Source organism: Dryobates pubescens, chromosome 1 (genome assembly GCF_014839835.1).
Source record: "Dryobates pubescens isolate bDryPub1 chromosome 1, bDryPub1.pri, whole genome shotgun sequence".
NCBI classification, from domain to species: domain Eukaryota; kingdom Metazoa; phylum Chordata; class Aves; order Piciformes; family Picidae; genus Dryobates; species Dryobates pubescens.
The window spans coordinates 36,350,488-36,411,435 of record NC_071612.1 but is presented as its reverse complement, the minus strand read 5'-3'; the positions used below and the strand labels follow the sequence as shown (position 1 = coordinate 36,411,435).

General features: G+C 41.5%; 1 protein-coding gene across 1 annotated transcript; it reads left to right on the top strand.

The window, feature by feature from the left end:
- Positions 1-364: 364 nt before the first annotated feature.
- N4BP2 (NEDD4 binding protein 2) lies at positions 365-35,155 on the top strand. The gene is made up of 18 exons (XM_009896571.2): positions 365-511; positions 815-988; positions 6,239-6,573; positions 9,583-10,816; positions 11,638-11,762; positions 13,588-13,676; positions 15,580-15,656; positions 18,804-18,959; positions 20,133-22,411; positions 24,644-24,729; positions 25,793-25,835; positions 26,956-27,200; positions 28,632-28,750; positions 30,066-30,204; positions 30,309-30,494; positions 31,260-31,428; positions 33,218-33,341; positions 34,054-35,155. The coding sequence occupies exons 3-18, from the start codon at positions 6,357-6,359 to the stop codon at positions 34,097-34,099; spliced, it is 5,334 nt and encodes a 1,777-aa protein (XP_009894873.2). The 5' UTR covers positions 365-511; positions 815-988; positions 6,239-6,356; the 3' UTR covers positions 34,100-35,155.
- Positions 35,156-60,948: the final 25,793 nt, after the last annotated feature.

Genomic DNA, 60,948 nt, shown 5'->3' with positions numbered 1-60,948 from the left:
AGTTTCTCCACCTCTTGTGAAGACTCCGGTGAAATAATTGAGCCATGAGCCTGCCATGTTAGGAGTGTGACAGAATACTTGTTCCAGACTTTTTGCCTCTTAGTTACGGGGGGATTTCTTTGGTTATTTGAGGGATTTCTTTTTGTTTTGTTATTGTTGTTTTTTAGATTGTATTAGTTAGACTGAAAAGACAAGACTGTTGTCAGAAAAGTGAGTTCTAGGCTAATATGTACATTAGAATTAAGTCAGGCTTTGAGTAGACGTAAAATCTTTGGTGTGTACACAGTGGATTAGGAGTTTGCGGCCACTTTGATAAACAGAAGTGCAGTTCTTTAGCATCAGCAGGGCGTTGCAGATCAGTGCTGTAAGTAATGCATTCTGATTTTGATGGACCAGGTTTTCTTTGCCCAGTTCCTCACATGATGAAATGAATCTTCTCTTGACCAGTATGGATACGTAGACCTCTTCAAGATGGTTAAGAGCTACGGTGAAGAACCAAGTGGAATGACATGTGAGGAAACTTATTTTTATTCCTAAATATTTCTACTGCCATTGTGTTATTTCTTCACCTGATTCAAGTCACATTTTTCAGATGAAAAATCAGGAGCTGAAATCAAGTAGGCATTATCCTTGGGCAAACTTAACATATGAGCTCAACTTGGCATGTTGGGTGCTTTGTCAATAAAATGTTAGTTGTGCTAAATCTACTAGAAGTAGTGATGTGTTTTGCTCAGTGTTAGAACTTTGCTTAAAGTTGTGTGATTTGAGAGCAAAATACCAATTCTAATTTGTGTTCTCATCATTCCTTTATCAGGGGGGGAGCATCTGCTACTGCTGACATCTGATTTGTGTGGTTGAAAATATGGTTTCCTGACAGAGGAGTGCATGATATTTTTTAACAGCAGATCTTTATTAAATGTGCCATCAGTGGTGGTTTTGGAAAGATGAGGAGGGACCCTCTGCAGGGCAACTCAGTGAAGCTGAAAATGTAAGTTCTGTGCCATTGATATTTTATTTGAATTACAAATGCAGATATATATATATATTTTGTTGGTCTCCCACTGTGAGTTTTTTAAAAGCTGGAAGATTCCAATGAACATTACATGACGAAATGTAATGAAATGAAAAAGACTGTTTAAAACCACCCAACATGAAAAGCAAGCCAAAATAATAATTACAAAAAAAACCACAAACCAAGTGCTTTTATATATATATATATATATATATATATATGTTTAGTTAATGTCCTTAAACTGATCAGAGCAATTAAGAAATACATACCAATCAGGTAGCTTTGACCATATTAGTTGAATGTTAACTTTTATCAAGGCTGGAGACTTGCTTTGTCCTTAGAACAAGAGAAGTAATACTGATAACTTGTTTGTCATTTGAATTTGATCAAAGTTAAACCAGAAATGTTCTGTGCTGCTGAATGCTTTTAGTAAACTTTGAATAGTGGTTCAATTATTTTTCTAGTCTGTTTGCTTAGAAAACCAGTTACTGTAATGAGATTGAAAAAATGTTGTTTACTGTTGATTCCTGATGCATTATCTCTGATTTAAAGAGCTTTGTGAATAATTTTGGTATCAACTAACTCAGTTAAAGTGGTTTAATGTGTTTCTTCATTTATTCTGTGTGTTCTGTCTTCTCTTGAATATTACTGTTTCCTTCCAGTACTTGAAGGGAGCTAGTAAGAAGGCTGGAGAGGGACTGTTTATGAAGGCCTGCAGTGATAGGATGAGGAGCAATGATTTGAATTTAGAGAAGAGTAGATTGAGTTTGGCTGTTAGGAACAAGTTATTTACAATGAGGACTTTTGAGCACTGGAACAGGTTGCCCAGAGGTGGTTGAGGCCCCATTCCTGGAGATATTCAAGGTGAGGCTTGGCAAGGCTCTGGGAGACCTGATCTAGTTGAGGATGTCCCTGCTCACTGCAGAGGGGTTGGACTAGATGACCTTGAGAGGTCCCTTCCAACCCAGGTGATTCTATGATTCTCTTCTTATAGTTGAGACTGTATCTGTGATAGGACTCAAAGTCAGTCCACTCCACTTAAGAATTTTGACACATCTTGAAAATTCAAGCTACCATGTGTGGTTTCTAAGGAGATACCCCAGTGTAAAAGACATATGAGTTGTGTCAGAGCTTTATTCATCACATCTTTGTTCAGCAAATGCATATCTATGTTCATTTTATACTGAAAATGAAACCATAATGCCTGTCTGAAGCTTGAAGCTTGTGTTTTCCTAGTAATTTTAGAATAGCCAGATGGTACCTAATACTGTTTTATAGCTGCTTTTGTAAAAATATAGTCCTTCAATTTACATTGTTGAGTACTGTTGAATATTGTTGAATTGTTCTTAGGAAGCAGGGGGGCATTTCTGGCTTTTGCTATGGGAGACAAAAGATGTTTGGATGGACAAGTTTAATGTAGCCTCAGTGTAAACATGGCTTGTTCCTTTTAGCTTGGCATTGGAAAATGTATTTATGGCTTCAGTTTTTTGGGTTTTTTTTGCTTTAATTTCTTCAAAGTACTAGGATAATTCTTCACAGCAAGTTTGCTGATAGCAGTAGTAGTTAGCAATGTGATGGCTTGTTCAAGAAAAGTCTGTATTACCAATTATTTCCTAAAAAAATGATAGAATAGTCTGGTTTGGAAGGGACTTCCAAAGGTCATCTAGTCCAATCCCATCTGCAGTCAGCAGGGATATCTTCCACTAGATCAGGTTGTCCAGAGCTCTGTTGAGCCTCACCTTGAATATCTCCAGGAATGAGGCCCCAGCCATGTCCCTGGGCAATCTGTTCCAGTGTTCCACCACCCTCATGGTGCAGAACTTGCTCCTTTGTACAACTTAGTTTAAGTCTGTTGTCTTTCCAATGGGATTGTTTAGAACTAGCATTATTTTCCTTTTTACACCCAGTGGTGATTTATTTACATTTTACTACTTTCTGCTCAAGATCTGTGAAAAATTTTTAAAGGCATAGCCTAAAACTAGCACATGTGTATTTCTGAAGAGCTGAGTGAGGAGGTGCTTGTGGATTTTGTTTTGCTTTGTTTTTAAAGGTGAAGTTGAGACTGCCACAGGAGTATTGTTTCTGATCAGTGCTGAAATGAAACAGCTGTTTGCTCTAATTGGATGTGTGTTGAACAGCAGTACCCAGAACTGGAGAGCACACCTCTGAGCATATCACAGCCTCTGGCTAATTGTTCAGAATTTCCTTTCAGCACAGCCCTGCTCTTCTAAATCATTATGTTATTACAACTCCATTTTCATCTTGGGTAGGGGGAAAAAAGCCCTCATCCACATCAGTCTACAGACTGATTCATATCACCTTATCCAGAACCAATGACTCTAAGTGACCTGCAAGTCTGGCTGTTGGGTTATGAAAAATTATTTCCTCTTTCATAGTAAAGTAATTTTCGAAAAGAGTAATTGACTGGTTGAAAAGACAGGTCCCTAGAAAAAAAATCCTCTGTAAAGTTCAGGGCATGCTCTTAAAAGTAAGTGAAAATGATTCCTTTCAGTTGGTTGTCTTAGTGTTCTCTTATGTCCTACAGAGCCATATGCTTTGTGTGCAGGCATATGTTTTTATATACTTTCATTGTGCTTAGTACTAGCAACAGAATATACTGCCCAGGAGTATGTCCAGGAATGCAACAGTGTGTTCTTGCAGCCTGGAAGGCAAATTGCATCCTGGGCTGCATCAAAAGAAGCATGGCCAGCTGGTTGAGAGAGGTGATTCTGCCCCTCTGCTCTGGTTGAGACCTCACCTGGAATACTAAGTCCGGCTCTTGCTCCCCCAACACAGGAGATGTGGACATGCTTGAGCGGGTCAAAAGGATGGGCATTAAGATGATTAGAGGGCTGGAGCACCTCTCCAATAAAAACAGGCTGAAAGAATTGTGGCTGTTCAGCCTGGAGAAGACAAGGCCCTTAGAGCTATATTTCAGTATCTGAAGGGGGACCTACAGGAAGGTTGGAGGAGGACTGTTTAGAAGGGCTTGTAGTGATAGGACAAGGAGCAATGGTTTGAAACTAGGGCAGGGGAGATTTAGGTTGTACTTAAGGAGGAAGTTTACAAGGAGAGTGGTAAAATACTGGAACAGGTTGCCCAGGGATGTGTTTGCGGCCCTGCCACTGGATGGGGATTGGTCTCTTGTTCCTAGTAACAAGTGAACAAGAGGAAATGGCCTCAAGTTGTGCCAGGGAGGTTTAGGTTGGATATTAGAAGAAATGTCTTGACTGAAAAGGTTCTCAAAACACTGGAATAGGCTCCCCAGGGAGGTGTTTGAATCCCCAGACCTGGAGGTGTTTAAAAGATGCCTAGATAGAAAAGAATAGAATAGAATTAATCAGGTTGGAAAAGACCTTTGAGATCACCAAGTCCAACTTATCACCCAACAGTATCTAATCAACTAAACCATGGCACCAAACAACCCATCCAGTCTCTTCCTAAACACTTCCAGTGATGGTGACTCTACCACCTCCCTGGGCAGCCCATTCCAATGGCCAATCATTCTTTCTATGAAGAACTTCTTCCTAACATCCAGCCTAAATCTCTCCTGGCACAGCTTGAGACCTCTTGTTCTGGTGCTGGTTGCCTGGCAGAAGAGACCAACCCCCACCTGGCTACAACCTCCCTTCAGGTAGTTTTAGATGCGGTGCTGAGGGACATGGTTTAGCACCAACCTTGGTAGAGTTGGATCATGGCTGGACTCAATGATCTTAAAGGTCTTTTCCAACCAAAACAATTTTATTCCAAGTCATTCATCACTGGCAAAATAATCTTTGTATAGACACAAGTATTTTATGGCCTACTTAGTAACTGATAGCACTAAATAGTGACTCATTGCTGCAATTAACTTCAGATTCTGAGGATTACCAAGGTTTGCTTGTCTTCTGAATAATTATTTGTAAAAGCTATGAATTAGTTTATTATGAGCATCACTTGAGCAAAACAGAACCTTGATGTTCTTTGAAAGGAATTAAAAGAGACCACACCATACTCTGTGCTTCCACTTCAATTAGCAACCACTTTCTACTTAAGATGAATGCAGGGATTAGCATCTATTGCAGATGCCACCAAGTACAAAGGCTTTGTGGCAGAAATGGGGGAGTGAACAAAAGTATCTTCTTGCTTTGTGGCTTATAAAGCTGTAAAATATTTTTGAGAATTAAAAAAGCTCACATGGACTTCTGGTTGTTGTCTGGTTCAGCCCACCTCCTCCTCAAGTAGGATTACTTGAAGCGGTTTGCTCAGGGCTGGTTTCAGTCAGGTTTTGAGAACTTGTGTTGTTTGAGATTCTGCAGCCTCTGTGGGTGACCTGTGCCACTGCTTGAGCCTTGAAGAACCTCGGCTGCTTACTTTTGAAAGAGAGGGGGAAAATAATGAAGGACTTTGGGACGATTTGAAGATGTCTGTTTTCCAGTGCTTTCAAAAGAGGAGCAATGCTTCTGAATACAAGCATTCCATGGTGTTAACTGGTCATCACTAGCTGTTACCAGAGGAATATTGGGTAAATAATGCAGGATATGGGTAAAAAATTGCTGGGATGGCCAGGCCTGAAGAGTGGTGATGAACAGAGTTAAATCCAGTTGGCAGCTGGTCACTACTGGTGTTCACACGAGCTCAGTGTTGGGGCCAATTGTCTTCTCACTCTCTGCAACTCCCTGAAAGGAGGTTGGAGTCAGGTGGGTGTTGGTCTTTTCTCTCTAGTACCAAGTGATAGGACAAGAGGAAACGGCCTCAAGCTGGGTCAGGGGAGGCTTAGATAGGAGACAGAAGACACCTCTTGACTGAGAGAGTTCTAAAACACTGGAATAGGCTTCTCAAAGAGGTGTTTAAAAGATGCAGAGATGTGCTGAAGGACATGGTTTAGCGTCAGTCTTGGTAGAGTTAGGTAATGGTTGGAGTCATTCATCTTAAAAGTCTTTCAAGGCAAAGTGATTCTATGATTCTATGATCTGTGGACTGTCTTCATTGCTTCGCTTCCTTGTCTGGATTTTTCTTTTGAACACCATTTTATTTCTTCTATCAGATGCAGATTCAGTGTCTAGTTAGCTGGAAGACAAGGCTGCTATTTATCTTTCAGCCATTTGAAGTGAAGAAAGGCAGCCTTCTAGAAAAGTCTTTCCTGGATGCTTATGTGGTTTTTTGATCTTTCCAGCTATCCAGAGAAGAGACAAGAAAATGTGACTGTGTATTTTATTAAAATGTCTCTGTTCTGTTTTTGTCCAGGTCTGCAATTTGTGTTTTGTGTATCCCATTTCCGAGAGGGCTTTTGTGACTCCTGAGCTTGGTGCTGTCAGCCTCATGGTAACAAACTAAAACAAAAAGCTGATTTTTAGGAAACAAAATGCCACGAAAAAGGAAAACTGGTGGGAGTCCTTCTCGGAGGAATGACAATCCTGATGGAACTGCTGTTGCTGCATCCCAAGGGGACCCACACCACTCAGTGTTACAAGCAGCCTACAGTGTCAATAAGGAGGAGCTCTTCAACAGCATGTCAGAGATGTTTTCTGACCTAGATCCCAGTGTGGTGTACATGGTTCTGTCTGAATGTGATTTTAAAGGTAAATAATGCAGGGTTGACCTTACAGTTTTTTCCACACTCAGTTGTTAACTAGGGCCACTCCAGAAAAGTTGGTGTGGGTGTTGCAAGCATATTTGTGAGTTTGGCTTTTAATGAGTAGGTGAGTCATAATATTTTGAAATTTTGTAGCTCTTTCCATGCAACATTCTCCAAGTTTGACAGAGTTCTCTGAGGCTGGTAATTCGCAGTAGCAGTGTGCTCCATAAATGCAGGTGCAGCTTGAGTGGCTTGTTCTGTGATGCAGAGCAGGTGGTGGTAGAGTTGTGAGGAGAGTCAGAATCTGGTTTTCCCAATTGCTTTCTGTGCTCTATCTGCTATATATATCAACTCTTTTTGCAGGTGAGGAATTTTGTGTTCTAGATCATACTTTTTTAAGACAGTGGTGCACTGCGTGTGGTCCTGCCAGTGTTTGCTTTGCCTTTAATACTTGAATTGAGCTTCTCTTTTACTTTCTGTTTTGCACTGTCTTGTCATCTCCACTGAGAATTACTTTATGAGGGATAAATTCCGTTTGTCATGTTGAATTCTCCAAAGCCTCACTTGGACTGGGTTTCTTCCCCTGTATTCTACCAAGCTACATACACACCTTCTCCTGGCAGATTGTTTCCATGTTTGTGCCCAGTCCTTAGCACGTCTTTGACATGCTATATACAAATTCATTTGCTTATAATAGAAGTAATGAATCAGGTGCCGGATAGCAACATCTGAGGAGTTATTTGGCAGGGGAGTAAGTCATACACAAAGTATTTTAATTAATGCAATCAGATGTGATTAGTGGAGATTTTTCTAAGAATATTTGCCAAGAAGGCAGAATTTGGCACTATTTTATATGTATGGAAGCTAGGTAGCCATTAAAAGGACTGCTTTTATTGCCATTTTTACCTTACTTAAATTATATAGAGTTCATAAATTAATCTCTCACACTTGCTGTTATGATTGCTGTTCTTTTTAAAATAGAAATGGATGGAATTAGTGATTCATGCTTTGAACACTTAAAAAGATTTAACTTTATCCAAATGACAGTGATCAAGAAGCTCATTGGTGAGTTCAGTAAACAGGCCAAGTTCATGGTTGTGTTTTACTGTCAGCAGTAGTTTAAAAGTTTAAAGATTGGTATCTTTTCATATGAGTAGTCCTAAGTTGCTCTACAAGAGCAGAGAAGATAGAAGGGCAAGGAAGATTTTATTTAGTGTGTGCAGATTTAGGCTTTTGTTACACTGTCTTTCAGGAAAACAGAAGCTTAGCTTTAAGGTCAGATGACAACTTGTGCCAGGTTTTCATTTTGCTCATGTTGATCACAGGCAGCCTATACTCTATTTAGTAGCTTTACAAAGAGTTAGAGCAGATACTGGATTTTTCAGGTGGCATTAGATATAACATTTCAATCAGGCATAGCCATAATGAATGTATTTTACTTACTTATCTCTTTAGTGCCCAGTAGCGCTTTTCAGTGCTTTTGCTGTGGATGTAGTCTACCTGGACTTAGCAAGGCCTTTGATGCCATCTTCCACAGCAAACTCCTGGCCAAGCTGTCAGCTCATGGCTTGGCCAACAGCACTCTGTGCTGGGTTAGGAACTGGCTGGAGGGCTGAGCCCAGAGAGAGGTGGTGAATGGTGCCACATCCAGCTGGCGGCCAGTCACTAGTGGTGTCCCCCAGGGATCAGCTCTGGGGCCTATGCTCTTTAATATCTTTATTGATGATCTGCATGAGGGTATTGAGTCCATCATCACTAAATTTGCAGATGACACCAAACTGGGGACAGGTGTTGATCTGTTAGAGGGTAGGAGGGCTCTGCAGAGGGACCTTGAAGGGCTGGACAGATGGGCAGAGTCCAGCGGCATGAGATTTAACACATCTAAGTGCCAGGTTCTACACATTAGCCACAACAACCCCATGCAGTGCTACAGGCTGGGGTCAGAGTGGCTGGAGAGCAGCCAGGCAGAGAGAGACCTGGGGGTACTGGTTGATAATAAGCTGAACATGAGCCAGCAGTGTGCCCAGGTGGCCAAGAAGGTCAATAGCATCCTGGCCTGTATCAGGAACAGTGTGGCCAGCAGGAGCAGGGAGGTCATTGTGCCCCTGTACTCAGCACTGGTTAGGCCACACCTTGAGTCCTGTGTCCAGTTCTGGGCCCCTCAGTTTAGGAAAGATGTTGAGTTGCTGGAACGTGTCCAGAGAAGGGCAACAAAGCTGGGGAGGAGTTTGGAGCACAGGCCCAATGATGAGAGGCTGAAGGAGCTGGGGTTGCTTAGCCTGGAGAAGAGGAGGCTCAGGGGAGACCTTATTACTGTCTACAGCTACCTGAAGGGAAATTGTAGTCAGGTGGGGGTTGGTCTCTTCTCCCAGGCAACCAGCACCAGAACAAGAGGACATAGTCTCAAGCTGCACCAGGGGAGGTTTAGGCTGGGTGTTAGGAAGAAATTCTTCACAGAAAGAGAGATTGGCCATTGGAATGTGCTGCCCAGGGAGGTGGTGGACTCGCCATCACTGGAGGTATTTAGGAAGAGACTGGATGGGGTGCTTGGTGCCATGGTTTAGTTGACCAGATAGCGTTGGATGATAGGTTAGACTTAATGATCTTGAAGGTCTTTTCCCACCTGGTCTATTCTATTCTATTCATTTTACACAATTTTGCCTTTCTGACATAAGGTCGCATTGTGTGTATCAATACGAGATGTAAGTTAGAAATAAATATCCATTTAGAAATAAATACCTATTTAAACACTCAATTCTTACATTTTTCCAGTTAAACTTTATAATTTTTAGGCATTTTGCCATGTGTCTGAGTTCTGCCCCTACCTGTAATAAGGATAAACAGATCAAGGGAGTTGCAGTAGAAGTGTTAAAAGGTGAACTGGTGAACTGTCTTTTGGTTGATTCTTTAGTTTTGATAAATACTCCTTCAAGTTAAGAAAAACAACAGGCATTCACATCAGCTTCTGTTCATTCAGCTGACCATGCTTTGCTCTCTTTATCTTACTCAACAGTAGAAAATTCTATGGATTATCTGCTAGAGTTGTCCACCCATGCCAAAGGAGCTGCGTCTTCCAAAACCTTGAGTTTGGATTCAGTAGTGCCATCGATAGCTTTTGTTAATCATCAAAGATCTGTTGCAAATGAAAGAATGGGGGAAAGTGCTGCAAAACAAAGTAATTCTGACGAAGGAAGAGAAGAAGTCCTGTCACCTGATGAGCAGCTGACTGAGGAGCTGGATTCCTTAATAGAAAATGCCTTTCAGAGATGCAGCTTGAGTGATGAATTGCTTAATTCTGGAAATGACCAAATAGTACATGAGCACTCTGTGGAATACCATGGCTTTAATGAATTTCCTGAGTGGGAAAAAGGTGATTCAGGTTGCAGTGTCCTATGTTTCCCTCAGCAAACACAGACAAATAATGAGGTTTTGGAAAACAACTGTTCTCAACTGCCATTGAATCAGCTGAGCATCCAGAAAAGCTCACTATCTGCATCAGGTTCCTCTGCACAGGTACTGGAAGATACTGATGTCTCAGAAACACATGGTCAGCATGATGTAGCTTCAGAAGTCTATGAACAACAATTGAATGGAGAAATAGCATGTGGAAATTGTGATCAGACACAAGATACTGTTTTGGATCAAAAAAATGTGATTGCTGTTCCTGGTGATTCCTCCCAAAGACCTCTGGAACATGGAGTAGCTGTCACTGGAAATCCTAATTCAAGGTGCCTGCAACAGCATCAAGAAGTAGTCACTGACTTTAACAGCCACCAGAGCACTTCTCTTCCAGAGGCATGTGTCTCTCTTGAAACATCCAGTTTCATAACACCAAAACCTGCAGACTTTCAACAAACTCCACAGAGTTATAACTTAAATATTTCCATGCCATCGTGTCAACCTCAACAACACTGGAATCTCATGGCTCCCGTGTTTTATCCTTCTAGTGAAAGTCCCACCTTTGTAACCCCTGTGGCTTTTGGTCCAGGGCAGTGGAGGAGACCCGTTTCAGGCTGTAGGACTTTGGAAAAAGGACTTTATTTTTCCTCTCCAGTGGTTTCAAATGCCTGGGATAGCAATCCTTCTCAGAAGGTATGGGGAAATCAAGATAGAAACTCAAAATTGAACCTCTCGCAAGCACAGCAGCCACCTGTTTGTCACATGACGAGAAAAAAGATGCACCTTATAGGTCAAGTACTTGTTCTTCTCAGAGGTGTTCCAGGATCAGGAAAATCATATTTGGCAAGGTAGAACATCTATATTGTGAGCTTCTGAAAGAAATTGCTTAATTGTGGACAGGATTTACTGCAGGCACAGGCAATGTTCTGACATTTGTAAATAGTTATGCTTATACCCTAATGAACAGCTAGATGATACATGCAGCATGATGAGTAATAATTGCACAGAGCTGAGCTGCTTATAGCTCTGTGACCTCTTGTGGAAATTGAAATAGGAGGAGTTAGCTTTAACTTCTGTTGCTGGCCCAAGGAGTTTGTATCATCACAAGATCACTGCAGTGGTACTAGCTCTGCTGTGTTCTTCCAGTCCCTGTTCAATTCATGTGTTTCCTTCCAATAACATGGAAGGCAAAAATTCCCTTCCACGTTTGAATTCTGCTGTGTTAAGTAGCACACATGGAACTTGTAGGATTGAATTCTTAGTTTCTTTTCGAACTCTCCAAAATCATAGATTAAGTTTAGATTCCTGGCAGCTGAAATATTTGATGCAGTTAAAGACTGTATGTGTATTTATCAAAGTATCCCACTAGATGTAGATGGAAAAATGCCTCCCTTGTGACTTTGAAATGAAACTTGTAGGGAGCCTCTGTCAGCTCTTTTCCCTAGATAACCTCAGCTTTTGGAAAAGGAGGGAAATTACTGTAGGTCATCTTTGCCTGGAGGCTGATTTTTTTATTTGTATTTTTTCCTAATCCTTACCTAAATTTGCTGCTTCCGTTCCATATAATCTTGGCTTTGTGCAAGAGACAGAATACTTGTATGTATGATAGCAGATACCGGGACTGGGCAGGAGAAGGGGGAAAAGCTACTTACTTCTTGATCTTTCACAGGACTTTGCTTGAGGATAACCCAGATGGAATCATCCTGAGTACTGATGATTATTTTTGTAAAAATGGGCAATACCATTACGATCCAGATTGCTTAGGAGAAGCGCATGACTGGAACAGGAAACGAGGTGAGACATAAAGAAGGGATTAGGTTGCATGTTTACAGGTCAAGGCTTGGGTGGTGCTTAAAAAGCTGCCTGTCTTGTAATGCTGGTGTCAGAGGGCAAACATGTATCCCATAAGAGAAGCATTTTTCAGTCTCGATGTGGAAAAATAATATGAGCACGACCTTAGAAGTCCATCGTGTGCTGTGCAATTAAAAATGACAGTGTCATTGTTAAAAGGTTGTTTTATCCGCAGCACTCACTGTGGTGTGTATTTTGGGTTGTGTCCCATTTCTGGAGTGGTGATCTCTACCATCTCCCAGAAATATTTACTCTGAGATGAGCCTTTCAGTATTCATTACTTACATATGTAAGTAATGAGGATGTTGATACAATTAATGCACAGGTATTTTCCTCCTCTTGATTACTTTTTTCTCTTGAGCACGAAGTTGGCAAACGTAAACAAAATTCTAAGAGCAAGCCAGAATAAATTATTTTTTTTTTCCTTTCCATAATCACTATTTTTTGATGGTGTCTTTCACTGAACTCACCATAAAACAATTCTTTTTAAGCTTTTATTTCACAGAATTGCAGAATGTTAGGGGTTGGAAGAGGCCTTGAAAGATCATCCAGTCCAATCCCCCTGCTGGATCAGGGTCACCTAGAGTAGGTCACACAGGAACATGTCCAGGCAGGTTTTGAATGTCTCCGGAGAAGGAGACTCCACTTCCTCTTTGGGCAGCCTGTTCCAGTGTTTTGTCACCCTCACAACAAAAAAGTTTTTCCTTATGTTCACACGGAACATGCAATGTTCCAGCTTGCACCCATTACCCCTTGTCCTATCACTGGACATCACTGAGCAAAGCCTGGCTCTGTCTCCTGACACTCACCTTTCACATACTTATAAACATAAATGAGGTCACCTCTCAGTCTCCTTTTCTAAGCTAAAGAGACCCAGCTCCCTCAGCCTTTTCTCATAAGGGTGATGTTTCACTCCATCATCTGCACTGGACTCTTTCAAGCCATTCCCTGAGGCCCTTCTTGAACTGAGGGGCCCAGAACCAGACATACTCTTAGAGATGTGGCCTCACCAGGGCAGAGTAGAGGGGAAGGAGAACCTCTCTCACCACTCCCCTTCTAATGCACCCAAGAATGCCACTAGCCTTCTTGGCCACAAGGGCACATTGCTGGCTCATGGTCATTTGCTAAGTTTGAACCATGATCGCTTTTCTACTGTCAGATTTCTAACCAGCGGAGAAATGAGTTAATAAGAAATGTGTGGTTCAGCAATAACTTTTGATTATTCAGACAGGTTGTAACATAGCTAAGGAAATGTGATGCTGTATCTCAAAGGTAGTGACTCTAAACATTCCATTACTGTGTATTGAAATTACAATAATTCTTTTGATTTTTCATATTTTATGCAGTTCACAGAGTGGACTAATCTTAAGACTGTTATAAAGGCAAGAATTTTGTATGCAACAAAGAAGTCCACTTTAAGGTGATCATGTAGGTTTTCTTTTAGTTTAATTTACTGATTGGTTAGTCATCTTGGTGCATTTTCCATCTGCATTTTCATTTCTTGATTACCATACATATGTTAATTCAGAAGAATAACAGTATCTCAGTAGCTTTACATGTAAGGGGAGGGGGGGGTAGATTTCTAAAATAGAAGAGAGCCTTGAAACAGATCAAGCTGTGGCAAGGGTTCTTTGCACCGTGGTTAATCATTAAGGATTATCTACTTTCAACAAAAGTATTACCAATTTAGAGAATCGGAATAAATTTTGTCTGCCCACCTCAATGAAATTAACTCCATCACATTCTTTTGTACGTGTGTTTCTTTCAGCCAAAGAAGCGTTTGAAATGAGAATCTCTCCTATAATAATAGACAACACAAACATACAAGCATGGGAGATGAAGCCTTATGTTACTTTGGTCAGTATTACATTGTGATCAATGTGAAAAGGGATTATTGACCAGCATGGCAACAACAGATGTTTTAAAAGGAGATTGTCTTTCTCAAGCTAGTTGTTATTGCACAAGAAAGTCTGGAGTCAGGAAAAAATTGTGACGTGGAATCATATTACTCAGTGTCATCTCTGTGTGCATCTGACTATTGACCTGGCCTGGCTTCTGAGTGACAAAGCCATGTGCTTTGCACTAGAGAGCAAAAATAAACATTATTGAGGAAACAAAGGTGTCACCAAGGTCAGAAAGGATTACCCTCTATTTCACTACCATCTTCACAAGGAAGAAAAGAAGGGTTATAGCTGTAGGTGCCTCTCTTCTAAGGGGAACAGAGGCTTCCTCCTCTCAGAAAAGTCTGCTGCCTTTCTGGGGCTTGGGTTAAGGACATGACCAGGAAACTTCTTAGCTTGCTATGCCCCTTAAACTATTATCTGTTAGTGCTCTTCTATGTGGGTGGAGATGAAACCACAACTTTTAGTTCAAGAGCAATCAAAAGACTTCAGAGCCATGGGATGGTTGGTGAGGGAGACAAGAGCACAGGTTATTTTTTCCTCTACCAGTAGCAGACAGTGACATTGGAAGAAACAGATAGAGTTGGTCTATTGATACATAGCTCTGTCTGGTGTCACCATCACAGTTTGGGGTTTTTCAACAATGGGATGGTCTACACAGCAGTGGGCTTGCTGGCAGTGCTCAGTAACAGAGCTTTAAACTAGCCTTGAAGATGAGAGGCCATGGTTAGAGGGACAGGGTGCTAGTGTTAGAGCAATCAAGCTGTTTGAGGTGTGCTGGGGACAAGTCTTGAGGACAGGATCCATGGGCTCCTGAGGTAATAGCCAACAGGGAAAGAATGAAATACCTCAGAGGAGTTAAGGGTATTCCTTTTAAGAAGGAGACATGGGCAGCAACCCAGGTGATTCTGGTTAACAGAAATATATTGGAAGAAATATTCAAGAAGTGGATCTGGGATTTCTCCTAACATGGTATAGAAACACACTGAGAGTGTAGTGTGTAGAAATGATAGCTTTTGAGCAGATACTCCACATATGATATGTGTAGTAATGGCTTAGTCAACAGTGGGACTTAGCACAGATTATTTTTGTTCATGTTTTTAAAATGGTTATTATCCTTGCATTTAATAATAATTGTCAGCTTAAGGGTTCTTTCATAAATGTAGTTCTTGATTTTGCTGTGTGCTCAAACATACAACACAAATTCTTCCAGGAAGTACAGGGTTTGGCAAAGTGCTAAGAAGTTGTTCTGCAAACAAGGAGAGGGAGAAACGGCATAGTACTCACAATGTTTATTCTGGTTAGATTTTGGGCTCCTTTTCTGCCATGATGAAACTTGACCATATAAGGACCATTTACTTGCAGCCCACTCAAGTTTCTGCATGGCAGAAGGCTGTCCACAGTAGCTGCAGTACTGGAACTAGTTACTGCCTCACATCTGGTCATCTCTGAATGTAAGCAGTGAGCTTTTCTCTGTCTTGGAGAGGCTGTGTAGACATGTGCATGCTTTACCTGGAAGGAAGTGATGTTCTGTAGTCTTGATTCAGAGATAAAACATTTAAAGGCATGATATAAAAGTGAATTTATTTAATTTTGTTTTTTTCTGTGACCATGGCACACATTTGATTTTGCAGCAAGAGATATGTCTGTGTGTGTGTGTGCGTGTGTATATATATATATACACACACATATGTCTTTAAACATCATAATTTATGTGAAGTGGATCACTGAACAAAAGTATGTTATTCCAAATGTGTAACTGATTTTGAAAAGTACAAAACCCAGCTTTAAAGCAGCTACTTGCGTGCTGCTTCACAGAAATAAGTGATGTGGGTTTTTTCCCATCTTCTTTTATTCAGGCTCAGCAGTTCAAATACAAAGTCATGTTCCGAGAACCAGACACTTGGTGGAAGTTTAAACCAAAAGAACTTGAAAGGTAAGAATGTAAAAGGAAATTTCATCTTACAGTGCAGCTTTTTAACAGTCTATAAACTATGATTCTTAAAAAGGTGGTGCTTAATAAAGTGCCTGGTAAAGTGGCAAGATAACAGTAAAGATTTTTGCAATAAGTAGCCTTTCCATATTTTTTTCTACAGTATTAACTTTTGGGTGACTTTATACGTATTGTGAGGGTTTTTTCTGTCATTTTAATTAGATACAAACTATATTATTAGTGATAGTTACTGTCTTATGTTTTTATGATTGTAATTCTTTTGCATTTGAGGTACAGCAACACCGCCCCTTTGGTTTTGCAACCCTTTGGGTTGCAAAAAGGATGTCAGGTTGTGATTGGTTTTACATCCAGCAGCTCTGTTGCCTTACTTGAAAAATTTTCTGCTGTTGCTGTGTAAGGTGATCAGCATCTTGTGGCCTGAGAGGGATTAGCCAATGTGCATCATCATTGTTGTTTACTTTAGAATCAGAGTCACAGAATGTTAGGGCTTGGAAGGGACTTCAGAGATCAGTTGAGTCCAACCCCTGCTTCCAGAGCAGGATCACCTAAAGTAGATCACACAGGAACACATGAAGGTGGGTTTTGAAAGTCTCCAGAGAAGGGGACTCCCCAGCTTCTCTGGACAGCCTGTTCCAGTACTCTGTCACCATAAAGAAGTGTCTCCTTGTGTTGAGGTGGACCCTCCTGTGTTCTAGCTTGTACCTGTTGTTCCTTGTCCTATCACTGGGCACCACTGAGAAGAGACTGGCACCTTCATCTAATTTATTAGATCATCTCAGATATTTATAGGTGTTTATAAGATTCCCTCTCATCCTTCTCTTCTCCAGAATATGCAGCCCCAGGTCTCTCAGCCTTTCTTCATAGGAGAAATGTTCAAGTCTCCCAGTCATCTTCATAGCTCTCTCTTGGACTGTCTCCAGCAGGTCCCTCTCTCTTTTGAACTGGGGAGCCCAAAACTGGAGATAGTATTCCAGGTGTGGTCTCACCAGAGGAGAGTAGAGGGGGAGGAGAACCTCCCTAGACCTGCTGGACACAATTTTCTTAATGCACCACAGGATACTCATTGGCCCTCTTGCCAACAAGGGCACACTGCTGTCCCATGGATAACTTGCTGTCCTTCTGGAGAGTCATAAAACCATTACTCACAGCCAAAATAGGCAAGATGTAAGCAGGGCATAAGTGAGCAGGTGGTAGACGAAAAGCTGGACATGGGCCAGCAATGTGCACTTGCAGACCAGAAGGCCAACTGAATCCTGGGCTACATCAAAAGCAGTGTGGCCAGCAGGTCAAGGGAGGGGATTCTACCCCTCTGTTTTAGTGAGACCCCACCTGGAGTCGCATGTCCAGCTCTGCGGTCCTCAAATAATAAAGATGTGAACCTGTTGGAGTGTGTCCAGAAGGTGGCCACAAAAATGATTCCTTCCAACCCAAAGCATTCTGATTCTATGAATAATAAGGTAGGTAGAAAATCATCTTGATGCCAGGTTCCAAGACTAAGATAAGTGGTTCAAAGTTCATGAGTAGCCTGATGCCCCTCCAAGTTGAATATGAGGGCCACTACTATTTAATGTCCCTTTTATGACTTACATGTCAAGACAGAGTGCACTCTCAGCAGATTTACAGATAATACTGTACTGAGCAAGAGTTGTTTGTTCATCCTTAAGCAGAGAATGTGTATGAAGGATCATACTGTCTTCAGCTAGCTTTTGAGAGGTTACAGAGAAGGTTAAAAAGATCTCTTCTGAGAGCTGTGCCAGGGAGAGGACAAAGCAAACAAAAACAAGTTGGAACTTGGGAAATTTTGATTACATAAAAGAAAAAACCCCAAAACTTACTTTGAGGGTGCTGAGGTGCTCAAGAAGTGTGCCCAAATAATTTGTAGGCTTTCAAAATTTGGCAAGACAAATCTCTGGGCAACTTGATCTAGCTCTACGTCTTCTCAGTAGGAGGTTGGACTTTGTGACCTGTTTCAACATAAGTTATTTCGTGATGCTGTAATACATGTTGTCATCTCAATTTGCATGCTTAGCTTAAGATTGGCCACTTTTCAAGTGAGGTAAAGAAGGTTATTTTTTTTTCCTAAAGCAGAACTTAAAACATTTTCTTCTCCACCTTCAATTTCCCTTTTGCAATGCCTGACAGAATTAATTTGTTCTAGTAACTGCTTCTGAGCACATTCCTTGGTGGTGTTTAATGGAGTCAGTGAGAATTCCTAGCCAAATGTTGTCCAAGATAGTGGAGTTCTTAGAAGAAAGACTGATTTCAGAAATCTTTGATACCTAGTTTGATATCCTGCATCGCTGCCAGGATCTAATGTGGTGCATTTCTGATACTTACCTGAAGAAGATGCTTTATCAGTCCCTGGAGTACTGCATCCAGTTCTGGAGCCCCTATTACAAGAAGGATCTGGACATGCTGGAACATGTCCAGAGAAGTGCCATGAGGATGATCAAAAGGCTGGAGCTCCTCTCCTATGAGGACAGACTGAGAGAGTTGGGGCTATTCAGTCTGAAGAAGAGAAGGCTTCAAGGAGACCTAATTGTGGCCTTCCAGTATCTGAAGGGGGCTACCAGAAAGCTGGGGAAGGATGTTTTAGGGTAGCGATAGGCCTAGGGGGAATGGAGCAATGAAGTATTGGAGTAATGGGTAGATTCTTCACCATCAGGCTGCAAGACACTGGAACAGGTTGCCCAGGGAAGTGGTAGAAGCCTCATCCCTGGAGGTTTTTTAAGGCCGGGCTGGATGTGGCTGTGAGCAACCTGATGTAGTGTGAGGTGTCCCTGCCCATGGCAGGGGGGTTGGAACTAGATGATCCCTGAGGTCCCTTCCAACCCTAACAATTCTATGATTCTAAAATGCCCAATTGCAGAACAGGGCCACCAGGTGGGGTGGAGAAGTCAAGTAGAGCAGTGATTTGTCTGAAATACACCCTGTTTGGAGTGCCTTAGTGCACTTACACAGAAAGAATTGCTGCTTCATAGCTTTCACACTACCACTCTGAACTCGATTAGTTTCGCTGTGAACATTTTAAATTATTAAGTTACTCTCTTGTTGTGATGCACAAATCTGAAATGTTTCTTTTTCAGTGGTTTTTTTGGTTTGTTTCCTTTTTTTTTTTGTATTTCCTAGGCGAAACATTCATGGTGTATCTAAAGAAAAGATCAAACGAATGTTAGAGCGGTACGAACGCTGCCTTTCTGTCAGCTCAATATTGAATTCTACAGTTCCAGACAAATCAGAAGCTGCTGGGTGCAGCGAAGATCCTGGTCAGGAGGAAAGCCATAGGTTAGATTTTTCTTTTTTTTTTTAACTTGCTTTGTAGTCTTAAATAAAAACGTCTGAAAATCCAAATTTCATAGTGACAGAACCTGGATAATGCTGCTGAACAGTGAATGCCTTAAAAAAATAGTTAAATACTGAAAAGAAATACATCTTACAGGTTTCTTAATTTTGAAGAATTTCAGGACTTGTAGAAATGAGCAATCAAGGGACCTGGTCAAACCTTTTTGATGCTTTTTGGAGCTTCCCAGTATTGCTGTGTTTTCAATAAACCAATCTTGATTTGCTTTCTCTTACCTTAGAAATGTGCTGTTGGATGTATGTTGTAGGTACAAAACAGTCTATTAAATGCTTTTTGGAAGACTAATGTTCAAAATACAAGGAATTTACTATTTCTGAGTTAATGTGTTTGGGTTAGATGATGATGTCTTTGTAGGAGAAGATTAATTCTTTGTGCAGTTGCAATGAGTTATCTGCTTGCTTTTGAGTGTATTTAATTTAGGCTTGTCTATGTTGGCTGTATACATGACTGTTTTGTAATGCCTCATTTGAACAATGCTCTATGTGCATTATTATAATACATAGGAAATAATTTTATGGTAGTTCTTACTCATTAATTTGTAGGTTTTTCGTGCTTGATATATTTGAAATGAAGTGAGCACTGATAATTAATGAGTATGGTTGATTGTGAGCAATGGAATGACAAGGCAGGGCACATCCTCTCCTAGTTAACCTCTGAACTTTCTTTAGCACTGAGCCATCAGGAGAGAGCAACAGTCAATAAATAAAAGCACATTTACCAGCTTTACTGAGCTGAAGAAGGAAATGTCTGACAGCAAAGTGCTTCAGTACATAACTAAATGCTGGGAATGAGGGAAAATAAACCCCTGAGGAAGTATTCTTAGCCCCATGCTGAAGTAAAAAAGTGATCCTTACAAAGGAAAGTTCTTCTTTGCTTAGCTCCTTTCTTTAAAAGCAATGTTGAGGTTAGGGCTAAGTTATCTTAAATTTGCTTTCCTTTCACTGGAGTACTTCCAGATGGATGATTAGTATCCTAAAAGGTGGTTTCTGGTCTGTAATTTGAAAATATTAAATAGCCAAGCCAAAACTGAAAATGTGTACAAGTACTTAAAGAAAGTTTGAAATAGGTTTTATCTTTCATTCCAATTTGTGTTCCAGAAAGAGAGAGACGCATTCTGATGTAAAAGAAGAAAATCCTTCTGCTTCTGATGTGGAGCCTCTTGAATTAGCTGGTGATCAAACTTCTCCCAGTACTTCTCCAACATTAAAAAGCAACTGTGATCCTGAACGTTTTCAGAAAGAGGAAAAAGAACTGGAAAATAACTCTATGGAACACCGTTCTGAGAACAGCACTGCTCAAGATGGCTTGGATGCTTACAGCGTAGAAAAAGAGCTGCCTTTGGAGGAGAAAGAAGAAAGGGGAGAAAACCCAGAAAAAAATACTGAAAAAAAAATGGATGAGGCTGATGGGACTACTACTGAAGAGGCTGTGTCTGTGCATACAGGAGGGATTGAGGAACACAGTGATAGCAACATTCTCAATGCTCAAACCGAAATTGAATTGTCTGGTGAACTATGTATGGAGCCAAGCAGTTCAGCTTCAGGCACACCAGGAAAACCAGAACTACTGAACTTCCTGGGTGATTGGCCTGTAGAGCAAACAATGGGACAGAGAGTCAAAAGAGCTAGAAGGATAGAAAAATCTCTGAACAGTGATAAAGAAGGTAAAACTCCCACTCAGCAGCATCTTGAGTTAGGTGAAGAGCAAGTAGGCCTGACTGAGACCTGTATTGTTGGAAAAGGACATGAGGAAGAAAATCTACCCTCTAGCTGTTCCTCTGCAAATTCAAATAAAGCTGTATCAGAACTGCAAATGATAGAACATTGGCCTGTGTCAGGATCATTAGAACAGAGACAGCAAAGGTCAAGGAGGATAAGAAAGACAAGTGCAAGTCAGTCTGATGAAGGTAAAAATGCTGAAGGTGACACTGATAGAAATACTCTTGAGACTGTAGATGTGCTTCATGGGACACCTGAGATCACTGCAGAGCCAGCAAATACAGAAGGTTTGCATATCATAACACATATGCACCAACCTGAAACAGTAGCCAGTGAAACAGTAGGAGAGAAGAAACCCCAGCAAAATAAGAGAATGAGGAAGCATCACAAGTTAGCCCTCACTTTTGCAAACAATTTGCCCCATCCCAAAGAAGGGGAACACTTGTCTGTGCTTAACTCAGCAGAAGAGAAACAGGAGGTGAGTTCAGGTAGACAAAAAAGTAGCTACTCACAGACTGAATCACAGGACTTTGCTCTCCTGTGGAGACTGGAAAAGAAAATGCTTTTTCCTGAGACTACCAAAGTATTGCATGGCAGACTAGATGGCTTCAAACCCAAAGACGTAGATAGTGCCTCAGATTCTCAAGAAAAAATACCCTATCGAGTTACATATGATAAAAGCACATTTGTGGAAGAAAATGAGCTTATCAATATTGATGAGTCTGAAAAGCTCAGTATGCTCTGTAAGCTCTTCGAGTCTGTTTCATTTGAAGCACTGAAAGATCTGTATGAAAGATGTAACAAAGACATAGACTGGGCCACAGGTCTGCTGTTAGACTCTGATGAGAAGTTATGCAAAGATGTTGATACTGAATGCTTTCAAGTAAGAGAATCTGAGCCAGTTGGTGCAAACCTTGATTTCAAGACAAGTACAAACTATGGTGAGAATCTCAAAGACCATGAGCAAGCACTGCAAGTAATTGGGGCTGGTGATGTCTCTGAGCCTTCAGAAGACAAGGACTCATCAATCAGCCTTGCAGAAAGTAGGGCTACCAAGGCAACTGTGATGGATCCTAATTTGTCTGAATTGTTGGCTGCTGCCTCCTTGAATGAATCGGCAGAACTGCTGACTTCTGGAGATACAGGTCCTAGAGCTGATGCAGCTGGTATCACTGAGCCATCTGTTCCAGGGAACCAAAGGACAGAGCCTGAGAGCCCTGTTGAAGAAGCTGTAAGTCAGCCATCAGTCTCAGAACTTGATGCTGGTTTCTGTATACCCAGGACTGTCCCTCATGGTCCTAACAGGACTTCTGCTGATTTGAAATATGAATTAAATAATGAAAGTGATCATAACCCTCCAGAAAGCAATGCAGGACATCCCACGGTGACTGCTTCCTTGCTAGGAATGGATCATACATCTTTGGTTGGTCCTGGGAGTGATAAAGAACTGGAAATGCCTAAAGACACACAGGGGAATTCTGGGGAGATGTGTGGTAAAGAAGTTGGAGCTCAAAGCTGGGATGAAGCTAAAGCCAAAATACAAACCCCTAAACGAGCATCACATGCAGCCTTCAGTATAGATTGCCTTGAATTAACTTTGCCTCCTGAACTGGCACTGCAGCTGAAAGAAATATTTGGGCCTGTTGGCATTGATGCAGGTATGGGCATAATTATCTCCGCATTTTTATCAAACACCTCAGTTTGGGAAAGAAAACCTTTCTTACTTTGCCTGTGCTTTTTTCCCTTCATGCTTGACTTTTAGGGATCAGATTCACACAGTTCCTCATGATGCTTTTGTTTCCTTCTGCCTTTGTCTTTTTATACATGCACATACATTAAAATCATAAGAAAATGTATTGGCTTATTTGCATTTTGAGCAACAGGCCTTTGAGCCTATATTCAGACTCTGAAGGGATATTGAAATGATGAGGAAGATGCAAATTATGACTGGTTAGGAAGAAAGAATGCTTTAGGCATTAGTTAAATTGGGGAAGGAAGAGATGAATGGTTTAGGGAGATGATAAAGTGCAGCTATACTTAAAAGACCGAAACAGACTAGTTTGCTGAGAGACCGATAAAGGCAGCTTTTAGCATCTTGAATGTGCATCATGAAAGTTAAAGACTGGTAGAAAAAAGAGGAAAAGTACAAGGAATATACAGCTTGCTTGGGTTCTCTGTTTTTCTTTCTTTTTCCCCTCCTTTTTTTCCTTTTTTCTCCTTTCTCCTACAAATCACAGAATTGTCATGGTTGGAAGGGACCCCAAGGATTGTCTAGTTCAAATCCCCCTGCCCTGGGCAGGGGCACCCTCCACTAGATCAGATTGCCCAGTGCCACATCTAGCCTGACCTTAAAATCATCCAGGAATGAGGCTTCCACCACCTCCCTGGGCAATCTGTTCAGTGTCTCACCACCCCATGGGGAACAACTTCTTCCTGATGTCTAATCTAACTCTCCCCTCTTCTATCTTGGATCCATTCCCCCTAGTCCTATCATTACCTGACACCCTAGGAAGACCCTCACCAGCTTTCTTGTAGGCCTCTTCTGATACTGGAAGGCCACAGTAAGGTCTCCTTCTCTTCTCAAAGTTGAAAAATCCCAACTGCCTTAGTCTGTCCTCATAGGAGAAGCACTCCAGCCCTCTGATCATCCTCACAGCCCTTCTCTGGACACATTCCAGCACCTCCAGATCCTTCCTGTAATAGGGGCTCCAGAACTGGATGCAGAATTCCAGGTGGAGTCTCACCAGAGTGGAGTAGAGGGAGAGAATTACCTCCCTTGACCTGCTGGCTATGCTTCTCTTGATGCAGCCCAGGGTGCAGTTGGCTTTCTTGGCTGCAAGTGCTCACTGCTGGCTCCTGTTGAGCTTCTCATCCACCAGCACCCCCAAGTCCTTTTCAGGGCTGCTCTCAAGCCAGTCACTACCCAGCCTATATCGCTGCCTGGGATTGCTCTGAGCCGGATGCAGGACCTTGTTTTGAAGCTTAGGACATCTGATTTTTTGATGGGTTTGATCTCTTTGCTTTCCATGCCTACCTCTTCCAAAACACAATTTAAAAAAGTTTATTTTTAACAGAAAAAAAAAAAAAAAAAGGTTTTGTTGTGTCTGCAATATGCCCTGCCTTTTTATTTAGGATATATGTACTTGCCTTTTTGGTTGTGAAAGAGTGAGAACCAGTATCAGAAAGCTCTTTTGGGGAAAAGATGTTGTTATGATTCCAAGATACTTCCTGGTATTTCCATTAGAGTTAGAGGGGATACTTGGGATTTGCTTGTCTGAGTTTGTGTGTTTGAAAAGAGGGACGTGACTGCTGTTGGGCAGTGATATGTTGTGTTACATAAAAGCAGTTGCACATAGGTATAAAATGGGGGAAATCACAGTTTCTTGGATGAGACTGTGGCTGTAAAATTAGTGGCTTTGTAAAAGGAGGTTCTGCAAGAAAATGGTAAAAAGGAGGGAAAATGAAGTTGTTCAGGTAGTCATATTTCAACAGAATTCACATAATGTTAACTTTGGGGTTTTTTCTACCATTTCCAGGGTTTTGAACATGAGATAATGAATTCTGTGTGGAATGCTTTTTTTATTTTTATTTTTTCCTTCCTTTTTCCTTTTATAAATGTTTGAGGTTTTTTTTAAATATGATTTTTTCCCCTTTTTTCCTTTCTTCTCCTCTCCCTCTTCTCCTTCTCCTCCTCTCCTTTTTTTTTTTTTCAAAACAACCAACCAACCAACTTGTCAGTTGCAGAAATTTTTTCAGGCCTGACAGTTTGTGCAGAATCTCCGAAATTCAAATCACAAAGTCTAGACTGCTGTACTTTAGTTGTTTAGGTAAGTTTTTATGCAGTGGTTTAACAAATCTCTTTCTTTTTCTTTCTTTCTTTCTTCCCTAAGGATCACTAACTATTGAGGATTGTGTGGTTCACATTGATCTGAATTTGGCAAAAATGATTCATGAAAAATGGAAGGAATCCATTCTGGTTAGTAGATTTCTTGCTTATGATATGGCATGGCTTGCTTGTGCTTCAAGAGACCCTTTTGCCTCGTGTCGGTGTAAGATAGTGTAGCGTAACCCAGTACAGATAGTATTATCTTTGTGAGAACATTGGTAACATACAGTGGCTTGTAAAATGTCAGAATTACCAGAGCTGTTGGAAGGTGGTTTGAAGGATGAAGACATAGAATGATAGAATGGTCCAGGACTGAAGGGACCTCCAAACGTCATCTTGTTCAACCTCCCCACAGTCAGCATGCACATCCTCAGCTAGAGCAGACTGCCCAGGGTCTCATCGAGTCTTACCTTGAATATCTCCAAGGAAGGGGCCTCAACCAGCTTATAAGACCAAGGTCCCTAAAAAAGGAGCACCATAATGCACAGTTTTACTATGAGATTAATAAAATATTTCAGATGCTTTTTGGCATTTAAGAAGAGTTATTTTATGAATATTAATTGAAAGGAGTTCTCCAACCTCCATTCCTTCATAGCCTTATGAAACTTGGAATACTACTTTGGCAAAATTTTTGTTTGGTTCATTTAATTAGGGTTCTGAAATCTTAGCAGTGGGACATGTTGCTCTAGCTTGTGTTTTTGGAGAGAGTGAGAGCTCTGTCTTTTAAATGACTTAATAGTTTTTCTAAAATATCATAGAATCAATAAGGTTTGAAAAGACCTCAAAGGTCATCAAGTCCAACCTGTCACCCAAGACCTCATGACTACTAAACCATGGCACCAAGTGCCACATCCAATCCCCTCTTGAACACCTCCAGAGACGGTGACTCCACCACCTCCCTGGGCAGCTCATTCCAATGGCCAACAACTCTCTCTGTGAAGAGCTTTCTCCTTACCTCAAGCCTAAACCTCCCCTGGCGCAGTTTGAGACTGTGTCCTCTTGTTCTAGTGCTGGTTGCCTGGGAGAAGAGAGCAACCCTCTCCTGGCTACAACCAGGAGGAAGCTGATTTACTTAGAAGCTAAGAATTGCAAAGTTTCACTGCAAAATTTATAGCTTGCTTCTAACACTCATGGGTTTACTGTTTTTATTTAGAAACGCCGGAGGAGAGATGAGTCGTGTAAGTCGTCTGCAGAAGGTGTGTTAAGTATTTCTCTTAAATGCAAAAACATTTAATTATCATTATAAAAATATATTTAACTATTTCAAACTTCAAGAAGGTTGCAAATACTCTGTCTGCTGAAAGGTGATGGATTCAGTTATTAAGCTAAACCTTTATTTTTCCTTTTGTTCTTCGTTCCATTTACTGTTCTTTTATGGTGGTGTGTGAGGGGAGAAGTAGTTAAATATAAGGAATCACTGTTCCCAGGTAGATGCAAGCAAAGAGCCTATCATTCTGTGTGCTTCAGAGAACTTCAAGAGAAGCTCTAGCTAGATCAGAGAGTTGTTTGGTAGGGTTTCTGTAGTCCCTTTGGCAAGAAAAAGTGTGGCCAGAGAATTACTAGCAGAGGAAGATTTCTGCAAGTGAGGGAAGAAGGTCAGGAATACAGCTTTCACGCATTTTTGTCCTAGTCAGATGAATTGATTGTGTCAGGAAGATGTATGTTCTTGTTCAGAAAATGTTAAAATCTCTGGCAATCCAGTTATCATTCAGTTCCAAGAATAAATGTCCCTGTAGAGCAGAAACCACGCTAGTCTTGCATGGGAATAGAATGGAATAGAATGGAACAGAATAGAATTAACCAGGTTGGAAAAGACCTTCGAGATCATCAAGTCCAACCCATCACTCAACACCATCTAATCAACATGGGTTTAAACTCTCCATGCAAATGACCAAACAGTGCTATTAGCATTAACTTGTAGGAGTGAATAACAAGATTGTTAAGCATCTGCCCTTAAGTTGTAGAGGAAAGGTAAATAAACAGGTAAACAAAGTCAGTAATTCTCTTTAAAAAGCAAAGAAAGATCCCCACTGAAAGCATTTGCAAGGTAGCTTACAGCTGTAAGGTAAGTCTTGACACTTCAAAATTTGGTGAGGGAGTCTAATGATTTTGCTTTTGTTTTATAAATTAGATAAATATAATCAGCCTTTGGAAAACAGAAAGTAGGAGGGTGAAAACAATGTGTTGGGCTCTGTTTTAGAGTTGTTAATATTGTAACCAAATGCAAACCATCTAGGTTGAAAAAAAATATTTTGGCTTTGCTTGTGTAAATAAGCTAATAATTGTTTTGTCACCTTATTTTTATTACTTTTGAAGGTCCTACTGTGATTCAGCAAATAGATACAGATGACTCAGAAATGCTGTTATCTCAGAATGCAGACAGTAAGATACAGAAGCAAAAAGTGAGCTGGGTTGCAGGCTCATCTAATGACATGCAGACTGAAAAACCAGCAACATCACATGTTTTTCCTTTTATGGATCACTGGAATGCTCAGATTCAGAAAGTTTCTCTCAGACAAATAATTTCTGAAGAAATAGCTATGCAGGAGAAACAGGACCTGGTATGGAAAGCACCATTTTTTAAATGCAGTTTGAATTTGTTACTATTCATGAAACAGAATTTCTTACCTGGTGACTCATCTTTGTGCTGCTGATTACAGCCTGAATTTGTGAGACAAATGCATGCCAATTAGTGCTGTTGATTACTGTCATCTGGGAGTTTGCTTGTGGTAGATGTTTCTGATTTCTAAACCATAAATCTCATGTTAAAATGTCACATTTTGATTGTTTCACAAACAGATGATGGTGCGTTTCGCTATACAGGTTAGCATTTTGTGTTTGGTTGATTTGGCTTTTGATTGCTCACTTAACCAAAGGTTGATGTGAATACCCACACTTTTTACTGTGAAAACAATATCAAAATAATGATTAATTAGCTCCATGCCTCCTTTTGTCTCAAAGTGTATGAATTGACTTTATTTTCTGTAAGCAGAACCCCCAACATTCCTACCAGATAAGACATTAGAAGGAGTACTTGAGGTTAATCTCAAACAGGTTTCTGTACCCACTTGTCAGCAAACAGTTGTTTTCCAAAAGACTTCTATCAATTTTGTGTCTTCCACACAGTGCCCATACCCTGTCTGCTTGGCATCTGCATCACGCTGCCCTCTACTGCCCAGCACTCGTTCAGAATAGGAATTTTTCTTTCTAATTGTCTCTAATAAGTAGCTGTCCTAAAAAAGAGGAGCTTTGCTTCTACTGGCAAGGAAGAATTGGCTGGGTTAGCCTGTACTTTGAAAGAATGGCTTGTGAATTCTTTCTCTGAACTGCATGCATGTGGCTGACTGATAATAGCAACTGTGATGTCCACAGCTTTATTTTCAGTTTGAATTCATGGAGCTTGGCTTTGTTTTGACCACTTCTTGGTTTTTAAAAGTTGAGTATTAGAAAGATCAAACCGATTAATTCTGGGCTATAATTATGTTCCTTCTCAGCATGACTTCACAAAGATGAATATTTATTACAGTGCAGCTTCAGATACAACAAAACAAAATTTCTTATGCTGTTCAGTAATAAAATGTTTCAACCCCAGGCCCTCAATATAGAGAAGAGAGGTGGACTTTGCACAAGCTTAGCGTTGGGATAGATATAGACTAGCAGGAAACACATTCAAAAACTTAACTTCCTCCTTAAAAAATGCTCTTTTTTTTAATCCAAGTTGAGTGAGCTCCAGCTGAGTTACTTCAACTGACTGCAGAGTGCTGCAGTGATGTATAATACAAGTCACCTGTCCCTGCTGCGTTCTCATCAAACCAGTGTGGCAGGCTGATACTGGCATGTTGTCATGGCTGTGGGTGCTCACCTATTAAGCAGATTTTTTTCTTCTCTTTCAAATCTTAACAAGTAACAGTAAAGTTGAATTTGCTCCACTGTTGCTGTATTTTGTCCTAATGGAGAACTTGCAATATTTTTTTCCTTTGTCTTCTGTGTAGAATCGTGTGCCTTCTCTGGCTAGGAAAGACTGTGCTGCTAAACTAAAGGAGAAGCAGCTTTTTGAGATGTTTCCAACTATTAATCACAGTTTCTTAATGGATATCTTCAAGGACAACAAGTAAGAAATGTTATAAGTTCTTTGTAGAAATGGTGATGCTCTGCATGTGAACTGTTTTTATCATAAATTCTCAGCGTTAAGATGCTGCTTTTTCCAACGCAGTGCACCTATTGTAGATCTAAGTAAAGGCAAAACTAGCTGGTCTTAAAAGCCAAAATATCACAAAAATCTGTGTGTCGATTTGATTCTTGGGGTTTTTGTGAGTAGACAGTTTTCACTACGAGAAGAATGTCTCTGGCTATTGACCTCTGACTGACTGTCAGTCAGTGGAACTATGAATTTGCTCTAGAGCCAAGGTTTAAATCAAGTGAAGGATTTGGTGGGGGTGGTAATAGTGGTGTCACAGAAAATGGCATCTGTCCAAGAGGACAACTGCCATCACCTAATGTTAGCTGTGAGTACTTTCCTGGTTACTACATCAGCTCCGAAGGAATGAGCCATCTCTTCATCTCTTCCTGCTGATACTCTGTTTTCTGCTTCATGTTTCTGGGGTATGTGGCTACGTTTGTAAGTCCAAGTTCCTAAGAATGGAACCCTTTTAAAAGAAAAGCTTTTTTTTTTCATCCTTGAAGAGCTGAGTGTGTCTCTACCTATGGGTTTGTATACCTCCTTGTCAGCCTTTCTGCTAGTCCAGGTTGTTATCAAAACTTTTCCTTGTGGGATGTTTAAAATACATCCTTTGTCCATCTCTGTAGCTCAGACATTTCACCATCTTTGTTTTTCACCTTCTAAACTGTCTTCATAGAGTTGCTTTTCTCAAATTCTATCTTTACTTTTGATCAGTCTTCCTCTTGTCTGCTTACTGAACAGCAAAAAGAAGAGAGTTTCATAGAAATATGATGGCATCTGATGTCCTATTTTTATTTCATTAAATAACAAAGCTTGACTGGAAATACAAGGATTTTCCTGCATAATGTTTTCAGAAAACTGAGCTGGTATTAAACTAGTTTGTACTGTCTAACCCTGACCAGAGAAGATAAAAGATGAAGTAACTTATCCAGCCCCCAAAGCAGTATTTACTTCTAAACTAATGCCTGTGATTAAGGTAGGATGCAGTTTACTTAAGTATTTTGTTGTCCTTTTAATACTGAAGTGCCCCTCAGTTGTGTTTTAGTCAACCAAGACTGCATTTGTGTTGATGCAGTACAGTGAGTGTGCAAGGCTTGTTGTAATAAGGTGGAAAATACCATTCCAGGACTTTATTGCCATTGTCATCCACTTCTGTACCAATATCAAGGTGTGTAATACACATTTTAATAACTGGAGCAACTGTTAGTGTATTTGTCAAGTAACAGATTATACTTATCCTTTACAGCTATTCCTTAGAACAAACTGAACAATTTCTGAACTGTGTTCTGGAGGCAGATCCTGTAAAAACAGTTATCGCTCAAGAAAGTGTTCAGCAAAATGAAATTGGTTCTGCTTACAGCGCTGCAAGGAACCGGGAGAAGAAGGTATTTTTATTTTTTTCCAGTAGTAGTTACAGACATATCCAAAGCTATGTTAATGGAAGCAACCTACAGTGCATACTTAGCTTCAATGCTGCAAATTCTTACAGGCAAAAAAAAGTAAGGAAGAGGATGATCCTTTGAGTGAAGTATTCCAAGATTTTGAGCATCCACAGTATGAAGATTTAAGAGCAGAAGCTTTTTGTCACCAGCGAAAGAGACAGGAATGTTTGAAAAAGGCTGGGGAAGCCTATCGCATGGGTATGAAGCCTGTGGCAGCATTTTATGCACATCAGGTAAATGTAAATGTTGTGCTTTTGGCCTGAATTAAGAATGGAGCTTAAATACTGAATCAAAGTGATCAGAGAAAAATGTTGCCCCTACTGGAGTTGGTACATTTGCTCAATTGCCCGTCTCTGTGTGAGTGTATGGTGAGAATCACCTTACAAGTAAAATCCCTTTCACCAGTCATAAAAGTGTCAAAAATATTAGGATAATAAGCAACCGTTAAAAAATAATTAATAAAATTAAAATTATAATAAAAAAGAAGTAGTAGTGTTTGCTCTTGCCTTGTCTGGTTTCTAGGGTATGCATTCAGAAGAATTAACCTCAGCTATAGTACTCAGAAGGTTTTTCCCAGGCTTTGGTCCAGTTTCTTTGACACAGTTTCATTAAATTTCTAGCAAAATACTTGCAGAAAGTAAAATTGTCTTGTTAGGAGAATAAATCTGAAAATCAGCTGTAACTGTTTAGCTTATGTAAAGACCTCGTGGTTTTGTGCCTTTTCTGCCTTCCCCCCCCCCCCCTTTCTCTTAAGGCTTTTGTTATAATTTCTTCTTTGTGCCAGCTTGGAGTAGTTTCTTAAGAACAGATTTCATGAAATGCTCTTGTGAGGAGGTCTCACTGAGCTGCTTCCACAAGTTCTGTTGTGATTGTAAATTTTACTGCATCAAGCTGTGAGCTAAAAGCCCCCTGACAGTGCTGTCATTTTGAACCCAAGGAGCACTGTGGAGCTTAGATCCTGTCTCAGTGTGTAACAGTTGCTGTGCTTATGAATAAAGGGTCGCCTTCACGAGCAGAAGATGAAAGAAGCCAACCATGCTGCTGCTGTGCAAATCTTTGAGAAAGTAAATACTGCCTTGCTGCCTATGAATGTGTTGGATCTGCATGGTCTCCATGTGGATGAAGCTGTGAATCAGTTGTCCAGAGTGCTGCAGGAAAAAACTGAAGGTAGGAAGGAATAAGCTAATCATTCCTGGCCCCTAAAAGTTATTCCCCTCATTTTCTCCTAAGGAATCATCATATATGGCAGTATCAGAGGGAACAAAGGGTGTTTAGTAACACTTGAAAACAACTGCCTTGTGTGTTGCTTTATTTTCAGAGTTCTTTTTGCTCTCAGTCTTGCATTCCTGCTCTGTGCTTCTTTTTAAATCATCTGTTTCCTTCTGTTTTATCCTCTACTTTTTTTGTTTGTTTGTTGAAGACCTGATCTGTCCTTCCTGGCATATTTAACAAAGGTAGTAATGCAGATATTTCACTTTTGCATTGCTTAGTCAGAACTGTGTTGCTTTTTTAGTCTGTAAAGAAAAATCATGTTGGAATTCTAACCACAGTGATGATACTGTCTTCAATTTTTTAAATGAGAGATCTATGATGTGAGGTATCTTCCAGTATCTTCCATATCGATTTGTCAGCAGGATCTCTTGAGATCAAAACAGTGCTACTTCCATAAATGTCATTTTGTGTAGTTTTGCTTGAGGGCTTGTTTTTTTAATCCCAGTGGAGTGTTCAAGTTCTTCATGAGTGTTCTGCTGAAAAAGATAGATTTTCTGCAATACTAGTTTACCTTATAAATTTAAGCACACTGGGATTGCTCTTAGGAGATATTTCTTATTCCTAGAAGATATTTCTCACACAGTTTGCATAAACCTAATTTTTGAAACACCTGCATATTAGAAATGAAAGTGTTCATTGGGGCCTTAGATAATTTTTTTCTTTCAATATACATCAGAGGTAATTAAATTACATTATCTTGTGCTGTTCCTAAAATGACATTTGTGTACTTTAAGCTGTAACCTAATGCTGTTTAGAGCTAAATTTCCTGAGCTGCCCTTAAATGAGGAATCCTGTAATGATGATTGGAGGTCTCTGTTCAGTTCATTCACCTAAATGTAGAGAAACAAAAGAAGTTTATTTCAGTGTGCATACATGAGAAAAGGATCAATACCAGGCACTTAGTGCTGGCAGAATTTACAGTAAACTAATTTAAAACCCAAATAAAGTTAAGCAAGAGGGAGAGAGAGAGAAATGTCAACTGATAACCTTGAACTGGCAAATCTTGGATTACCAGATTCCAGTTGAATTTTCTCTTTTTTTTTTTCTTTTTTTTTTAAACTCTTCATCAGTTTAAGTTGTGGTAATCTCTGGGAGAATAATTCCTGTTGTCAGGGCTAGATGCCCTAGTAAAGCTCATGTGATATGACCTCTTGATTCAACATAGCAGAAGTTTGCCCAAATAAATGTGACTTAAATGTCAAAAAGCTGTGTGGACTTACACTTTCCTCCTCCTTTCTTTTATCCAATAAGATATTATTTCTTGATTCACATTGAGATAAAACATGAAACAGTAATGAGAAGCATCAATTAAAAATCAACTAAATTACACCCCCATCTTTTAATTTTGCAACATTCATTTACATCACAGGATATAAATTCCAGGTGAAGATTAGATGGTGGAGACAGTGAAACTGCTGTGAAATGAGGAGGATTTTTGTGTTGATCACAACAAGCATATTTCAAGCAATCTAGATTCAAAAAGCCTGACTCTCTTTTTTCTGGCTGCCTTTCTCAGATTGAGGGGCAAAACAGTTCTGTTTCTGTAAAAGATGCAGAGCCAGCTTAGGAAAGCAAAGTTCTAAGTCACTAGTGAGAGTTCTCAGGAGAATGGGTGGCAAAGTTACACTGCATGCCAGGTCTCTGCTGGGGGCCATGTTAACCGTTGCAATCCCTGCGCTTACAGAGTACCAGCAGGCTGGCGGTAAACCATATCTCTGTGTCATCACGGGAAGAGGAAGCCATAGTCAGGGAGGAGTTGCTCGCATCAGACCAGCAGCTATCAGATACCTCACAAGCCACAACTTCAGGTGAGTTTAGATTTTTGTTACTGATACTTTTTTTTTTCTTCCCCTTAACCCACATTTAACTGAAGTTAGTTGTAGAATACTGTTGAACTGCTAAACAGACAAAGGCAGGTCTGCTGTTTCACAGCACAAAGCGTCCTTTACTCGGAGATGGATGAGAGCACTATGAGTTAAACTTACCTATCAGTTTAATTAAGTATTTCTATCCAGGGTGGCTAAATTTGCTGTAAAAAGTTGGTAATCCTGCTTTTCCTTCCTCTCAGCTGCTTAGGTGGGACAGCAATTTAGCAAGTCTGGGCTGGCATCAGTGTGTTTGCTGCTTTTTCTTTACAGGAGTGTGTGAAGGTGAGATTCAGAAATAGCAAAGACCTTTCTGTCCCATTTCCTTCTTACTTTCAACAGAATAAAGGGAGAAAATCTATTTTGAAAGAAGAGGGAATGAAAAGGGAGCATGAAGAGAGGAGCAAAATGAATTAGAACCAAGAATGTTGGCCAGCTTTTTAAAATCTTCCTCTTAGTTCCTGCTGTTTCCAGCTCTCCGGACCCAGTGAAATCTTTTTTCACTGTCCCATCCTGAGGACATGATGCTGGTTTCCTTACTCTCACATGCACACATACTTGACTGAGAACTTTTATCACTTCCCATATGAGGGCTGAAGGAGATGGCATTGCACATGGCCTTCATGTTGAAGCTTCATCTATTCTTACTTCACAGGTTCACAGAAATAAAGCCAGGCTGCCTGAAAGTCATGTTGAATTGAAGGTTGTGGAGAAGAGAGGAGGAATATGGAAACTGATGTGTTGGATTACAGCTAAAAGCTTTCTGAACAACTGCAATAGTATTTTGTAATCTGCTTTAAAGGACAGTCTTTTATTAGAAGTGGTCTCAATTTAGAGCAAGTGGTTTTGTCAGTATATTTCCAAGAAATTTTTTATGTGAAGTGGATCTTTTTTTGAGCCTGCTAAAAGACAACACTGACAGGATTTCAAGCCTCAGAAATGCAGATGAAGAATTCTGCTGGGCAGTGTGTGATGTTCTAAAGGGAAGTTAAGGTACAATGTTAAAAACCAACTGTCTGCTCAGTGCACCAAGTCAGTCTTTTGACCCTCACACATTCTGATTGCTGTGGTTTCTGTGCTTTTGAAAGATAGTACCATGTGAGAGGTTATTTTGTGATTCAGAACTCTCTGCTAAACCCTTCAGAAGAGCATAGAAGAGGTGAGAACTCGGCAACTATTGGTATTTCAAATACATTTACAGCTGAGTGCTAAATATTTCAAGGTTTCTTCAAAATTTGATGTAGCCTTTTTAGGGCTTAGTTCGTGATGGGTTGACCAGTTCTGATGTCCTTACTCCATGCTAAACTTCCCCTGATACTGATGGAAGTTGCATGTAGAGGACTCTGCATTAAGACCAGCTATGGTTTTGGTAATTCTGCAGACTCACTATGATCTCTTAAAGGGAAAAATACAATGCTATAGTTCAATCTATACTTACACATAGATACTACTGTAATTTTTGCAGGAAATGCCTTTATTTTTTCAACATCTACTGTGTTAAAAGTATTTCTTCTTTTATGGCTTTTTAAATGGAACAAATTGAGCAGTGTTTCACTTTACAGGTGTCTAATAGTGATGTGTCTTCATTCTGTGTGCATTAGATTTGGTGATTTCCTTATAGAAAATACAATTGTGAGACATTTTAAATACATTTTTAACATCACAGTGAATGTTAATACTACAGCAGTAACTGTCTAACTGGAAAATCTGGAATACAAAAGTGGTGTTGCATCAGCATGTAAAAATGCCTGTGTGGAAAAAAACCAACAATAACAAAACAATCAAATAACCAAAACACAAACAAACAACATACAAGCTGAAAAAAACCAACCAAACAACAAACCACCAAAGTGAAAATAAAAACAAAGTCTCAATGAGATCCCCCCAATTAAATACAAACATTTTTACTTTGGCAAGTGTTTCCAGCAAGCAACCAGAACACGTTTTTAATGGGAATATCTTCTAGAATGCATTACTGCTTTTAATGACACCTTTGTCTCTTCTTAGGCATACGAATTTTTGTACTAGAAACCATTTAACTTCTGTAAGTTGTTTTGTTTTCCTCAGAACAGGTGTAAGCTGTGCATTACAAATAATAGGTTAAGGATTAATGGGAAGGTTTTTCATTTTAAACAATTTTTTTTTCCAGTAAATTTTATCCAGGAACTCCAGGGACATAGAATTTGTGTACAGATCCATATGTGGGCACAAGTTTTTTCCATTTATGTGCATGGGTTATTAATATGCAAGGGAACTTCTGTGAGAAAAGCTGGGCACAGAAATAGGTTTGCACTTGAAAATGTGTATGTTGAAGTTGCTGACAAACTGAAAGACATGATAGCTCCTGAATACCCAGATTTACTGTAATATATGCAGCAAATATATACACAGTGGATGCAGCATGTGGTAGACTGCAAAATGAGTTTGCCATGCTTCAATGGATACAATAATCTTTTCATAGGGATTTGAAGAGGAAGAATGGCTTGACTAATAGTAAACCAAAGGGACTCTTTACTGGATTAATAGACTGTCATAGTAAGTTTTGTATTTTTTTGTGGGTACCTAGTTCATCTGAATTGTGTCTCTTACAGTTTTATTTCTCTTTGGTCTGCTCTGGTAGCCAGCAGAGAATATAAGTAAGGTCTGTGCTCCCCAGTACCAGACCAGTTTCTGCCACCACATGATGTCCTGTGTGGTGAAGCCCATGCTCCATCCTCTGTGACAGTGCCTAAGATGTGACTTAGGCACTGGGACTCAAGACAGCAGTTCAGACTATCAGTTGTCCAGGGTTGCAGGTGCTAGGATTGCCTCATTAGAACCAGGCTCTTTCTTTCGGACTAAAGAATTTCCTGCTGCTCCTGATCAGGTTTTCCTTAGTGCTACTGTTTATAATGAATGGAGGTGCAGCTCTTTAGGGCAACTTCTTGAAGTGTAGTCCCTGTTGGTTGGCCTGGGTGACTGAGTTGCCCAGCAAAGGTCTCGGTGGATGCTCAGAAGTGCTGCTGTTGAGCTGCTGAGTGCCCAAGCCCTACAGTGATGTGCTTGTAAACAGGATAGTGTCAACACTTCAGGTTGTTTTGGAAGGGGGCCTGATTCACTCAGCATATTCATTCCATTCCCGACATGGACAAAGACAGCTTAGATTTCAGTTCAGAAGACAAGCAGGAAAAGTTGTTGTCTTGCCCATCTGTTCGTCATAATCTAGTTGTTGACAGGTTTACCCTGGAGATGGGAAACACAGCTCTTTAACGTCTTCTGGCCTACCAAGGGGACAGCAATTGTGCTTGAGTCCCCCAGAAAATGCTGTAACTGGGGTGCTGAGGAGTGTTCTTGAAGTCACAGCTTCCTGAGCCTCTTTCAGAATCACCCGGGCAAGGTAAAATGCAAGATCAAGGGGGATAAAACAGATTAAAGAACAAAAAGTACATAGCCAGTCTTGGCAGAAGGCTAGGACTCTCCAGAAAAGAAGCTGTTCCCACTGAAGTTCAGTGCCCCTCATTATTTTTTGTCTCAGTCCTATTTAGATGAATAGAAAACATTCAGGGCAAAAGCTCAGTTCCACTCCCTACTGGGAGTTTGTTTTCTGCAGTCTGTCAGTCAGCAGTACATGTCTTAAGAGCAGTCTGGAGTTCTTCTTTCTTTGCCTCTCTCTGTTGCTCCTCTGGCTGCAGTCTGAGGCTCATTAAGGTACTCAGGTACCCTGTCTGGTTATCTGCTGATCACTTGCCTAGTATAAATTGTTTGATTAGAACCTGAACTTTGAGAGATGATTTCAAATCATAACAGGCAGAACCAGTCTGACCTTTACTGAAGTTAGTATTTCCAGCAGCTTCATCAGCTTGAGGTGAGGCATTGTGGTTCCACCTTTGAGGAACTATGATGATCTCAGCTGCCTTCTTCTATAAGGGCATAAGCATGTGCTTAGGAGCTGTGCTGAGATGGATACAAAATGGAGCAGAAGATTAATGCACTGAGACAAATACTTTTATTAGTAAGGGTCTCCATGTCTTCAGCTTCTTGCCAAACTGTCCAGAAAAAAAAGACCAAACCTGGACTTCTTAGATTTCTTTGACTGTTTTTATAATACATAATGGAATTAATTACATCAAATATAATTGTTTCAAAATGGTAATCCAGAGTAGGTTGCATTTTAGAACTTCCAGATTTTCTGGTGTTTTTTGCAGTTACATCAGTGAGGATTCTAAGTGTAAACTCTGTACAATCTTTTAATTCAAATGTTACTTAACCAGCATTGCCACCAGCACTCTGAAATAATGTGTGACTTAAGATACCTATTTTGTGTACCACTTTTTATTCTATTCTATTCTATTCTTCAACAGCATGTGGTTGTGATGCCTGGTAGCCTTTACTATGTGACTTTGGATTTCTTTCTAACAAAACATTTTTAACATTTATCCTGATTTTTCATTTAGGAAGCATAACCTTCTTTTGAAATACAAATGATCTTGCCAGCGTCGATGAGTTACTTGACAGTAAAGCAAAAATAAGGAGGCCCAGAGATGCACTGAAGTTCTTCTCCTAAGTAATGTGTTTCAGAAACATATTTCAGTCGATTGTGAAAGTAGTAGGGCAAAAGTGATGTAAAAAAAAACCAAACTTCTTTGAGATACCTTGATAATACTCTAATGACTTTGACTTTTGCTTTTAATAGTACCTGGTACAATTTTGTTTAAACTTCAGGGTTTTATAGGCCTACGGAGGGACACCTTAGGCAAAGTTCAACTGGCATTTTTTTGGTGGCTTAGAAACCATTGTGACTTGGGAATTTTGGGAATTCCCATTTAAGCAGTGTCCAGATGCCCTAGTCGTAACCTAGAAAGAACATTTGGAACATCACTGTTATGAGTATGTGCAATGTCAGGGAAGAGATTTACCTGCTTAGAAGAACATATATTCTAGCAGGTTTTCCCTGAGAAGGTGAAATATAACTGCTTTGCTATTCAATCTTGCCACAAGATAAGGTATACAGACTAGAGGATAATTTCAGTGTTGATAATAGCAAGGAAGAATTGTCATAAAGATTATATGAGAAATTGTACATCGACTTTGCTACTGACAAGTCTGCAAATGCAGTTCACATCTCCAGAATAGTGTTGCCCTCTGCAGAGCTGAGGAGATGCTAGAGCATGAGCAGTGTAAGAAAGGAGAGTCCTTTGGCTTACCACAATTCCCAGGTCTCACAGCATGGCAGCCCCACCCAAAGCCCAGCTGTTGATGCTGTGCCAGCTGCATGAACTCTGCAGAGGATTAAACAACTTCTATGTGAATATGCATGTGAAAAGACCTAGTACTGCAGCTACCAGTTGTAAAAGATGTTTTGGACCAGTACTTTGGAAGATGTCAATGTCTATTTTTAAACTAAAATTAAAAAAAAAAAAAAAAAAAAAGTTACCTTTTTAATTTGTATAAAGTTGTAATTTTGCTGCTAACTATAACTTTCATTTTTTACTGAAATAGAGTTTTTATAATTTGCATTTAGACTTTCTAATGTGAAAAGGAATTTACAAAATCTAGTTTAATAAAGGATTTTTTTTGCCACAAGTGTAGCCTCCTGTCTTTCCTTGAAAGACTTCATTTCAGCTCCTATCAAATTTAGGTAAGTTGTAGTCTTGGAATTCTGCAGGAAGGCCACTTGCCTTGACTGCAGGATGCCATCTGCAAGAAGATGAAGCAACCATCTGCAGGTATATAAAGGAACAGATTTGTGGCCTGATTGCAAGTGGTGCGAGCGGGAGGCTGAATGCTCACATTACTGAAAATGAGGGTCAGGGCTGAGGTAGGTGAAGAGAAGCTGCTGAGTCCTAACTTATTTTGTGGGAGAATAAGGGCGGTGGTGGATGTCAAGGGAAGGGGCAGCTATGACTGCTGTAAAGATGAGAGTTTGGGGGAGGGAAGTGTTCTGGGTAGACCTCATTCAGCAAGACCCCTTCAGGCAGGGGCAGCAACTGGTGGGATCCTGAGGAGGCACAGTCATTGTGGATTCACAACTAGGAAGCTTGGCTTTTCCCAAGCTTGTCTATGCAGATCAAGTGCAGATACTTGTGTCTCTTATTCCCAGAATTGTGACAACACACCTGAGAGCAGAGTGCTGGCTAGAGTGCAGCCTACTTTATTACCATAGCTTGAAGACAACTGGCTTCAACTCAAGTTAAGTCCTGCAGTCATCCCTGTAACTTCCATGGTTGGACTCAATGATCTCAGATCTTTTCCAACTAAAACAGTGCTGTGATTTGTGATTCTATGACTTACAGCTTGCCTTATAGCTTGGATAGACTGCAGAAACAAACCACTTTTGTGTACTGGCACAGCAAAGCCCTAGCTGATAAGCTGTTAAAGAGAGCAGGGAAAACAGGTTTGGGGAACACACGAGAGCTTGGCAGATGCTGGCGTAGATCTGACATGACTGATTCTGTACCACAGCTACCAGACCACAGACTCGGTGCCTAACAGCTGGTTGGTTGCACGCTCCTTACAGGACTCCCTGTTCTGGCAGCGTGGATCAGGTACCAGTTGGGGGATTAGTTTCTCAGAGTGGTGTGTTTTAAAGTGGCAATACTGCTACTGGAGTTGCCTTCTCCCTGGAAGCCGGACAGCATTCAATGTGGAGATGCAGCTTGACTCCCACCCTTGCTCAAGCAGTCCATCCTTATTCACCAGCTGCTGTTTCAGTCCATCTCCTTATTTCCTGTGTACTGGGCTAGCTCTGAGCTCCTCCTCTCTGCCTGCAAAGGGGAATTTTCTCCTTGACACCACTCTGAGAGCATCTGGGAGTCCTTCTCTTGTTTAAATATGCGAAGCAGAATTTTTCTAGTCTGCCCTTTCTTATGGAAATGATTTGAACCTTAAGACTGAAAATTGAAGTGTGGTGAAGGAAAACAATACTGCTTGAGGCAAACAGAACTTTTTGAGCCCAGATCATTAAAGTATAATTAATTGCTGTGTCTGCTGGTGGAATGCATCAGGGAGCTTGACAATAGGTGGTGCCCTTGCCAATGGCATAGAGTGATGGTGGCAGAAGCTTTGCCTGTACCCTTAGCAGAGCTGTTTGTGCTCTGCATGACTCACACTAAAGGATGTTCTTACACATCACGTGCTCTTCCTTTCTTCCTCAGGTGGAGAATGCTGTATTCAGAGTATTGTTTTGGTGCCTTTTCTTCTTTACAGATGGGTGGGGTAGAGTTTGTTTTCAGAATATTCTTGCTGCTCTGTGTAGAGATGGGCAAGATGTTCATTTTGCACTCAGATCTTATCATAACATGGGGGTTCCTCTTTTAGCTCCCCTGTGTTGGTTTTTCTAGGTTAGCTGTCTGGGTGCTTGGACAAATCAGTCAGTTCAGAGACTGACACAAAAGACAGTGTGCTTTTTGCTGAAGTCCTGTGCCACTGAGGGTGTGCTGGTTGCAGTCCCTTGAAAACCTTTGTGGGGAAAGTGTGTCTTGATGTTGCTTGACTTTCTGCATCATGGGGCCTGGCTGGGCTGATGATGGCATCTATTAGTTGTCATCTCATCATTAATTGTGTGGGATGAGTCAGGAGATAAAGGTTTCCTCCTACATGGTATGGAGCTGGGTGGTGCTGTCTTTTGTAGATGAGCTCAGAGAGCCTTTCCCAAAACCAAGGATTGTGTTCCCTCTGCTTGAATGTCTTCCTGTGTAATCTGGTGATCCTGCTCTGGCAGGAGGGTTGGACTAGATGATCTTTTGAAATCCTTTCCAGCCCCTAACATTCTGTGCTTCTGTGAATTAGGAGCTTTGCTTTTCCAGGACTGTGGCATTTAGCAACTGTCTCTTGGTAAGGCAGAGCCTTTCTCCCCAAACTTACGGTGTTCCTTTTTCCTCTCCACCCTTTTTCCAGGTTCAGGAGTCTTTACCACCCCCCAGGCCAGTGTCCCTGAGTGCTGGAGAACCTTTGGGACACTGAGTCAGGTCTGCAGCCTTTCTATCCTACACCTCAGTGGAAAATACATCAGGGAGCACAAGATAAAAGCCCCCATCTTGCTTTCCTCTTTGCTGTCCTAAGCTGTTTTTTGTCCTCTCTCTTGGCATTGGGTCTAAAACTAGAATTATATGGACTCCTTGTGAGTAGGGAATATTTTTTCATATTTCTCAGGGCTTGAATTGGGAAGTGCTAAAATAATATTAAAAATATGAAATGGTGATGCATTTCCTCAGTGTGACCAAGATGTGCTGTCAGTGACTTTGGGCATTCAGGTACGGTGGTGCTGCTATCTTTCTACAAGCGTGGTAAGCAGCTGTATGGGGCATTATTTTTTTTGTGTTAAATCCTAAGAAACAGGACCCTCCTCTGTGGCTGGTCATGCACACTGAACAGGAAAGCAAGCAATGGAAATTCTCTGCCTGAGCCACAAAGTTAATCAGATTGGTCTGTAGATAGAGGAGTGGTAGTCTTGTAACATTGAGTTCTTGGAGCTTTGCACAGAGGTGTTTGCTCTGTCAGCTAAGTCAGAAAGCGTTGGTTCAGGGTCCCACCAGTCAGGGTTAAAGTGGTCTTCCTCACCTATGTGTCCTTCTTGCCTTTCAGGATTATATCCTTTTACTGTCTGTGCAGTGCCATATAGAGTCACAGAATTGTTTCAGTTGGAAAAGACCTTTAAGGTCATCAAGTCCAACCATTCTCTAACTCTACCAAGTCCGGTGCTAAACCATGCGCCTCAGCACCACATCTCTGCAGCTTTGAAACACTTCCAGGGATGGGGTTTCAACCACCCCCCTGGGGAGTCTGTTTCAGTCTTTGAGAACCCTTCCAGTCAAGAAGTTTCTTCTAATATCCAACCTAAATCTGCATGGTGTAACTTGAGTCCATTTCACCTGTATAAGCAAGCCATGGGTGACTGAGAGCTTCAGCTTTTCAGCATTTATCAAGATATCAATGTCATGTGGCTACATGGATATACTGCAGAGAGAACAGAACGTCCCCAGAGGGATGATGCACCCTGGCTAGTAAGGGGTCTTCCCCCAGGGAGGGTTTTGGGAGCTCCTGGTTTGAGCCTTCCTCTGGGGAAACACCTCCAGGTTCATGATTAGAAAGGAGAAACTGGCTGGTGAAGCAGGGAGCCTGAGGCTGCACGGTGTCATTCTTCAAAACAGGAGAAAGTAGGAAAAGCAGAATAAAACCAGCTGCTACCTTCATCTTGCTGATTTTCCCAAGGGAAACTTCAATGTCTTCTGACACTGCTGGGACAAGAGGTCTGGTGTGTGGTGGCATTTCTTTTCCTGACAAGAATAATGTACAGACTGAAGAGGTAATGAAGTGGGGCAGTGCCGTGGGGAGGGAGAGTGCACAAGTGGGCAGGAGCAGCTTCTGGGAAGAAGAGAGAAGGAAGCACCTGGTCCTGCTCACCATAGGCAGGTGCCCAGGGGAGCTTTGTGGCCACTGCTGGTGATTCCCCCAGGCACAACAGCCGAGCTGCTGGGGAGGCAGGGAAGGGGAGACCCAGGCGGGCAGGTGGTGGGGCCTGGCCTGGGGCCGACTGGCAGCAGGGCTGGTGAGAAAAGCTGCTTCCTCTGGCATTTCCCTGCTGTGACAGAGCTCAGCAGAAGGAAAGGAGGAACCAGAGTTTCCTTGGAGCTTCTGGTCTCTGTCAGTGTTTTCTCACTTCAGCTGCTCTGACCCTTGGGCAAGGTCAGCTGGTGAGCGTGAGAACCTGAGCTGGCCATGAAGCTGTGGAGTAGCTCTGGGTTGGGTGCAGTCTCACAGTGAAATCCACTGGAGCCTCCTCTGCAGGTTCAGCAAAGCCACTGGGATTAAATCCAGTGGGGGTCAGAAGTGCGAACGTCCCTGGGGAGACAGGAAAGGGGAAAAGTCAGACAGTTTTACAGTAACTGATGTGGCCTTGCATGCTCTGTGTGTGTGAAAGTGCCGGCAGGAGAGGGCTGTCCCTCAGAACCCAGGGCTGCTGAGTGGGACCCATCTCTCCTGCCAGCCCCTGCCTGGGCACTCATCTGTCTGCCCTGCAGGCAACCTGTTTGACTAGCCACTCTTGCCCTCACCCTTTCAGCTCTGGGGACTGCATGGCTACTCTGTTCTCCTTGGCACTGCATCTGTCTCCCACCAAAAACAAAACAAAAACCAATAGTGGGCAAGTGCAGAAGAAATCTTGTTCCCTCAACAGGGCAAATGGGTGTTTTGGGAATTACTACCTGATTTGGGGGAAGATGACTGAATTTGTCCTCAGTAGTGTGACTGCTTTCATGCTAGACTGTCCCAGAATGTGAGACAGGGAAATTAAGTAACCCTCAGCACAGTTCCTAGGCATGCTTCCCTTTTGAGAAAGGGGAAGTGGTTTTACATATTGCCCTGGAGGAAAGCACTTCCCATACATTGTCCTGAGCACTAATTCTGTGCTGGCGTCATGGAAAGAATTTTGCTAATAAGTTAGCACACCAATTTCTGCTTATCAAACACCAAGAAAAAAACAAATGTGTAAACATTGGTTTTATCACACAGCAGATGTTGCTGACAGCCCAGTCTCAAGAGGAATATGCCAAAGAAGTAGCTAATCAGTAACTTGTGTGCAGCAGGAAAACGTATAAAAGTAGTAAGGAGTAGTTGTGTAGTTAAGATTGCAGAAGGCTGCAGTCTCTGAGGTGAGGATATCTCTGCCTGCTTTGTCTGCTCAAGTGCATGTGTTTAATGTATGGAACAGAGCTATACTAGTCTTCAAAAGAGGCTGGATAAACATCCAAATATTAGTGCCAAAGCCAAGTTTGATCGTCATTTGCACAACTTGAGGTTCTGTGTTTTGTGCCCAAGAGCTCTGTGCTGCTCAGGTGTGCCCAGGTCTGAGTCACTCAGTGCCTTGTACCCATCTCAGCACTGTTTGAACCCAGAAACTACGTTCCCCAGAGCAGAGGTAGCTGGAGGACTCTCTGCGGCCACCTGAAGCATAAAACCAGCCTGCCACTGAAGGCAGCTTCATTTCCATGTTACAGCAGAGAACAGATTTGCTTTTTCAGGGCAGATGGAGCTGCTCCTTGCTCAACTTTACCTGCTAGGTATGCTGTTGGAGGCCAGGCTGTGTGTGGCTGTCCTGTGCTGCCCCTCTGTCCCCCATATGTCCCTGCCAGGTGAACCTGTGGAGCCCATGCCCTCAACAGTGGACATCTGCAGCTGTGGCCTCTGTGCCAGAGCTGTGTCAGAGTAATGCTGCAGAAGTTGCTGTGTCCAGTCTATTTCAGAGACTTTAGTAATGCCCTCCAACATGCTGCGAGGAAGCTTCTCTTTCTCTGAGGTATCTGTTCCTGGGTTGGGAATGCTTTCATCCCCATGGGTCTGGGCAACCTGCCTGATTTCTCCCGTACTGCCCAGGAACCTGAGAGAAAGCAAATAGCCACAGCCCAGTTTTCCCAGCACACAACTGGCATCTTGACCACATACATAAACAGAAAGGAGGCTGTAGCAAGGTGGGAGTTGGTCTCTTCTCCTTAGTAAACAAGTGATAGAATGAGAGGAAATGGCCTCAAGTATAAACTGAAAGGAGGTTGTAACAAGGTGGTTGATGGTCTCTTCTCCCTAGTAACAAGTGATAGAATGAGAGGAAACAGCGTCAAGTTGCACCAGGGCAAGTTTACACCGGGTATTAGAAGACAGTTCTTGTCAAATACTGGAATCGGCTCCCCAGGGAGGTGTTTGAGTCCCCATCCCTGGAAGTGTTTAAAAAATGCAGAGGTGTGGTGCTGAGAGCCATAGTTTAGTACCAGACTTGGTGGAGTTAGGTCATGGTTGGACTTGATTACCCTAAAAGTATTTTCCAACCAAAATGATTCTATGGTTCTATGATTTTTCCTGCCTCCTTTTGAAAATGTTTACAACACAATATAGGCTTTCAAAAACCAAATAAGCACACTTCTTATGTGCTGTTTGCAATGCCTAGACATAAGCAACAATTAGCTTTATTTTGTGTAAAGTAATGATCATCTGGATAGAAGTAAAGTTTGTAAGGCTAAATACAGTGAGTATCAAGAGTGTCATGGTTTACTTTCTGAGCATTATACATTCTATACAATTTGAGGCAGACCAAAGTCATCACTGAATGAATCTGAGAACACAAAAGAAGTTAAGCAGAGAGCACAGGAATAACCTACTTCCTTAATCATAAACCCGTTCCTAACATCATCACCCTGCTGGTTTCTCCAAGGGAAACAGAAATCAGTGGACTGAGAGTCAAATGTGACCTTTCACTGTGAACTGGCCCAACATCTTCACATGACAAAACCCTAGATAATATTAGTTTACATAATTGATCATAACCCCTTAAATACCTGAGGTTTAAGTCTTTATTTTTTTGCTGCTGGATTACTTTTCCAAAAAATGAAGTAGAACCCTCCACTCCACCCCCATAAATATTTTCCACAATAAAGTGTTTGCATCTGAAAGCTCCAGATAGTGACTCATGCTGAGTTTAAAGAAAAGGAGAAGCAACATATTTTTTAATGCACTAATGATATTCTCTCACAGCCAGATGTTCCCCTTCACTGCACAGCATGAAGAGGTGAAAAGGAGCAGAAAAGCTGCAGTGAGAAAAACAAGAGAAACAGCAAACAACAAAAGGCAAAGATCAAGAGAGATGTGTCAGGCTGCAACGTTACGCCTAACTCTGCAGTTGTTGTACAGAGCGTGCAGCTGAGGGTCTCTTCATGGAGTCAGTAGGAAGTGAAGTCATGGAGCAAGTGCATGAACCATGTGCATCCCTAAGAAAGATCTCACTTTGTTGTTTTAAAAAAACACCAAGGAATGGAAGAAGCAAAAAATAAATCTGGCATTCAACTGTTTTTGGAAGTTACTGGGTCAAGATGCTGCAGGAAGCACAGTGGAGGGAAATGGGTGGAAATCAAGACAGGTTAGAGCATGTTCCTTATCCTGCAATCTTGATTTTTTTGCTGAGCTTTCTCGATTCAAAAGTTGTTTGTGAAGTATTTTACAGATGGATGCCCTCTGTTTCCAAAATGCAAACTGCTTAGCCAGATGGCCTCACATCTGGATCATCTACAGTACAAACCAGAAAAGAATAGTTGCATTTTCTAAGCAGCTGCTACCTGTGGCAGAGCTAAAACAGGGGATAATCACCAGAGCCAATTGTAGCAATGTAATTTGCAAATGGTATTTATTTCTTTACTTCTGACAATCCCCAGTGTTCTGGTGGAAACAATTCAGAATGTTGTGGTGTCTGATTATCACCACTGCAATGGAAACTTCTTGCCTGATTGCATGCATTGGTACTGGGAAGCCCAAACCCAGTCAGTACCAGTAGAGTAGATGCTTCATGTGTAAAGTAAGTTATGCAACTTTTCACCTAAACGGATGATGCCTCTTATCCTGAGTCTTGTCTCAAACTGAAAGGAAGATTGAAGCATTTAAGAAGACAGTATTCAAAAATGCCTTCTGTGAGCCACCCTCCCTTACCTTCCCCTAATAGCAGCCTTCCAGTGCCTCAAGGGGGCCTAACAGGAAGGATGGAGAGAGACTGTTTACAAAGGTCTACAGTGACAGGACAAGGGACAATGGCTTCAAACTAGAGAAGGGCAGATTTAGATTGGATATCAGGAAGTGGTTCTTTACTGTGAGGGTGGTGGAACACTGGAACAGGTTGCCCAGGGTTGTGATTGAGGCCCCTTCCATGGAGATACTCAAGGTAAGACTCAACGAGGCCCTGGGCAGCCTGATCTAGTTGGGGATGACCCTGCTGACTGCAGGGAGGTTGGACTGGATGACCTTTGGAGGTCCCTTCCAGTCATTCTAGGATTCATCCCTCTTGGTAATTAATTTAATTAATTTCATTTTAGAGGGAAAAGAAACAAACTGATTCCCCAGCCTAACTGTGCAGCCTAACTTCTGCAAGCTTTGTATCAGCAGGTCTACACAAGTTATAGCCTTTCAGAAGCTATCTGTATTTTTGGCACAAATTGCATTCCATCTACACATAAATTATCTTTTTGTTTCCTTTTTGCCTTATTTTGTGATTTATTCTGTTGTTTTTTCATCCTTCTTGGAAGCAGTATGGCTTTGTCTTGGAATGTTTTGTTCTGTCATAATGCTAATGTCGACAAATTCATTGGCTGCCTTCAGAGAGCTCCCATCCTGCCAGGAATGCAAAATGTATGGCTTTAGATCTGGATTGGGTAGCCTGATCTAACTGCTCCATGGATGGAAATGATCTGAAATGGCTTCACTGAGCCCAAAATATTTTCTGAAAGGGAGTTGGGTTTCATTTCTCTGCCTCTGGGGCCAGTGTTGAAGCTGCTAGGGAGCTCATGCCTCTGACTGAGGAGCAGGCAGCCCCCTGCACTGGTACTGAGGTCCCTCACGTTCAGCTCTGGGGCAGCTCTCCAGCTGTGCCAGGGTTTTTGGGCTGCTTTAGGAGTATGGAACAGGAATGCCCTCCCTGCAGTCTCATTGCCTGGTCACCCAGCACCTCTTGTCCTCACAGCTCCTGAAGTATTAGGCCATAAGTGTGGCACTTGAAATCCTGAAAATATCATCAGAGCTGGTAGAAAAGCTGAAAGTGAGAGTCTGGCCAGCTCAAGTTGTCTGTGCTGGGAAAGGTGGGACTCTCCATACATGTGGTCTCTCCTCCTACTCAGCCTCAGAAGAGAGGACATGTATGCCAGTAATATGATACTGGTCTACTCTAACCAAAGATACTGGGGAATCCTCACTGAAATACAAAAAATCCCTGCAAAAAAACCCAAACCAACCCAAAACATGGAATCACCCCAAAATTGTCTGCCTTGGGTTTAGCACAAGGTTGACTAAATATGTATAGTCTCATTTGTTTTGAAGGGAAGGTTTAGATTGGTTATTAGGAAAAATTTCTTCATGAAAAGAGTGGTCAGGCATTGGAACAGGCTGCCCAGGAAGGTGGTGGAGTCACTGTCCCTGGAGGTGCTCAAGAAACATGTGGATGTGGCACTTAGGGATGTGGTTTAATAGCCATGGTGATGTTAAGTTGATGGTTGGACTTGATGATCTTAGAAGTCTTTTCCAGCCAAAACAATTCTATGATTCTATATTCCAGCTTGCACAAAAGTATCCCAAATCATGGAGTGTAATCAGAGGTAGCATTGCTGGGCAGTGGATGATCTACTCCTTTTCTCCTAGCATGTGTGGGGTCTGCTGGGCTTTTCTATGCCACCGCAGCAAAGAGGAAGCAGCTGTAGGAGCAGCAGAGCACAAAGAGGGAGCTTTTTTCAGCCTGGTGGCCTTGCTCCCCTTCCCCCATCTTCAAAGTTTTCACATCTACTCACCGAAGAGAGTAAGACACACACACACTCATATGCCAACCCACTGCAAAACCCACACAGGCAGAGCTGAGGAGCTCTCACCAGGAAGCTGACTTACCCTAAACCACTCCGATGCTTCTCGTCACACTACCTCTTGGGCTGCTGTCACTGCTGCCTCCAGCTGAGCTAAACCCGGCTGCCAGGACTAATTTGGCCTGTATGCTAAGTGATCTCTGGCAACTTCTTGAGGTTCTGGATTGGTTTTGTTTTCTTTTTTTTCCCTCTCAATGATATAACTGCTCTAATCTGCTGAAAAGGAAGTCCGTCTGAAACATCCAAGAGCGGGGTACGCTACTCTTCTTCTTCCCCCCCTTCCCCTATCTCATCTAGAACAGTTGACTTCCGTAACATTTATTTCCAGCAGCCACTTTCAGCTTCCTGTGTCTGGTGAGTTCTTTGCATTTTATTATTTTAATTCCACCCCCACCCCCCCCCCCCCCCCAAAAGTCTTAATGAAAATTTATATTCTGATTCAAATCCATCATCTTTGGGTTTACTTTTATTAATAAGCTTGTGAAAATGCTTTGTACTGTCGATTTTATGTTTAGTAACATCTGGTAGATACTCAGCATGGTGATATCCTCTTAAACAGTCATCTAATCCTGCCTCAGGTTGTGTAGCTTCTGGATTTCCCTTTGTTCCAGAGTTTGTTTCCATTCCAGCATAAAAGAGCCTTGGATAGAAATAGGAGTGTGATGGGCTGTGCCATGCCAGTATTCCCCACATTAACTGATGTAAGGAAAAAAAAAGGCAAACAGGAAATACTCTAAGAGGGTGGGTCTGATTCTGATCTCCTCTGCTGTTGTATGAAGTATGAACCCAGGAGAGATGTTGTATGAAGTATGAGCCTGGGGCATGTGTAAGCCTGCAGCACCTCAAAGGATGGCTTTCTTCCCTGTTTGTGAAGCACATCATGGCTATGAAAACGTTCCCAAGCAAACTGAAGCATGAGAATCTGAGAAATTCAGGTTCTTAGGACTGAAATGAGGTTCATAGTATTTTTAATTTGCCAGCATGTCATTCACTGAGTCTAGTGAGTGCCTCTGCCACCTTCTAAGATGGAAAGGCTTTGTTTGCCTTCTAAATGGCTGCAGTGGTAACTCTTTGCTTTCATCTCACCCCCATGGCTTCTTCTCTTCCGCTTTCTGAGCTGACCATGGCATGCTCATGGTGTGGGATTCCCTTAGAGAGTAGTGTGTGTGTGTTTGTGCACAAGAAAGCTGGTGAGGGACTTTTTAGGGTGTCAGGTAATGACAGGACTAGGGGGAATGGAACAAAAATAGAAATTAGTAGATTCAGATTGGATGTTAGGAAGAAGTTCTTCACCATGAGGGTGGTGAGACACTGGAACAGGTTGCCCAGGGAGGTGGTGGAAGCCTCATCCCTGGAGGTTTTTCAGGTCAGGCTGGATGTGGCTCTGAGCAACCTGATGTAGTGTGAGGTGTCCCTGCCCATGGTAGGGGGGATTGGAACTGGATGATCCTTGAGATCCCTTCCAACCTTAATGATTCTGTGATTCTATGATCTGTTCACTCCCATTTCTAGATTCTGCTTTCAAAACCTACACCTCATGATGCTCATATGGTGGTAGGATGGTCTTGTCACATTGCCAGTGAGAGGTAGTTAGTCTAAAAGGTGAATGAGGAGGGAGTACACTGGGGGTTACAGAGGCAGGAAGCATCTCTCTGACACTGATCCCCACAAAAAATCTGAATGTGGCTTTAAGATTTTCTGACTTCTTCTTTCAGCTGTGTTTCCACCTGTGGATGGAGAGGGAGTGGAGCTGTGGTGTCTGGAGGAGACTGGCTTTAAAACAGGATTTATCCTGAAGAAAATACTTGCAAAGGAAAAAAGGTAGGAGAAATGAGACTAGTTAGCTGTTAGCAAGCCCATCTCAGCATTTCTTTTTTTGTATCCGAACATGCCTCTCTGCTGCTGCTGTCAGAGTAAGGTGGGATTATGCTCTGCTTTGTGCTGCTTTGTATTTCACATTTCCAGAATCCACCATTTAGACCAGTGGGTGTTTAGGGAATGTTCCAGTAAAGGAACATTTACTTATCCTCTGCTCACTTGTGCCCTGTGACAGGACAAGGGGCAGTGGATGTAAACTACAGCACAGGAAGTTCCACCTAAACATGAGGAAGAGCTTCTTGACTGCAAGGCTCACGGAGCACTGGAACAGGTTCCCCAGAGAGGTTGTGGAGTCTCCTTTCCTGGAGACTTTCAAGACCCATCTGGATGCATTCCTGTGCAACTTCTGCTATATTCTATGGTCCTGCTCTGTCAGTGGGGGTTGGACTTGACGATCTCCAGAGGTCCCTTCCAACCCCTAACATCCTGTGATCCTTATACGTACTTTACTTTAGAATGGAGCTTAACCTCATTTTTCAAAGGCAGGTCTCACAGAATCAGAATCACAGCATGGCATGAGTAGGAAAGGACCTCTGCAGATCATCTCTTCCATCTGGAAGATGGAAGCAGGATGACATAAGAGTAAATTGCACAGGAACACATCCAGGTGGTCTGGATACAAGCGAAGTCAAACTTACCAGAAAAAGTGGATACAGGCTGGATGTGGATATCATGTTTGAGACTTGGACAGTAAGCACAGGGTGGAAAAGCCTCACATGCACTAGCTTCCTGCTAAGCTGAGAGAGTAAGTCTTGCTGGGCCGTAACACCGCATTTTATATTCACTAGATTAGGTGCTGCAAACCAGTAGAAAGAGTGAGTTTGTCTTTAATAGGGGAGTTGTGGGTTTATGAGCAATCTCTACTTGCTGTCTTAAGTTCCAGAATGAAGAGTTACAATCTTAAAAATAATGGGCTGGATTTTCATGTATGGCAAGACACAAATTCATAGTCCATTGGCAGGACAAAGTGGTTGTAAATTCCTGTTGCTCAATCCCATTTTTGATTTTTTTTTCCATGCCAAAGCCAGTGTGAGATGATCTTGGACTGGATGGTCTTGGAGGTCAATTCCAGACAGATGTATTCTGTGATTCTGTGAGATGTTCTCATGGCAGAAGAGCACCAGGCATCACATGATGGCCTGTATCAGAGGACAGTCCTTGTATCTACACAAAGCATGGGAAAGCCATGAACTGGAAGCAAAAAAATACTTCTCAAGCCTGGTTCCCAGCTCTCTGGTGATATGTAGTCTCTGACTCAGCTGCTCCATTTGGAGTGTGAATTTTGGGGATGGAATGAAAGCATTCTCCCTGCTGCATTAGCCCAACAATGAGAGACTGATGCTGAAGTGGTATCAGTTGTTCACAGCTGGTGGTACGAGTGTTATCAGGGAGGTGATCTCTGGTACAGAGCAAGCCATACAAATCCTTAAATATGTAAATGAATGCTTTGCAGAATACCCAGAGCACACAGGAAATGAGCAGAAACTGTGGTGACAGCCTTGCAGGTTGCATCTCTGGCCTGCCTGGTAGAGAGCTGGGTCTGCATCAGCAGAAGCTCCTAAGGAGTGTTTCTTGGTGACACTTTCTGATAGCCAGCTGTGAGGACACCCAGGCAGGGATATGAAACTCTGCTGTTTCCCTTCTTACTTTTGCTGTGCAGCTCTAGATGCATAGGAGCAGCTAGGTTGGGAGCTTTAAATTGTCAATGAAAATCCCTCTTCTGTCTAAAGAATGGTCTGCCCAGGGCAGCGGTGGCATCACCATCACTAGAGGTATTTAAATGGTATGTGGACCTGGTGCTTAGGGACATGATTCAGTGGTGACCGTGCAATGCAGGATCAAGTGGACACAGTCTCAAGCTGTGCTGGGGGAAGTTTAGGCTTGATCTTAGAAAGAAGTTCTTCACAGAAAGAGAGACTGGCCATTGGAATGGGCTGCCCAGGGAGGTGGTGGAGTCACTATTACTGGAGCTGTTCAAGAAGAGACTGGATGAGGCACTTGGTGCCATGATTTAGTTGATTAGATGGTGTTGGGTGATGGGTTGGACTCGATGATCTCAAAGGTCTTTTCCAGCCTGGTCAATTCAATTCTATCCTATCCTATCCTATCCTATCCTATCCTATCCTATCCTATCCTATCCTATCCTATCCTATCCTATCCTATCCTAAGAAGAGACTGGATGAGGCACTTAGTGCCACGATCTAGTTGATTATTTAGGGTTGGGTGATTGGTTGGACTTGATGATCTTGGAGGTCTCTTCCAACCTGGCTGATTCTGTGAAGTTCTGTGAAGTACAAAGTTTGGACTGGAAGATCTCGAAGGTCTCTTCCAACCAAAGATATTCTGTGACTCTGTGAAAGCAAAATCCCCCCATTTTCTTTGCCAGATGTTGGTGCTGTGAGTCTATAGTTATAGAATCATAGAATTGTCAGGGTTGGAAGGGACCTCAGGGATCATCCAGATTATCATTAAAAATCAGCTGACATTACCCAATGCGCTGTTCAAGTGATTAATTTGATTTGGCATTGACCACAAAATGGAAACTGAGATTTAAATTTTTTTTTATAACACTTTTACTTATGGTTTGGAAAGAAATCGAAGAGGTATCCATGAAACTTGCCTTCTCCCCCCTCTCCCCCCCAAAGTCTTGGAGTGACATTTCAGGCACCACGCCACACCACTTAACATCATTTCCAAATTAGGTTCTCCCTTTTTGGCCAGCAGTGTGTGGTTTTATTAAATCAGCACTTTGTTTTCATGCTCTGAGCACAGCTTTCAGCAGAACAATGTCTTGGGAGAACCCCAGCATAGTGATTAAGAGAAGAAGTTGGCAGCAGCTGTCTCGAGCCCACTATTAAAGCCTTATGGATTTAAAATATTGGACAGGGTCACACCAATGCAACAAAGTGATGTAACAACAAAATTTGTGGGCCTGCTCTTAAGCTCTTCTCCACAAAATCAAATACAGTTTCATATGTGCTTAGCAGAATTTAGCTGTGCTTCAACTCTTATGTCAGTGAAGAATTGGAAAACCTTCCATAACCCACCAAACCCATCAGTCTGCTGTGGCAGGGGAGACATTTGAAGCCTGCAAAATCTCTGTAATGTGACAGTGAGTGTGAGCAGTAGAAGTTCGAGACGCAAAATGTTGGTGTGTGGAGTCTAAAACAAGCAGCTGCTGAAGTAGCAAGGAGCAATGGTCCCAGCAGTTGCATTCTGCTGGAGGCTGTGCTGCAGGATTGCTGTGACTTTGAGCACAGCAGCTGGAGGGTGGCTGAGAGCATGGTTTGAACACTTACTGCATGTGTGTGTTCCTTGCAGAGCAGGGCTGCAGCATGCTTCTTTTGCACAAAGAGTTGCATTTGGTCTTTGGTTTGAGAAGCCAAGAAGCAGCATAAATTCCTGAGGGGTGAGGGTAAGGCTCACAACGTGCTTGCCTTTAGCTAATGAAATACATGAACCTGCTGGGAACCACACCAGGGGTCTGCTATGGTTTAGGGGTATCCCCAGAGTGAGGCTTTGGTGAGGCTGTTGGATAGGAAAGACCCAGCATGTATCAGAGAAGGGACAAGCACCTCTCCTGGCAGAAACTGGCACAAAGGGCTGTGGTTACACACTGTGCACGATGCTGCTTGCCGCACACGAGTGTATGCTTGGAGCACCAGTCTCAATCATTGACACTTGCCCTGCTTGAGGCTGTTGAACATTTGCTGATACCTCTTTTCCTCATGAGTGACAGTGAGTTGCTTTTGAAGTACCCTGGATTACAGCAAAGTACAGATGCTCTCTTAATATACACCTGACACCAAGACCCCTGTGTAGTTAGGGTTCCGTTTTGGTCACCTCCTGTTCACATGGTCATTGAAAGAATATGAAACCCCTTGCTCTCACAAGAAAACCATTCTTTCCTTTTGTTGATAGCATGCCAGTGGACACAGTTTGCAGCTTTTTTTTTTCCATCCAAAGACTGTGCTTAAGAACTGATCAAGTCTTTAGAATTCAAAGTTACTGAGTTAATGACATACTGAATTATCTATTAACTTCCTCTCATCGTCTGTGTGCTTGTGTTTTTCTCATTAGAAAAAATATATTGTCAAACAGTTGTCTTGAAAATCCCTCATGTAATTTCTTTTGTTTCCATCCATTTAAATGCAAGGTTTTTTAAATTCATGCATCTTTCAGTGGAGTTTTAATTCTGGATGAAAAGCCGTTGGGTAAAATATCTCTGAGCTCAAATCCAGTCCACCAGGATTCAAAATTAAAGCATGGGAAATGTTCTCATAACGTTCAAATGCAGCTCTCCTAAAATATCTCTCTTTTCATATGTGTGATCATTTCCATGTAAAATATGTAAAAATCAAGGAAAACTTTCTAGGCTTCCCACTGAAAAAAAAAAAAAAAAACACAAACCAACAAAAACCCCAGAAACTTTGTGTCAAGATTTACTGCTGTGTGGGGATTTGCATGATCTTTAAACCAGCTGAAAGCCAAAGAGATGTCAGCTTTTAGTATCTGAAATGGTTTCTCAAAATGGTGAGCTGAAGACTGAGTGAGAAGGATTTATGTATTACTTTTGGTGGTAAAGTGTAGAGGCTTTTCTCCTCTGAACCTATTCCATATGACCCGGTGCTGTCTACTGTGTTCTATGCTCTGTAGAAGTGACAAGAGATTAAGGTTATTCCAGAGTCAGAGAAAAGTAAAGGAAAACAGGCCCTGAAATATCTATTGTTCTCTGGCATGTGGTTTGTGCAAGATAGAAATCAATGTAAAAGTTGCATTACCAGGTATAACTTGTGCTAATTCCAGAAGAGAACCAAAATAACTCTTGACAGCATGTTCATTTGAAACTGGGCTTTAATCATAACTAGGCATAGGAGGTGGGCAGCTTGATGGAGGCAAGTATGGATGGCCATTTATCGTGTTTAATTTAATTTACTACAATAAGGAATTCCAGGGAGTCTATGCAGTGAGGAAAAAAAAATAGTTTCCTACCTGTCCTGTCAACATATATCAATTCTTAATTGATCCTTGTGCTGGGTACAGTGCACGGACACTGAGTTGTGGAAGACAACCCCTGTTTTAATTTATAAAACAGAACAAAAGGATAAAGACTTTAAATCAACAAACACTGGAAACGTTATGACAACTCTATGTCTTGTGTTGCCCCTTCTACTTCCAAAATGAGTGAAATTATTCCCCAGCAAGCCCTACAGATTTTTAATGTTTTAATGACCATGTGTGCACAGAGCTTAAGAACTTGAAAAGATGGCAGTTTCCCTCTGGCTGAAATCTAGACGATGAATTTAAGCAGTCTAATATATACTGAGACAAGAAAAAGCTTTTTAGTGCTGGCAGTTCTAAGGGGAAAAGCTAAAACTGTCAGCCAGTTTCTCAGTGTTATAAAATAAATAACCAACCCAATTATTGCTGCTTGCTTCACTGGCTCTGCTCATTAACTCCAGAAGTTCAGCATTCATCACAGCAAAACTGAACAATGACATAGCCTAAATATGTGTTCTTCTCAAATAAAAAAAAAAAAAATTAAATCAATGTATTTTCACAAGAAGTAATTATTGTGAATTGTTGGATCAACAGAAGCATCATTATTTGCTGCTCAAAGCTCCTGTACATTCAACACATTTTATTCTTAACACAAAAGAATGTCTCACCAAACAGTGGCTAATTCTGTTCTCAGATTTTCCACCTCCACCTTTACCTCCCACTGAAATCAATCTTATGCAAATACAAAATTTAATTAATATGGAGAACCACTATCTCCTCCACTTGAGGTTAGGAAGGAGAAGATCTGGGCTTGAGAGCCTCCTTATTTTGTGGTAGGCATTTTATAAAAGCAGAGCGATGTTAAACCTAGACTAAGACCTCTGAAATTCACCTCGGTTCCGTGAAGGGCAGTGAAGAACTGGTAAGACAATTGTTAAAAGACTTCTTAACATTGAGGAGGGTGTTGTATCACATGTATAGTTCATATATCAGCTTTTAGCTCTACTGTTAGTATTGATTACTTTGTGGTGTTTAGGGGAGCCAGTCAAGAGGATCCAGTACTGTGTAAATAAGGGAGAGGAGTGCAGTCCTGCCCTAGGCTAGAGCCGAATTACACCAAAGTCAGCCCTCTCCAACTGCAGTGGGCTCGACGCAGGCTCTGAAAGAGAGGAAGCCCTTTTTGCTGCAAACACACACAAGTGTGTGTGTGGAGCTACCAGACTGTTAAACATTTTACCATGTTACACATCTGTGGGATTTAATATATAACTCCATGTATCTCCTTAATGTGTTTTGAAAATGTGTCTAAAAGTTCAACGCTGCAGACACAGCAGGAATGTAGCTGTGTACAATGTGTGACTTTGTAATTTCTTTGTGTGTGTAAGACTTTTAGCTATCAGTGTATGACTGAGGGGAGATCTTCTCATTCTCTACAAATCCCTGAAAGAAGGTTGGAGCTTGGTGAGTGTTGGTCTTTTCTCTCTAGTAGCAAGTGATCATACAAAAGGAAATGGCCTCAAGTGGCAGGAGGGAAGGTTTAGGTTGGACATCAGAAGAGATTTCTTGACTGAAAGGGTTCTCAAAGACTGGAAAATGCTCTATAAGGAAGTGGTTGAATCCCATTCCTTGAAGGTGTTTAAAAGCTGAAGAGATGTGGTGCTGCAGGACATGGTTTAGCACCAGACTTGGTAGAGTTAGATAATGATTGGTCTCAATGATCTTAAAGGTCTTTTTCCAACAGAAGCGATTCTATGACTCTATTATCTATCACTTATATACCTTGGTTACTGCAAATCCAGATTTAGCACAGCAGTAATTTCTACTTACGTGTATGCAAATACACAATAGTACCTAGATGTAAAAATAATTTAAGGAGCAGGGTCGTTTCAATGGTGCACCCATTCTGTGATGCAAAATAGGCATGCAGGTTTTCAAATGATGCCAAGGTGCCTCGCCTTGAATATGCCTCTGTTTCACACACCAATCTACAGCAAAGTGTTCTGCAAATGAATGAATATCAATGTGTGTATTTATATATATTTCTATAATCATACAATCATTTTAGTTGGAAAAAACCCGTCTAAGATCATTGAGTCCAACCATTATCTAACTCTACCAAGTTTGGAGCTAAACTATGTCGCTCAGCACCACATTTCTGCATCTTTTAAACACCTCCAGGGATGGGGATTCAACCACCTCCCTGGGGTGGGTTTATTTTAAAGTAAAAAAGATCAGTCGTGTGTGAAGGGCGAATGGGTATTTCATGATGGTTATACCTGTAGGTACAGATGGTTAAAACAGCAAGAGAAAGAAATCCAAACAGAAATAGGGAAAGGCTAGGCTTTCGGAAAAAAAAAAACCCACAATTGTTGTTGGAAGGCTATAAATAAAATATACTTCACATTATGTCAGCCAAAACAACAACAATAACAAATTACTAAAAAAACCCAATCCACAAAAGTGTATTGTATGTGCCTTTTCGATTCGCCTCAGACTTCAAGGAAGGTGAGCTGCGTTATAGAGAGGATGTGGCACAAAAAAATGTGAAGTGGTTTGGGGCCCAAAATGGCAAAACATTTCCATGTGTGAATAATTCTACACACAGAGAGTAGTCTCCTTGAAGTGGAGTACTTAACTCTCAGCATTTTAGAATACCAGTCCTTCAGTTTGGCTGCAATGAAGTTATACTTGGGTGGAAATTTGGTTTTTAAACTGCGAGTCTATTCCGATAGACTGACTTTCCGTAGATATGTGTGAGTGCGCTATAGTTGGCATGTAGAGCTTTACCCATGTTCATCTGGATCCCCATCTGGACCCCCAAATCATTCTATGTCTGTGCTGAATATATATATATGTACATACATATACATATGTATGTGTGTGTGTTTGTACAAAACCAGAGTCTATGAGAAAGCGCAGATGGACAGATGGTTGGTGAACATGTGCTTGAACATACACACGGCTGACATTTGCACACCAGCTGCTCCATTTCTGACTGGTGAGACGCAAGGATTTCTTCTTTCTTTAAGAGCAGAGAAGAAAAATTATCACAGGGAAGAGTGGAAAAGATGAGCAGAGGACTGTAGCACCTCTCCTACAAAGACAGGCTGAAAGAGCTGGGTCTGTTCAGACTGGAGAAGAGAAGGCTTCAGAGAGACTGTATTTCATTTCAATATCTGAAGGGGATCTGCAGGAAGGATGGGAAAGGACTGTTTGGAAGGGTCTGTGCTGATAGGATGAGGGGCAATGGTTTTAAACTGCAGCAGGGTATACTTGGACATCAGGAAGAAGTTCTTTACAATGAGAGAGATGAAATACTGGAAGAGGTTGCCTAGAGTCATTGTTGAGGCCCTGACACTGGCAGCATTCAAGTTCAGACTTGCTGTGGCCCTGGGCAGCCTAATCTAGTTGGAAGTGTCCCTGCTGACTGCAGTGGGGGTGGACAAGATGACCTTTGAGGGTCCCTTCCCAGCTAATGCAATCTGTGGAAGGAAGGTGACATACCCAGCAGAAGGAAAAGGCTCTGTAAGCCACATGCCCTGCTCGGGGCATGACGCACCGCTCTGTTTCTGCTGACTTTGGATGATGTTGGATCAGAGTGAGAACAGCACATGAGCTGATCCTCTGTGAAGGGCTTACTTTCCTGCACTTGATGCACCCAAATTTTAGTTTGGAGAGGATGCAGTATGAAAATGGGGCACTTCTGAAAATGCCCTATAGGCATACCACATAGGCCATCATGTGCCGTGCCGTGCCGTGCCATGCCATAGGTGTGTGGAGAAAAAGTACTTCAGACTCTTGGCTTGAATTGTGAAGCAGGTACTTAGCGCTGCCAGAGCTCCCTGACTCCTCCTGAATTTTGGATCTTAGATCAATATGTGAGAATACTTCAGACCTTTTGTTAATTTTTTGAGTGGTTCAAACCATTTGTGTTTATGTTTAGTAAGTATGTAGCTGAATCAAGGTGTGATTAGTCACAGCTAAAGGGTTCTTGAAGAGAAGATAAATATTTCTTTTGTCTAACTAAGTGGGTAATTAAAATGAGAATTAGTATTTCTCAGTGACTATAGTAAATTGAGTAGATCTTTAGAAATGCATTTATCCCTTGCTTATATATGTTCATTATGGGCACTATCACTAAAGTAATGAACTAGCAATCTTTTATTTAAGATCTCTCATTATACAGCTTCATATATAAGTGCTGTGTGTAAGGCTGTGTATAAATACCTACATTTTCTTACATGGAAACATTTCATCCCTTTCCTAGGACTTCACATATCATTTCATCTTGTAAATAGCATTGCTCTGCATTTGTCATTATTTTATAGCAACATTCCCCAGCCTCAGTAAAAGGGAATCTCTTTTAAATCTGATGAATTGAGCTCTCTTGCTAATAATAAGGTTGGTAAGATGACTGAATTTATTTGATCATAAATCCTTTTCTTCACTTTCAATTGTTTAAGCTGAGAGAGAAAGAAAGAAAAGAAAATAAAGAAAAGAAAGAAAGAAAGAAAGAAAGAAAGAAAAAAAGAAAGAAAGAAAGAAAGGTTTAAATTCTCAGGTGTTGCCTTGATCCAGAAATGAGTTTTTTGCAAAGCCTTCTAGGAAAGTGATTGTATGAAATTTCTTTAACTTTCTTTAAATTAAATAAATTTAAATGTAAATTTCTTTATTTTTTAAAACTTTTATAAATTAGAAATAATGAAAAAAATAGGGCAGTGGGTTGTTTTTTTGTTTGTTTGTTTGTTTTTTAACAAAGCATTGAAATTTGAAAACAGGGACAGGCTTTGAGTTAGGCAGTGAAAGAAAAACTTCTGAGTTATTAGTGTGTGCAATTTTTCTTAGTGCTGGAAGAAGACTGGGTTTTAAATAAGATAACCTTGCTTTGAAAGTATGGATTGGTTGCATGTTGCTTGCTTTTCTAACTTTGGGAAGCCATTGCAGGTATGATTGTGCTTAAGGGTAAAATATCTGCATAAAAGCACTCATCTAAGCTTCTAGGCCTCCTCTCAATTCTTTAAAATATATTAAAAAACCACGTTGAGAGGTAGGCTTGCACTTAACCCATCAGCATGATTGATACAAAAGATAGCTGAAGCATTCTGCTAGTGAAATAAGCTGCCACCTTGCTCATGGGCCAGAGAATAAAGATGAGTCTTTGTAGCCTCCTTGGGAAGTGAATAGGATCAATGCACATTTTTTGATGGAGTAGTCTGGGACAAAGATGCTGCACTTTCCATAGGTATGGGCCGTGAGCTAGTTCAAGGCAGTGGTACCACCACTGAATGCCACGATGGACTGAAACTTTGAGGTGGTGG

Bases quoted from the DNA above. Each gene is read 5' to 3' on its own strand.
- N4BP2 (XM_009896571.2), top strand. From the start codon at position 6,357: ATGCCACGAAAAAGGAAAACTGGTGGGAGTCCTTCTCGGAGGAATGAC. The intron at 18,960-20,132 runs GTTAGATTTTTC...TTTGTGTTCCAG, and splicing joins GGTCAGGAGGAAAGCCATAG to AAAGAGAGAGACGCATTCTG. The intron at 25,836-26,955 runs GTGTGTTAAGTA...TTACTTTTGAAG, and splicing joins GTGTAAGTCGTCTGCAGAAG to GTCCTACTGTGATTCAGCAA.